The sequence below is a fragment of the Mustela lutreola genome, chromosome 2 (assembly GCF_030435805.1).
Source record: "Mustela lutreola isolate mMusLut2 chromosome 2, mMusLut2.pri, whole genome shotgun sequence".
Classification (NCBI taxonomy): domain Eukaryota; kingdom Metazoa; phylum Chordata; class Mammalia; order Carnivora; family Mustelidae; genus Mustela; species Mustela lutreola.
In genome coordinates, this window is record NC_081291.1 from 178837881 (window position 1) to 178909969 (window position 72089).

General features: G+C 36.2%; 3 protein-coding genes and 1 pseudogene across 3 annotated transcripts; all 4 read right to left on the reverse strand.

Annotated features, from left to right (window-relative positions):
- Positions 1-14980: 14980 nt before the first annotated feature.
- LOC131825939 (olfactory receptor 5H2-like) lies at positions 14981-15910 on the reverse strand. The gene has a single exon (XM_059165264.1). The coding sequence runs from the start codon at positions 15908-15910 to the stop codon at positions 14981-14983; it is 930 nt and encodes a 309-aa protein (XP_059021247.1).
- Positions 15911-31893: 15983 nt separating this feature from the next.
- LOC131825940 (olfactory receptor 5H2-like) lies at positions 31894-32823 on the reverse strand. The gene has a single exon (XM_059165265.1). The coding sequence runs from the start codon at positions 32821-32823 to the stop codon at positions 31894-31896; it is 930 nt and encodes a 309-aa protein (XP_059021248.1).
- Positions 32824-44273: 11450 nt separating this feature from the next.
- On the reverse strand, positions 44274-50075 carry LOC131825649 (olfactory receptor 5AC1-like). The gene is made up of 2 exons (XM_059165079.1): positions 50027-50075; positions 44274-45211 (listed from the first exon to the last, which is right to left on the reverse strand). Exons 1-2 carry the CDS (start codon positions 50073-50075, stop codon positions 44274-44276), a joined length of 987 nt encoding a protein of 328 aa, XP_059021062.1.
- A 9962-nt stretch (positions 50076-60037) lies between these two features.
- On the reverse strand, positions 60038-69045 carry LOC131825650 (olfactory receptor 5AC2-like; annotated as a pseudogene).
- Positions 69046-72089: the final 3044 nt, after the last annotated feature.

The following is a 72089-nucleotide window of genomic DNA, read 5'->3' on the forward strand; positions in this document are numbered from 1 at the left end:
CTTGAGGGTAAGAGGATGGTGAAAAGAAATTAAGAGAAAAAGAGATGGGGGCAGGAGGAGCACTGAGGAGGATGTCCAACAGTGTCGATTTTATTCCGCATCTTACAAGCTTTTATAAGGCAGATCACAATAGAAGGGGTAACCTCAAGTTCCTATAACAAGTTTTACATTAACTACAAAGAAATCTGGTGATGCCAGGTAGTCACAGCTAATGCCATTAGCTACTAGTGATACAAGAAGTTACAACCACCGAGGGAGTGGATTATGGGAAGTACAGCAACAACAAGGACCAACTAAGAATTCATGCCCCTGAACACATTGTTCCCTTCTGTAGGGAGAGTGTGTGGGAAGTCACATAGGCGAGCACAGGACATATAGCACAGACCCTTTCACAGTGCTACTCAACCTTTCCTGTCCGTAACCCTTTATTAAGGCATTTGAACTTAAAGGAGACACAAGTCAGGGCCTGGTTTGGTCCTCATCTCAAGCCTTATTGTGGCCTCCAACATCTCCTCCTTCCTTTTTTAAATAAATCAAGCATATGAATTTGTGCCCAAGCATGCAGTCGTTGTTGTCCTGTACGAAATAAGGAAACTCCCCATCCTACAATCAATATAACCAAGACAATGAATATAATGATAAAAACCCAAAAGGAATATTTCATTATATTTCCAGAATTAAACCCATGCAACCCATCTTAAATCTGAGATACCATAGTTGCAGGATTTTGTACATCTAGTTGTAAATGTCCTTTATTAACAATTTCCTTTTGCAACTCTGCAAGATCTAGACTTACATTACGATGAAACCATAATTAGCATACCAAGGTTCTTCTACTTCCACCAGTAATAACATATATGGAAGTTGCATAGTTATAAACACTATTATGGGACCTGTGCCTGACGAAGGCAGGGAAACAGGTAGAAAATTTGATAACACACAATGGTCACAATGGATATAATACAATAGATGTCCCCCTAGGAAAGAGGTGAGATCTATTGAGCCCACTACTAGTAAAAAAGGTCCAGGAACACAGGCCTGCAAAGTCAGATTGAAGTCTTTTGTAGCAGTATAACCACTCCTGGCTATTTGCACTCCGATTGGTCCCAGGGCAGCAACCAGTCTCAAGAGTTCTGCATGAAACATCCCTCAGCTGTAAGTGGGGAGACGTCTTCTTCTCCATCTGTTCTGGCCATTCAATGTGAGGCGAGAGCAATCCTCTGTTGGAGATGCGAGGATTCGGCACCACCTTTCTGGCATCCAGAAAGGGTGTCTTCATCCTTCGGAAAAACACAAACAAAATCGCATCCTCTGTGGAGGACAGGGTCAGGACCCTTCCAAATGCCTCTCAGGGGGTCTTTCCACCTAGCATAAGGAAGAGGAAAAAAGTCTGGATGCCAAAAGCGTTCAGCTGCTGTGCGACCTGTATCATCGACATTCAAAAAATTTTAAAATATAAAGAGTTAAAATTAAATACATATGAGGAGAGTATATCACTGTTCCCTGTAGTATCTCCCCCTCTTTTAATTTTTTAAGATATTATTTAAGGGTACCATTAGCTCTTTCAACATTGGCTTGTCCTTGTGAATTATAGGGGATATCCATTGAATGTTCTGATTTGTTTGCAAATAAGTATTTTTACATTTTTGTAAGTCACAGATATCTAAAAAATATATCCCTAGTCTGGAAGAGCAAACATTAGAGAACCAGCAATGTTTAAAATAAGACAAAACTTTAAGAAACCACCACATTACAACTTCCTTCAGTTCATCTAGTCCCATGTTACTAACTCTGGTTTACTCTGAATGCAGCTTTTACTTCTGGAAATTTTTACCCATTTCAGATCCCAGGATTTTAACACATCAAAGACCTGTATTTGTCCCAAACATCTCCCATTTGACTTTCCTTTAGGGTGGTTACCCAAATGTAACTCAAGGTTTATCCTTGGTTTAGCAGTACTGAGTAACTTAGCATATCAAGGAAAAGCCTTGAGTCAAAGAGGCCTCATTTACAACTCTGGGCAGGCAAAGAGAAAGCCATTTACATTTTCTTTTTAACAGTAGATTAATTAATCCAGGAAAGTTTTGTACTTGAGTGGATCATCAATAAAGATTTGCCATGACAGAGGACTTTAGTCTTTCTTTCTTAAATACTATGCCTCATTTGAACAGAAACATTTTACAGGAAAAGATTCATTAGTCCTTTTTCTCCTCTTGTGAATAAATCCACCAAAACTAATCTAATACGGTCAAATTTTTAACATATTTCATTGTTTCCTTTAAAACCTATAAACCGAAGCAAATAAAAGTCACTTCCCCTGATTCTATTACGACTTACTATATACCCTCAGGTTTATCTCCTTTCATGTTCTGGTGTAACCAGACATTTTCACTTTAAGACAAAACTACTCATTCTTTTAGGCCCTCCTTTTTGTGTGTACAGTTAATCTTAGTCCATCCTGACCATACCTAAAATTCTTTTTTGAAGATTTCCCCTCATGAACCTTCTACAACTTGCTTTTGCATTCAGGTTTTGTCCCAAGTCATTTCCTTCCAATCAACCATCTCATTTAGGACAAAATTACCTTCTCTTACTTTTAACAAAATGTACTCCCATTCCTTAAATCTTTCTTATGTATCTTTTACTTTCCTACATATAGGGTTGCTTTCTCATTTCCATCAGCCTTTCTATACCAGTGTCTCCTCTTTTCTTCCTAAGACTGAGTTTTCTGCATTTCCCTCCCAAAGTAAATGATGACACAGACAAAGGGAGGGGGATCTTTCAGAAGCTGTCCTGCTCGTGTCCCTCGCAAGAATTTAGGAGCATCTTAGCTAAGGTCCATCCATATAAACCCCGGACCAGGCTACTCCGTGGAGTAGATGCCGTTATGCCATATGACGACCCACGAGACTCAGGGTGCAGCCCTCTCAGACTCCGTAGCTGAAGCGGTGGAGCCATACAGACACATTCACAGAGTCAGGCACTCTTCAGATTCAAACAGGTTGGACACCCTCCCCTTTGGGTATCCCTGGCTAATGGGAGGTTATCAGTCTCCCCTTCCATTCTTTATGAATGGGTCTAGCTCAGACAGTGGCCCCGGGGCTGTTACAACAGACTTCAGTTAAGCACAAAAGATGTTTACCAACAGATTTCAAAAGCACAAACCTAGTTCCAGTGACCAGCGCTCTAGCATTTTATCTCATTTGATTTAAAGTTTCAGGTTAGCAAAGACTTTGAAATCTACTTTAACAATTACCCATTAAAACTTTGAGACAGACAATTAACTATCAGTTTAGTCATTTCTTTGCTAACAGATTTCAACAGATTTTAACAAATAACACGAGCTTATTTGACTTTAAGTAAAAACTCTGAAGTTTCACATTTACTACTGTTAACTCAAAAGACATGTTTACCCTAATTAACCCAACAAACTTAATTTAGTTCAAATATTGATTTACATTCCACCTGGTTCCACTCCGTTTCGAATGTTTACCTGAGACCTGGGTGGGAAGATCTGGAGTGGGGGGTGTTAGGTCCAGGGGGCGCTCTTCTTTTAGACTCATATAGTTAGAAGCTATAGAGGTTAACTCTATAGAATGTTGCAGATCTAAAGCCTCTGGAATATCTTCCCAAACTTTCATGGTTCCTTCAGGGTAAGCACACGGTCCTCTAATTCTCAACTGATTTTTAATTTCTGCCCTACTTGCTGCCAAATTTATAAATTTACCGTTCCTTCTTTAGGGAACCAAGGACAAAGATCAGACTCCACACCAAAAAATTGGTGTAAGGCCTTCTTTGAGTGCTTAGACCCCTTCTGCTTTAAAAGGACCTGCAATGTCGTAACAAAAAGATCCTGTTCCATAGACTGCGATTGCCCCATATTATTTTACTCCTGCTGTCGCCCGTCAACCTGGGCTCCTCTTACCTGACTGTCCGGCAACTACTTGCCTGTCTATGCGCACTCCCTTGAAATGTGCTCACGTCCCTGTTCGGGTGCCACTTGTCATGGCCGGCGCAACAACTCGACCAGGAATGTGAGGCTAAGAGGATGGTGAAAAGAAATTAAGAGAGAAAGAGATGGGGGCAGGAGGAGCACTGAGGAGGATGTCCAACAGTGTCGATTTTATTCTGCATCTTACAAGCTTTTATAAGGCAGATCACAATAGAAGGGGTAACCTCAAGTTCCTATAACAAGTTTTACATTAACTACAAAGAAATCTGGTGATGCCAGGTAGTCACAGCTAATGCCATTAGCTACTATTGATACAAGAAGTTACAACCAACCAAGGGAGTGGATTATGGGAGGTACAGGAACAACAAGGACCAACTAAGAATTCATGCCCCTGAACACATTGTTCCCTTCTGTAGGGAGAGTGTGTGGGAAGTCACGTAGGCGAGCACAGACCCTTTCACAGTGCTACTCAACCTTTCCTGTCCGTAACCCTTTATTAAGGCATTTGGACTTAAAGGGAGACACAAGTCAGGGCCTGGTTTTGTCCTCATCTCAAGCCTTATCTTGGCCTCCAACAGAAACTTGTCCTCATGCAAACTACAGCTCACATTACAGATCTAGACCTGACTCCACACTTTAAACTGAAATCTGATGAGAAATCTCAGTAGGCAAAGGTCAGGGGAAATGCAAAGGGAAACAAAGATAAAGCACCACAGTGAGAAGTGCCATAGCTCAGTGCTTCTCAAATTTTAATGCCTGTGAATCTCCTACAGAGTGAGAGCTTGTTAAAGTGCAGATTCTGTATGAGTAGATGTGGGTGAGGCCTGAGGGTCTTCAGTTCTATCCTGGTGATTGCTGCCTCTGGACTTGTATCACCCACAAAGCCTTTGTCCTTGGAGGGCTAGATTTTCAGAGAGCCCAGATCATGGGAATAGCACAATCTAACAGAAATCTAACAGATTACAAAGGGAGAAGCTAGGAGTAACCAGATGGTGTGGGGGAGGCCAGCATGGATGGGATCACACATGCCCTTGGAGGCTCATTCAAAGACTTTGTGTTTTACCCTATTTTAAAGGAAAAGAGGGATTTTGAACATGGTAGTATATGTGTTTGCGTTTGCCTTTTGTGTATTACAAAGTAAGTTATCAATGAACTTTCCTTCAGAAAAATAAAAATTTACTTCTTTGAGACATTGTGATTTACTACTTGAAGAGTAGAAAAAATGTTCAGCCTTCACATGGGACTTCAATGGCAGCTAGGGGAAAGCTAACAGCATCTCTTTTGGCAGACTGATTGATCAATATTCTTGCTTCCTTATAATTTTGCTTGTGCAAGCCAAAATGGAGGAGGGAAAACAGCACTGATAAAATAATGTCATTCTGAAAACTTAGTAGAAGAGTGGAGGAAGCAGGATGGTGTGCAGAGATGGCTTCAACATAATGCAAATGGCTTAAACCTACTGACCCCTTCAATTTTGACCCCTTCAATTTCTGTGCTCCCTTGAGCACAGAAGGTCTGTGATGTTGCTTCCAGTAAGAGTAGTCTTCTCAACCTTGGTCATTTATACAAGTGGGCTGTGGTATTCACATGCATTTTGCTGATAACACACTGTATAAAGCATCTTCTTGTGTCCTGTTTTGATATCTTTATATCTTGTTTGGTGAACTATTGGTTGAAATCCTGGTCAAGTTTTTAATTGAGTTAATTCTTTTGAGTTAATTATTTTTTAATTAGTGTGTTTTGTGAATTCTTCCTATATACAAGTTTAAGTCATTATCAGATATATGATGTGCAAGTATTTCTCAGGATTCTTGTTGTCTTTCTTTCCCACAAAGATATCAAACTGGCCCAGTACACACATGGCATTAGATGTTTGACACCAGTGAGCAAGAAGTAGCAACTGTTCAATGCTTCCTGGTAAGAAATGTGCATGGCAGAGGGGGAGAAGAGACCCAACAAAATCCAGAGTACCTGACTGGCTCACTGCATAGAGCATGCAATTCTTGATCTGAGGGTTTGAGTTCCAACCCTCCCATTGGGTGTGGTGTCTACTTTAAAAAAAAAGAGAGAGAGAGATCTTATACTTGAGTGAAATTCCTAGGGGTCAGTGATATAGGGCACGTGGACATTTCCCTTCTGAAGTGAAGGATAAGTTGCTTCATCTGGCCCTCCCACAACTGAAAAAGAGTCAACACCTAGTGGGTTCTTGTGGATTCTAGACACTGTATCATCCTCATTTGGGTGTATTATACCAGACCATTCACAAAGTGACCAAATAAACCCCTAGTTTTGAGATGTGCTCAGAATAGGAAAAGGCTTTGTAAAAGTATAGGTTGCTGTCCATGGCACTCCACAAATTTGGCCATGTGATTCAGCAGAGGCAATGGTGCTTGAAGTAGCAGATCCAGTAAGGAAACTTTGGAGCCTTTGATAGGCCTCCTAGATGGGCCACAATGCAGGCTGTTAGAATTTTGGAGCAAAGCCCTGCCATCCTCAGTGGATAACTACTCTAGCTTTAAGAAACACCCATTGGTCAGCAACAGGCTTGTAGCTAAGACTGACTGCTTAGTCACAGGCCACTAAGTGGACATGCAACCAAATCTATCCTTACAAGCTGGATGTCATTTGATCCTCCAAGACATTAAGTTGGGAATTCATGGGAACACTCTACAGTGAAATGAAATGAAACTGACTGCTGTATGTGTGTCAGAGCCAGAACAGGCCCTGAAGACACAAGCAGTTGCATGAACAAGTGGCCTAAATTCTTATGGCCCTTTTTCCTGCTGCACGGGCCTCTCTCTCCTAGCCTGATCCTATGGTCTCATGGGGAATTCTTTATGATCAATTGACAGAGGGGGAAAATTGGAGTCCTGGTGGATAGATGTTTCTGCACAAAATGTAGACATCATCTAAAAGTAGACAGCTACCACACTACAAATCCTCTCTGTGATTTTCCAGTACAACAGAGGTGAATGGAAATCTTCCAGGTGGCAGTACTTGGAGCAGGGAACCTGGTTGCTCACCCTGGAAAGAGAAATGGCCAGATGTGTGATTACATACCAATCCATGAGCTATGACTAAAGGTTTGCTAGGTGATCAGAGACTTTGAAGGAATTTTACTAGGAAATTGAAGACAAGGAAATTTGTGGAAGAGGTATGAAAACACAGCTCTCCAAAAATCATGAAGATATTTGTGTCTCATAAAAACTATCATCAAAGTGTGACCTCAGCAGAGAAGGATTTAAAAAATCAAGTAGATGGAAAGACCTACTTTTGGACAATCATCATCTTTCTTCAGACATTTCTGTCATCATCCAGTGGATTCATGAACAAAATGATCCAGTGTCAGGGAAGGAAGTCATGCATGTGTTCACATCATGGACTTCATTTACCTAGGCCACCTTGGCTACAGCCATTGCTGAGTGCTCAGTCAGCCAGGAGCTGAGATAATACTGAGTCTCTTAAATATCAGTATCTATTAGAATCATCAGTTAACTAATTGGTGGAAGGTTGATTACGTTAGAAAGTTTCCATCATAAAAGGGAACTGGTTTTTATCTCTTACTAGAAAAGGCACCTATTCTATACACAGATTTACCTTTGAATTGATTTATTCTACCAAAATCATCATCTTGGACTTTTCAGAATTCCTTATCCACTGCCCCAAATCATAGGATTACATGCAGTGTATCTTCTGAACAAGGAATTTATTTCACATCCAAAGACTGCAGCAAAGGACCCATGACCATAAAATTCACTGGTCTTATCCTATTCCCTTCCATTCTGAAGCAACTTGTTTGATAGAATGTGGAATAGCCTTTTTGGAGACACCTTTATAGCATAACTACATGTGATACCTTACAGCATTAGAGTATTTCTAAAGGTGGTATGTTTTATGAGTCAGCAACCAGTGTATTATACTGGTTCAGTGGGACCACTCACTGTTACCCCTAGGAATACACTAGCATTTTTTTTTTAATTTTTTGGCCACCAGCATAATTTTTGATTCATGTACCCTTGATCTTATCCTCTGGTGGTCTAGAGGTCTTGGAGCCAAAGTGAGGAATGCTGGAATGCTGTCATCAGGATACACAACAGTGATCCATGTAGCTGGAAGGAGAAGCAGACTCCCCACTGAGCAGGAAATCTGATACAGGACTGTATCCCAGGATCCTGAGATCATGACTAAGCCAAAGGCAGTTGATTAACAGACTGAGCCACTAGGTGTCCCTGGAATATGTTGTATATGAAATTTCATTGAGAATGATGATCCAAAAGTTTGTTCTACTTAAAAAATCATTTTTTAACTGAGCATAATTTTAAGAAAAAGGAAATTTGAGGCATTAAAAAGAGCTCATTTTTGAATTAACTAAGGATCCATCTATTAACCTTACCCAAATGAGGCAATGGAGTTTTCATTGGCTATCATCACTTTCAATCATGGTTTCCAAGAGAAAGTTATAAAAGGTCCACAATTCTTCATCCTTTAAAAAAGAGTCCCATTGAAATTTGGACTCACTGTCCCAAAGCAGGGAGGAAAGTACAAATCAGAGAGTAGAAACCTTTAGAATAACTTGGGAAGGGGATACTGAGGGCCACCAGAGAGGAGTGAAGAGGAAGGAGAGGGGCTCCTTCCTGTTTTCCGTTATGCTGCAAACTGCCTCCTGGTTCTCAAGTGTCACTCTGACTGGGTCCCCTCACAGCAGTCTCACCCTCTCCGGCCTACTCCTGCACATGTTCCCCACCTGCCCACCTCTTCATTCTCTCTTCCTTATTTTCCTCCCGTGGAGACAGTGTTTTCTGTCCCTTCTTTGGCCCAAACCCAGCCTAACAAACAAGAGCCATTTCTTAGGCTCAGCTTTTGAAACAGGAACGAGTGTCTTCACTTCAGCCAGAAGCATGGTCTTCGATGCTTCCAGGGCCTCAGGGTCTCTCGGGAGGGAAGAGAACTGGACCTGACCCAGTCTGAACTATTTGACCCTCAGAGGTGGACCCAAGACATCCTCAAGACCCTAACATTTCTCCTTGGATAGGGGACCAGAGGGGCTTGCAATGTGGCATAAAAACGAGGAGAAGTCACCTAAAGGATGTCAATGTTCTCTCCCTCTGCTTGGGTTGCATTTTCCAAAAATCACACTTTTCAGGTCAGCATTTCGAGTGAATATACAGAATGAGACCACACTAGTGTTGACCCCTCCCCCTCAACCTTGGCCCTTTCCCGCTAATCAGAAACCAGGCAAGGGATCTCAGAAGACATAGGGGTTGTGAATTAAGGTTGTGAATTTTTATTTTTGCTTTGTTTTTAATGAACATTTGTCTTTCAGAATAGGATTGTGTGATAATGTTTAAATGGCAAAAACATGATTTTGTACAATTAACAAAAAGCTACTGCAAGCAAAATAAAACATTTATTGGTAACACACACACACACACAAACACACAAAATATTCACATATTGTGGTTAAGTAGGAGAGAGAGGATGTTCAGAAACTCCATTTTGACTGGTCTCTAAATATTTGTTATTATAAAAACTTGGCTTCACTGATTATTTTAAAACAGTGGTTCCTAAGTATGGCTTCAAGCCAGTAGCATTAGCATAACTAAATCAGAAACACTACTGATGGAGCCTATCAATATGCTTTCACACGTTCTCCCCATGATCTTGATGCCCACTCTAATTTATGAACCACCATTGTGAAAGAACAACATGAATGTCTATGCCAGAGAGATTTTGACATATACTGAATATACACACTCAGTAAGATTTTGACATGGGTGGTCTACAATGCAGACATTGAGAAATACTGTTCTAGTGTTGACTGATGTTTTTCTTAACCTAATTACATTATTTCCTTGAATACCATGTAAGACAATTTTGTTAGCAATCTCCTGAACAGTAGAAAGTATTGTAATGTGATGAGAAAAGTGTATGTATATGACATTATTTACATTTAAAGAGATATTAAATATGAGTTGTTCTTTTTGAGACTTTTATTCAAGATAGTTAACATACATTATTATATTATTTTCATGTGTACAATATCATGCTATATATTTCTCAGTTCTCATCAAGATAAGTACACTCTTAATCTCCTTTATCTATTTCACCCATCCCCCCACCCCTCCTCACCTCCCATCTGCACGATGTTCTCTATATTTAAGTCTACTTTTTATGTATGCTTGTCTTTTTTGTTTTTTTTATTTGTTTTTTTTATTAAATTCTACATATGAATGAAATCTTATGGTATTTGTTTCCCACTGATTTATTTCACTTAACATTGTGCCCTCTAGGTCCTTCCATGTTGCTGCACATCACAAGATGTCATTCTCTTTTATGGCAAAATAATATTCCATTTTGTGTATGTGTGTATGTGTACTTCTTCATTATCCATTCATCAACCAATGGACATGAATTGCTCCCATATCATGGCTATTTTAAATAATGTTGCAATAAAATCGAGTTGCATATATCTCTCTGAAGTGGGTTTTCACCTTCTTTCGATAAATACTCAGTAAGGGAATTAATGTATCACATAGTAGTTCTACTTTTCAATTTTTTTAGGAACCTCCATACTGTTTTTTATAGTATCTGTACCAATTTGTGTTCTCACCAAGTGCACAAGTTTTCCTTTCTATATACATGTTAACCAACATTTACTATTTCTTGTGGTTCTGATTATAAGTATTGTGACAGATGTAAGGTGATATCTCATTGTTTTCATTTGCATTTCCCTGATGATTAGTGATGTTGAACATCCATCCATTTATGTGTCAGTTGGCCATCTATATCTTCTTTGGTAAAAATTCTATTTCAGTCCTCTGCCCGTTGTTAATCAGAGTATTTGGGTTTCCTTGGTGTCCAGTTGTGTAAATTCTTTATATATTGTTTATCAGACATATCATTTGGAAATATCTCCTCTCTTTCAGTAGGGTGCCTTTTGTTGTTGGTGGTGGTGGTAGTTTCCTTTGCTGTGCAGAAGATTTTTACAGGAATTGAGTTCTTTTAAATCTTCAACTTAAGAAAATAAACCTTCATAATAAAAACTATGCAAAGTATGTAATCTGTGTTTCCAAGGGATGACTGAATCCCACATCAGCAGCAGTTGTTCTAGACAAATACACAAACTTAACATTGTGATATCATCCTTTACATCTAAGTATCTATTAAATAATACATATGTAATGTCATATATTCTTTTTAAAAGACTGATAGAATATCTTGTCTATAATATGGACTTTGCACAGATATATATTTTTTACCTCTTTCCTGACATGCTACTTACATCACAAAAATAGTATACAAAATGAATAGCGCTGTAACAGAAATGAGAATGGGATTACATCGGTGGACAAAGGATTTTGATGGATTTCTGGAAGGAATAAGACAGTTGGTATTTTACTGAAGTTCCAACCAGAAGAAATGAATCTACAGACCTGAAATATACAAGAGGAGGCTACAGAGGAAGTCTGAGCTTCTGAGAGACCCCCTGCTCTCTGTCCCATACTCTTCTAGCCTACAGTCAGACCTGAGAGGTAACATTCTCAGACTCACAGGTGGATGTCAGGCTTCTCATTCAAAGAAAAAGCCAATTAGGAAAACAGACCTTTCTGAGACTGAAGAAATACACAGTAGTAGTTTATATTACTATTTTTGTCTTGGGGTCATAAAAATGAAAGAACAAGAAAAGTCTAGATAATTAACAGGACAAATCAGAATGATAGGAATATCATAAAGCAAAGAATCAATAAATTGCACACATAAGGAAGATATAAATTCTCAAGTTTAAAGAGTAAAAACAGGGTGTCTGGGTGGCTCAGTGGGTTGAGCTGCTGCCTTCAGTTCAGGTCATGATCTCAGGGTCCTGGAATTGAGTCCCGCATCAGGCTCTCTGCTCGGCAGGGAGCCTGCTTCTGTCTCTCTCTGTCCGCCTGCCTCTCTGCCTACTTGTGATCTCTCTCTGCCATATAAATAAATAAAATCTTTAAAAAAAATAAAAGAGTAGAAACAGCTGCACATTAATCCATTCAGTTGCTTTGCTAGCTCTTGGGAGTATCTCTCAAGAAAAGAAAAAGAGAGCAGATGACCTGGTCTAATCTTGTGATCTGTACCTCCAGAAGTACATGATAATGATATTTTTCTTTATTTTTTTCTTTATTCACTTTAAAGATTTCATTTATTTATTTGAGATAAAGCATGAAGGAGCAGAGGGAGGTGGAGGAGATGTAGAGGGAGAAGCAGGCACCCCATTGAGCAGGAAGCCTGATCTCTGGACTCTGGGATAATGACCTGAGCTGAAGGAAGATGCTTAAGGAACTGAACAATTTAGGCACCCTGTGTTTCTTTTTTTAATATAAGTATTTTTCTTAAATACTTATATGTGTTATATCTTTAAGGAAGCATCTACTGAAAGGGCTTCTCCTTGGTCTTGTCTCATACTCCATCCAAGGAATTAATTCTAGTGATAAGAGGAAGAATTCACTTTATGTCTATGATGCTCAAGATTGTCATGAAAGAAACAGGAAGAGGGGTTGGCCTGCAGCAGCCATCCCCAACCTAGTTATTTCCCTGGGCTCATTAACTTACTGAAAACAAGTGACATGACATTCTATTGTGTTTTATGTGTGCATGCTGTTACATTTTTAAAATTTCACAGGTTGTTCACAAATACTTACTTAAGACCTCATGTGTAAGTCACTGTTCTACATGCTGAACAAGTTCAGGAGTACTAGGACTTCTGAGTTATATTCTAAAAGAGTGTGTAAACCAAAAATAAGTACTATACAAGGCCAGGTGTGATCTAAGAAGAATAAATAAACTAATGTACTTCAAATGAGTATGAATTCTTATCCTCTTTGTGGTAATCTGGAAATTCGTCAAGGAAGCTATAACACTTACATTGCTAGACCTTAAAGAAAAAACATCACATTCCTTGCAAATAAACATGAGTAGTTGTGGAGTGACATGGAGCATTTTATTCTCTATGGGGAGACCTAAATAGGCAAACGATTGAACCTGAAAGAATGAGGTGTTTCCAGAAGGCTTTCAATAATTCTATATGGGTATAAAACATGGTCTTAGGAGAATTGGAGGAAAAGCACTTCAGTGTTAAACCAAGGTTTACTTAAAACCTCAAATGATGCCAGGGTGAACAAATGCAGGCTGAAGAAGATACTGATACTTATGTGGATATATATGTAAGTGTAGATCTAACTAGATCTATATCATATATTCTGGACTTACACATGAGCAGAAAGATATGCATATGTATACATATATATGCATATGTATACACACACACACATATGTCCACACATACATTTTTGTATGTTCACCATATATATACACACATATATAATATATATACACATATATATTTATATACATATATTTTTGTAGACAGATACATATATATCTACAAAAATATACCATATATTATACTACATAACCTAGTGACAAAGACAATCCATTAAATGTTATTGAAAATGTATCATTAACATTAGTTACGTTTACAAAGTTTAGGAAGTAAGAGAGTATCAGTAGGATACAGATACTGATACTAAAGAGGATAAGTAATTAGAGTAGTGCAAATCACAGAAGTGGGTAGTCATGGGGATTACAGGCTTAGTGGTCTCAGTAGAACTGTGTATGGAATCAGTGGTGAGAAAGGAAGGGTAGAGGTGGATTGAGATGGATTACTCAGTATACTTTGCAAATGGAGTATGATAAAAAATAACATTTATGGACTTTGAGGCACAAAAAACCATAATTTATATAAATATTCATATCTCTCGTAAGTACCCACTAGGTACCCACTATGACATTAAGTCACCTTAAGATTATTTAGACTTTGGTAACATGCATTTAAAGCCCTTCATTGTCAATAACACATTCCAAAAACTACATATTATTGATTTTAAAATCTTTCTAGCGTAATTTTTTTTTTTTTTAATTCTAGCGATATTGAGACCACTTTGTTCCAAGTTGGCCACTTTTGTCTATGTCCACACCAGCTTAAGTCCTTGATGAATGTGTTAGCTTTCTTTATTAGTGAAGTTTTAGAGACTGTCTAACAATATACAAACACAGCTAGAAAGGGTCTATAGTAGGCATCATAGACAGTGAGAGGCAACTTGCCTCTCACTTCCTCTAAGAAGCACACTAGCCTAAAAGCATCTCTTAAAGCTTGACCCTCTTTCTTCATTGTCTTAAAACCCTTGTCATTTTCTTCCCTCATTGCTCTCTTTTCTTTTTATTTCTCTCTGTGGTTATCAGAGTTGAAGCCACACGAGAGGTAAAATTCACCATGCCCTAAATAAAGTAGAAAGAAAACCTTGATGGCTGGCAGAACTCTTGGGGTTTTCCTCTGTTCACTCAAACACAAGTCTGCCTCTACTATCCAGTTAAATGGAACATGGGTCTTGGCTATATAGCTGCATAAGTATCAAAGACACCAAAATCACGTTCAGTTCAGAGGCACTATACCATATTAGTAATTAATGCATTTATAAATCACACCAAGGAACAGACAAGCCTGTGAAATGTTTTAATTTTTGTTTTGTTTTATTTAGGTATGATATGAACACTTGATTAAAATTCCTTATATGTGGGTCCCTGGGTGTCTCAGTCATTAAGCTTCTGCCTTCCGCTCAAGTCATGATCCGTGGGTCCTGGGATTGATCCCCACATTAGGTAGGTGCGGGGTGGGGGGTGTCCCTGCTCGGCGGAAAGCCTGCTTCTCCCTCTCCCACCCTGCTTGCTTGGGTTTGCTCTCTTGCTGTATCTTTCTCTCTCTCTCTCTGTCAAATAAATCTATAAGATATTGAAAAATATTTATAATAATAAAATTTCTTGTGTGGTTTGAAAAATATGCACAAATTCTTTTATGAGAGTATTAGGTTCATCCTCCAAATCATTGAAGACTAAGGTAATTATAACTGCAAAAATAATGACTATTACTCAACACATAGCAATAGTAGTCCACAGAATTTTGTCATTTTAATGAAAGGAGAATAGATATTAGTATGAGATCTAAACATTTCTCTTTAATATTTTTCTCAGTGAATCTGTGACTTTCTTATTTCTCAGGCTGTATATAACTGGATTTAAGAAAGGAATTATGACAGTATAGAATACAGAACCCATCATATCTTGATCATCTGCCTCTGCAGATCCAGGACGCACATACATGAAGAGAAGGGGGCCATAGTACAGAGAGACAGATAAGAGGTGGGCTCCACAGGTGGAGAAGGCTTTTCTTATACCTTGTAGAGACTTCTTTTTTAAGATTGTAAAGAGAACAAGTGTGTAAGACACAAGAACAGTCAAAATGGTAAATACTTGTATTGACCCAGAGAAAATAAATAGCATCAGATAATTAATAGAAGGATCAGTACACGAAATCTTAAGTAAGGGTATAACGTCACAGTAAAAGTGATGTACTATGATGGAATTGCAGAAAGTTAATCTAAATAAAAAAGAAGCATGAATTATGGCATGAAGAAGGCCACCTAAAAATGACAAAACTATCAGCTGGATGCACAGCATATTGGACATAATCACTGGATAAAGTAACGGTTTGCATATGGCCACATACCGATCATATGCCATTGTTGCCAGCAGAAAACATTCTGTGGTCGCACTGATTGCAAAGGAGAAAAATTGTATCATGCATTCAGAGAGAGAGATCATCTTGCTCTTGGCAAAGAAGTTGACTAGCATCTTGGGGGATACTGTGGATGATAACCAAGCATCCACAAATGCCAGATTCGCAAGAAATAAGTACATGGGGATGTGAAGGTGAGGGTCATTGCGGATGACAGCAATCAGCCCAAGGTTCCCCACAATGGTGATGAGATATATAACCAAGAACACCAGGAACAAGGGAATCTGCCACTCTGGTTGATATGTGAATCCTGTGAGAACAAACTCTTCTAGCTCTGTTGCATTTTTAGTTTCCATATTCTTAATAGATGGTCTCTGAAATTAAATGTGTAAATGAAAAAGAATATTCATTAATGATTTATAAAAGACAGTTCAGTGAGGGTAATTGAAATAAAACCATACACTAGCCTGAAGACACTTTAATTTTATTTCCTCTAATATGGCAACTATTGGGGGGAATTTTTATATTGCAAAAATATAACTACTTAAGTTCAAACTATGTACAAGATAAACAGATTTAGAAGATAAGAAAAACATTCTGAACATGAGCAAGTTCTGTGTATAGGACATTAATGCAGCATGAAAAGTAAAAATGTTAGAAAGGCCTGGATCATCAAGTGATCAGTTCCCTGTGAAACATCTTCAGCTGTGTCCTTCAAACAATAGGCTGGGACTGAAAGCTTTTAAGAAACGGAGTGTCATCCTCAGATGTTTATTAAATTAAATATTTGGTTGTAGAAAATGGGCTGAAGGGAGAGGAAACTAGAGGAAAAACACTAAACAGGAAGCCAATATTATTGTCCAGCAATTCCCAAACCAAATTAAACATGAAAATTGGCTAGGACAGTTTTTGTACAAAATATAGGTTTTGAGATATTGCTGTACAAACTGATTGAGAGCTCATGAATTGGTTGGAATAATGTGCATTTTATAAAAGCTCCCGGGCTGCTTGAACAGCATGTGCAGTTCTTGGTCTGTGTGCAATATGACACTGGGAGTAAAGAGGAGACAAAGAGGTAGCTCAAAGTAAATCACAATGTACAGTCACTAGGACTCAGTGACACATTAGATGTGAAGGGAGTTGGTCGGTGTAGAAAAAAGAAGACACTTGGTGCTTGGGAGATGGTCATCAAGCATTGAGATTGAGGACTCAGGTGTGGCGGGCAGTTTTTTCAAGGAGCATTCTGAAAACACCCAGGTGAAATGCACTCAGCAGAATAGTTCTATAGGTGCTTAATAGAAATGATGACTTGGGAGTCATTAGAGTGACTAAAGGCATAGTTTTGTATGACCTATCCATTAAAGTGTATAAGGTAAAAGAGAAGGAGGAGAAAGAAACTTGTGGAAGTTAAAGAGATTACAAAATGGATATACATCATGTATGCATTGGCTAACATTTGATCCTCTCTATTCTACCATATGACTCTTGATGGCAAACAGAAGCTGTCATTAAGTCCAGAAGCCAAAAGTTCTATAAACTGACTTTTCCATCATAGAGACTTGCTGTAGGTTTGCCCATAAAAGTCACATATGCTGGATTTTGTAAATGGAGAGAAGGGGACAAACGGCCAGGGGGGAAAAGGAGAATTTGGGTTGCGAAGTCAACCAAGGAAACAATATCATGACCCTAGAAAATGTATCCTACACCTCAATGGTGTAGGCATATCAAAGGAAGCTGTTGCGTCTGCATCTAGTAGCAAGCACAGCAGCTCTTAGCGAGCTAGATAGACTAGGACAGATTTTGGCTGTTTCACAGACTTTCTTGCATTGTGTTCCTGCCCATTTTTCCAGTGGGTTTCTCCAGTCCCCTAACATTTTGACATGAAAGCCAATTTCCTTTCAATTAACTCATTTCCTTTGACAACCAAGAGCTCTGGCTTACAAAGTGAGAAAAGGAAAAAAAACGGAAAAGAACACTGAGCAGAGTGGCCAGAGATGCATGAAGGAATTGGAAAGCTGAGTGTTGCAGAATTAAAGGGAGAAAAAAACCTCAACCAGGACAAAGTGAAGTACAGTGCCAAAAGTGAAATAAATGCTCTAGTGGAATAGGAGAGAGCAATGATCATTAAGTGTGGGAATTAATAGATTCCTGGTGACTTGTGTGAGAGCAATGTCCATTTTCTGATGGAGTTGAGGTCAGAGAGCAGAGAGGAGAATGGGAAACATGGGGCACAACAGTGAGGAGAACGAAATACGGTGTGCTGAGGAATGTGGGGTGGAGATGGCAATCAGCTGCTGTCCACTGAGTATCCATGGTGTTTTTGTAGGTGGATAGGGATTGGAAAGGCCAAGACATGAAGAGAGAGAAAGAGGAAGTATCAGAGAAAGGCTGAAGATGAAACTGGGGGAAAAGCTCAGACACTCCAGGTAAATATTTGTCTTAACTGTGGTTTTCATTAAAATTGTCAGTATAGGGTATGATTTCTTTTTCTTTCATTCCAAATTCCAACTTTATTTTTCTATGGAAAAATGTGTATGAAATAGAGATTTTTATTTTAATATGAGGCTAGAAACTTCGTATTGATTATAAATGTTTCAACATTGCTGAAAGCACGCTCCACATTTAAAAGTCACTTTATTTTGCGGTTACAGTAGTAAGGAGTTTCTCTAACTACTCTCATTTGATTTGAGAGCTCTTTCCTCTCCACTAGGTTTTAGCAGAATAAAATTGAGCTAAAGCCTAGAAGCTACTCCTAGCAATATAAATGACCTATGCTAATAATTGCAATTGGTAAATGTATATTTATTTGGAATTGGTTTCCTTCCATGCAATCCCAAACTACGAGATAATTTAAAATTCTCAAGTGCAATCTGTGGTCCTTTATTAAGTCAGAAAGTAGAAAGGACACTAGAGGGCATTTTCTGCATTTTCTCATATACATACATACATATTTATACATATATACATTATATATATATGTGATACTCAATGAAATTATTGTCAGAAGTGGGAGAAAGGATACACAGTGAACAGCTAAGTGATTGAACTTAAAAGGTTTGTCATAGAATGTGTTTAATTAAGTGGAATAAACATTTTGAACAGAATCATCAGACCGATTTCTTACAAAGGAAACATTATGACCTAAGTCCTTAAACCCATTTTTAAGTCATCTAACTTTCCAGTTACCAAACTCATCCTAGGAAGTCATTGTAATTTTGCTAGCCAGATAATTAACTATGATTAAAGAGTGCAAGTTAATCGTAGAGCCATTTTGCTTACCCATATTTATTCACAATAGTAAAATACTATTAGTAATTCACTATTTGTTTTCTTTTCTTTTTCATTTCAACTTTTTATATAAATTCTAGGTAGTTAACATATACTAGAATATTAGTTGTGTTTCATTTTCCACCTGTTATTTGGTCATCTTATAAACCAAATCAAAATTATTTCTAAAAATAATAGTACTTTTAATTTTCTAAAAAAATAGTAAGTATTATATAAATCAGTCTCTTACCAATATTTGTTAAGACATTGTGGGGATCCTTTCAGGTTAGGCTGTCTCAAGCTGAAAAAAAAAAATAAGAGTTGCACCAGAATGACAGCAGCACAGGCCACAATTCTTTGCAGACCGATTCATTCTGGAGCCTTCCTTTACTAAAAAATCAGCAAAATGCTGTTTATTATAAATCTTCTTTGAACTCAAGAGTCAACCAATTCTACAACTGTGTTCTTTTGCCAGAAGAGGAAGGCATGAAGAAGAATTCCCCTAATTGCACCCAAGGGTTCCCTTTAGGACAAAACTAAGCTGTTCTTCTGGGCATTGTAGATCAGAATCTGTATGAGAAGTCCAGGTGTCCCAATAGGCTTTATAGACTGAGAACATCATGTCACATATACAGTTCTATTTGAAACAGTTGAAATTGCACACTGTGCTGCTGCTTTCCACCACTAAGGACCATTCTGGAATGTTTAGGCAAATCAGCTTATCTATAAATTGGTCTTTCTCTGAGGACTTTGATTAATATGTTCTTGTCTGAGCTAATCATACATGATTCTATTGAGGCCAGAGTTCTAGGTTCCCTTCAGGAGCCATCCCCAATGAAAGCTGTCCTCATGGAAACTGCAGCACACATTCCAGATCTAGACCTGACTCCACACTTTAAGCTGAAATCTGATGAGAAATCTCAGTAGGCAAAGGTCAGGGGAAATGCAAAGGGAAACAAAGATAAAGCACCACAGTGAGAAGTGCCATAGCTCAGTGCTTCTCAAATTTTAATGCCTGTGAATCTCCTAGAGAGAGAGCTTATTAAAATGCAGATTCTGTGTGAGTAGGTCTGGGTGAGGACTGAGGGTCTTCAGTTCTATCCTGGTGATTGCTGCCTCTGGACTTGTATCACCCACAAGGCCTTTGTCCTTGGAGGGCTAGATTTTCAGAGAGCCCAGATCATGGGAGTAGCACAATCTAACAGATTACAAAGGGAGAAGCTAGGAGTAACCAGATGGTGTGGAGGAGGCCAGCATGGATGGGATCACACATGCCCTTGGAGGCTCATTCAGAGACTTTGTGTTTTACCCCAGCTTAAAGGAAATGAGGGATTTTGAACATGGTGGTATATGTGTTTGGGTTTGCCTTTTGTGCATTACAAAGTAAGTTGTCAATGAACTTTCCTTCAGAAAAATAAAAACATTGTGACATTGTGATTTACTACTTGAAGAGTAGAAAAAATGTTCAGGCTTCACAAGGGACTTGATTGGCAGCTAGGGGAAAGCAAACAGCATCTGTTTTGGCAGACTGATTGATCAATATTCTTGCTTCCTTATAATTTTGCTTGTGCAAGCCAAAATGGAGGAGGGAAAACAGCACTGATAAAATAATGTCATTCTGAAAACTTAGTAGAAGAGTGGAGGAAGCAGGATGGTGTGCAGAGGTGGCTTCAACATAACGCAAATGGCTTAAACCTACTGACCCCTTCAATTTTGTATAAATACCTCTTAACTCATTTTGTTGCCTCCTTGAGCACAGAAGGTCTGTGATGTTGCTTTCAGTAAGAGTAGTCTTCTCAACCTTGGTCCTTTAAACAAATGGGTTGTAGTTTTCACATGCATTTTGCTGATAACACACTGTATAAAGCATCTTCTTGTGTTCTGTTTTGATATCTTTATATCCTCTTTGGTGAAGTATGTTCAAATCCCGGCCAAGTTTTTAATTGAGTTAATTCTTCTAAGTAAATTGTTTTTTAATTAGTGTGTTTTGTAAATTCTTCCTATATACAAGTTCAAGTCATTATCAGATATATGATGTGCAAGTATTTCTCAGGATTCTTGTTGTCTTTCTTTCCCACAAAGATATCAAACTGGCCCAGTACACACATGGCATTATGATGTTTGACACCAGTGAGCAAGAAGTAGCAACTGTTCAATGCTTCCTGGTAAGAAATGTGCATGACAGAGGGGGAAAAATAAACCCAACAAAATCCAGAGTACGTGGCTGGGTCACTGCATAGAGCATGCAATTCTTGATTTGAGGGTTGTGAGTTCCAACCCCCCATTGGGTGTGGTGTCTACTTAAAAAAAAAAAAAAATTAAGAGCCCTTACTCTTGAGTGAAATTCCTAGTGGGGGCAGAGATATAGGGCCTGTGGACATTTCCCTTCTGAGGTGAAGGGTAAGTTGCTGCATCTGGCCCTTCCTGCAACTGAAAAAGAGTCACAACACCTAGTGGGTTCCTGTGGATCTGGACACAGCATCATCCTCATTTGGGTGTATTATACCAGACCATTTGCCAAGGGAACAGATAAACTAGTAGTTTTGAGATAGGCTCAGAACAGGAAAAGGCTTTGTAACAAATATAGGTTGCTGTCCATGGTGCTTCACAAATTTGGTTGTGTGATTCAGCAGAGGCAATGGTGCTTGAAGTGGCAGATCCAGTAGGGAGGCTTCAAAGCCTTTGATAGGCCTCATAGGAGATCCTCAATGCAGACTGTTAGAATTTTGGAGCAAAGCCCTGCCATCCTCTGTGGATAACTACTCTAACGTTAAGAAACACCCATTGGTCAGCGACTGACTGACTTATTAACCACTGACAAGACTGACTCATTAACCATAGGCCACTAAGTGAACATGCAACCAAAGCTGCCCTTACAAGCTGGATGTCATTTGATCCACCAGGACATTAAGTTAGACATTCACAGGAACTCTCCACTGTGAAATGAAAGAAGCAGTTATATGCATGTAGAAGTCAGAGCAGGCCCTGAAGGCACAAGCAGTTGCATGAACAAGTGACCTAAATGCTCATGGCCCTTATGCCTGCTACACGGGCCTCTCTCTCCTACTCTGATCCTATGGTCTCATGGGGAATTTTTTATGATCAATTGACAGAAGGGAAAATGGAGTCCTGGTGGATAGATGTTTCTGCACAAAATGTAGACATCATCCAAAAGTAGACAGCTACAACACTACAAATCCTCTCTGTGATTTTCCTGTACAACAGAGGTGAATGGAAATCTTCCAGGTGGCAGAACTTGGAGCAAGGAACCTGGTTGCTCACCCTGGAAAGAGAAATGGCCTGATGTGTGATTATATACCAATCCATGAGCTATGACTAAAGATTTACTGGGTGATCAGAGACTTTGAAGGAATTTTACTAGGAAATTGAAGACAAGGAAATTTGTGGAAGAGGTATGAAAACACATCTCTCCAAAAATCATGAAGATATTTGTGTCTCATAAAAACTATCATCAAAGTGTGACCTCAGCAGAGAAGGATTTAAAAAATCAAGTAGATGGAAAGACCTACTTTTGGACAATCATCATCTTTCTTCAGACATTTCTGTCATCATCCAGTGGATTCATGAACAAAATGATCCAGTTTCAGGGAATGAAGCCATGCATGTGTTCAAATCATGGACTTCATTTACCTAGGCCACCTTGGCTACAGCCATTGCTGAGTGCTCAGTCATCCAGGAACTGAGATAATACTGAGTCTCTTAAATATCAGTATCTATTAGAATCATCAGCTAGCTACCTGGTGGAAGGTTGATTACATTAGAAAGTTGCCATCATAAAAGGGAAGTGGTTTTTATCTTTTACTGGAAAAGATATCTATTCTATATACAGATTTACCCTATGTGAATTCATTTATTCTACCAAAAGCATCAGCTTTTAAAAATGTTTTATTTATATTTAATTTCTTTTCAGTGTTCCAGAATTCATTATTTATGCACCACACCAGTGCTCCATGCAATACATGCCCTCCATAATACCCACGACCAGGTTCACCCAAACTCCCACCCCCCACCTCTCCAATACCCTCAAACTTTTTCTCAGAGTCCACAGTCTCAATGATTCATCTCCCCCTCCAATTTCCCCCAACTCCCTTCTCCTCTCCATCTCCCCATGTCCTCTGTGTTATTCCTTACTCCACAAAGAAGTGAAACCATATAATTGACTCTCTCTGCTTGACTTATTTCACTCAGCATAATTTCTTCTGGTCCCATCCATGTTGATAACAAAAGTTGGGTATTCATCCTTTCTGATGGAGGCATAATACTCCATAGATATATGGACCACATCTTCCTTATCCATTCATCCGTTGAAGGTCATGGTGGGTTTTTTCCCCCATTTGGCGACCGTAGCCATTGCCTCTATGAACTTTGGGGTACAGATGACCCTTCTTTTTACTACATCTGTATCTTTGGGTTAAATACCCAGTAATGCAATTGCAGAGTCATACGGAATCTCTATTTTTAATTTCTTAAGGAATCTCCACACTGTTTTCCAAAGTGGCTGCACCAACTTGCATTCCCAACCAACAGTGTAAAAGGGCTCTCCTTTTCCACATCCTCTCCAACACTTGTTGTTTACTGTCTTGTTAATTTTCACCATTTTAACTGGTGTAAGGTGGTATCTCTATGTGGTTTTGATTTGACTCTCCCTGATGGCCAGTGATGATGAACATTTTTTCATGTGTCAGTTAGCCATTTGTATATGTCTTCTTTGGAGAAGTGTCTGTTCATGTCTTCTGCCCATTTTTTTGACATGACTATCTGTTTTGTGTCTTTTGAGTTTGAGTTCTTTATAGATCTTGGTTGGATATCAGCCCTTTGTCTGTAGTGACATTTGTAAATATTTTCCCCCTTTCCATAGCTTGCCTCTTTGGTTTGTTGAATGTTTCCTTTGCTGTGCAGAAGCTTTTGATCTTGATGAAATCCCAAAAGTTCATTTTTGCTTTTGTTTCCTTTGTCTTTAAAGACATATCTTGAAAGAAGTTGCTCTTTGGAGAACAGTGTGGAGATACCTCAAGAAATTAAAAATAGAGCTTTCCTATGACCCTGCAATTGCACTACTGGGTATTTACCCTAAAGATACAGATGTAGTGAAAAGAAGGGCCATCTGTACCCCAATGTTTATAGCAGCAATGGCCATGGTTGCCAAACTGTGGAAAGAACCAAGATGCCCTTCAACAGACAAATGGATAAGGAAGATGTGGTCCATACACACTATGGAGTATTATGCCTCCATCAGAAAGGATGAATACCCAATTTTTGTAGCAACATGGACGGGACTGGAAGAGATTATGCTGAGTGACATAAGTCAAGCAGACAAAGTCAATTATAATATGGTTTCACTATTTGTGGAGCATAACAAATAACATGGAGGACATGGGGAGATGGAGAGGAGAAGGGATTTGAGGGAAATTGGAAGGGAAGGTAAATCATAAGAGACTATGGACTCTGTAAAACAACCTGAGGGTTTTGAAGGGGTGGGGGGTGGGAGGTTGGGGGAGCCAGGTGATGTGTATTGAGGAGGGCACATATTGCATGGAGTACTAGGTGTGGTGCAAAAACAATGAATACTGTTACACTAAAAAGAAATTTAAAAAAAAAGTTGCTGTGGCTGATATCGAAGAGGTTACTGCCCATCTTCTCCTCTATGATTCTGATGGATTCCTGTCTCACATTGAGGCCTTTTATTCATTTCAAGTTTATCTTTGTGTATGGTATAAGAGAATGGTCGAGTTTCATTCTTCTACACATAGCTATCCAATTTTCCCAGCACCATTTATTGAAGAGACCGTCTTTTTTCCACTGTATATTTTTTCCTGCTTTGTCAAAGATATTTGACCATAGAGTTGAGGGTCCATATCTGGGCTCTCTTCTCTGTTCCACTGGTCTATGTATTTGTTTTTTTCCCAGTATCATGCCATCTTCGTGATCACAACTTTGTGGTAAAGCTTGAAATTAGGCAACGTGATGCTGCCAGATTTGTTTTTCTTTTTCATCACATCCTTAGCAATGTGGGGTTTCTTCTGATTCTGTATTAATTTTAGGATTGTGTGCTCTAGCTCTTTGAAAAATGCCAGCAGAATTTTGATCTGAATGGCATTGAAAGTATAGATTGTTCTAGGCAGTATAGACATTTTAACAATGTTTATTCTTCTGAACCATGAGCATGGAATGGTCTTCCATCTTTGTGTCTTCTTCAATTTCTTTCATGAGTGTTCTATAGTTCCTTGAGTACAGATCCTTTACATCTTTGGTTAGTTTCTTCCCAGGCATCTTATGATTCTTGGTGCTGTAGTAAATGGAATTGATTCTCTAATTTCCCTTCTGTATTTTCATTGTTAGTGTATAAGAAAACAACTGATTTCTGTATTTTGATTTTGTATCCTGCCACATTACTGAATTGCTGTATGAGTTCTCATAGTTTGGGGATGGAGTCTTTTCGGTTTTCCATATAAAGTATTATGTCATCTGCAAAGAGGGAGAGTTTGACTTCTTCATTGCCAATTTGAATACTTTTTATTTCTCTTTGTTGTCTGATTGCTTTGCTAGGACTTCTAATACTATGTTGAACAAGAGTGGTGAGAGTGAGCATCCTTGTCATGTTCCTATTCTCAACAGGAAGGCTTTGAGCTTCTTCCCATTGAGAATGATATTTGCTGTGGGTTTTTCATGGATAGATATTATGAAGCTCAGGAATTTTCCCTCTATCCCTATACTTTGAAGCATTTTAATCAGGAACGGATGCTGGATTTTGTCAAATGCTTTTTCTGCATCAATTGAGAGGACCATGCGGTTCTTTTCTCTTCTCTTTTAGATTTTTTCTATCACATTTATTGATTTGCAAATGTTGAACCACCCTTTCAACCCAGGATGAATCCCACCTAGTCATGGTGGATAATCTTTTTAATGTGCTGTTGGATCTTATTTGCTAGGATCTTGTTGAGAATCCTAGCATCCATCTTCATCAGGGATATTGGTCTGAAATTCTCCTTTTTGTTGGGGTCTTTGCCTGGTTTGGGGATCAAGGTAATGCTGGCTTCATAAAAAGAGTCTGGAAGTTTTCCTTCTGCTTCAATTTTTTGAAACAGCTTCAGAAGAATAGGTGTGTTATTTCTTCTTTGGAAGTTTGGTAGAATTTCCCCTGGAATCCATCAGGTTCCAGGTTCTTTTTGGGGGGAGGTTTTTGATCATTGCTTCAATCTTGTTACTAGATATCATTCTATTCATGTTGTCAATTTCTTCCTGACTTAATTTTGGAAGTTTATAGTTTTCCAGGAAGGCATCAATTTCATCTAGGTTACTTAACTTATTGGCATATAACTGTTGAATAATAATTTCTGATGATTGTTTCCTTGGTGTTAGTTGTTATCTCTCCCTTTTCATTCATAATTTTATTAATTTGGGTCTTCTTTCTTTTCTTTTGGATTAGATTGACCAATATGGGAGCAGCCAACTACATAAGACAACTGTTAATCAAGATAAAGAGTCATATTGATATGAATACATTCATAGTAGGGGATCTTAACACATCCCTCTCAGGAATAGACAGATCCTCTAAGCAGAAAATCAATAAAGAAACAAGAGCATTGAATGACACTTTGGACCAAACAGATCTCATAGATATATTCAAAACATTCCACCCTAAAACAGCAGAATACTCATTCTTATCAAGTATACATGGAGCTTTCTCCAGAATAGACCACATACTGGGTCACAAATCAGGTCTCAACCTATACCAAAGGATTGAGATTATACCCTGCATATTCTCAGATCACAATGCTTTGAAACTGGAACTCAACCACAAGAAAAAGTTCGGAAGAAATTCAAACACCTGGAAGCTAAAGACCACCTTGCTTAAGAATGCATGGATCAACCAGAAAATCAAAGAAGAACTTAAACAATTCATGGAAACTAATGAGAATGAAGACATTTTGGTCCAAAACCTATGGGATACAGCAAAGGTGGACCTAAGGGGGAAATACATAGCCATCCAAACCTCCCTCAAAAAATTTGAAAAATACAAAATACACCAGCTGTCTTTATACATTAAAGAACTGTTGAATCAACAACCCCACATACAAGAAGGGAAATAAGATTAGAGCAGAGATCAATGAGGTAGAAACTAGAGATACAGTAGAATGCATTCACGAACCTAGAAGCCGGTTTTTTGAAAGAATCAATGAGATCAATAAACCATTGTTCAAAAGCATCATCTTGAACTTAACAGAATTCCTTATTGACTATCCAAGGTCATAGGATTACATGCAACATATCTTCTGACCAACGAATTTACATCACAGCCAAAGAATGCAGCAAAGGGGGGCGCCTGGGTGACTCAGTGGGTTAAGCCTCTGCCTCTGGTTCAGGTCATGATCTCAGGGTCTTGGGATTGAGCCCCGCATTGGGATCTCTGCTCAGCAGGGAGTCTACTTCCCTCTCTCTCTCTGCCTACTTATGCTCACTCTCTCTCTCTCTCTCTGTCAAATAAAAATTGAAAAAAAAAAAAAAGAATGCAGCAAAGGGCCTAGGACCATAAAATTCATTGGTCTTATCCATTCCCCATAATTCTGAAGCTTTTTGTTTGGTAGAATGGTGAAAGAGCCTTTTTGGAGACTCATTTATAGCAGAAATACATGTGATACCTTATAGCATTAGAGTATTTCCAGAAGGCTGTATGTTTTATGAGTCAGCATCCAGTGCATCATACTTGTTCAGTGAGACCCACTCACTGTTACCGCTAGGAATACACTAGCATTTTTTTTATTATTTTTTTGGCCACCAGCATAATTTTTGCTTCATGTACACTTGATTTTATCCTCTGGTTGTCTAGAGGTCTTGGAGCCAAAGTGAGGAATGCTGTCATCAGGACACACAATAGTGATCCCTGTACCTGGAAGGAGAAGCAGACTCCCCACTGAGCAGGAAGTCTGATACAGGGCTGTGCCCCCAGACCCTGAGATCACGACCTAAGCCAAAGGCAGATGCTTAACAGACTGAGCCACACAGGTGCCACTGGAACATGTTATATATGAAATTTCATTGAAAATGAGGATCCAAAAGTTCATTCTACTTAAAAATTCATTTTTTAACTGAACATAATTTAAAAAATAAATTTGACACATTAAAAAAACTCACTTTTTTAATGAACTAAGGTCTCATCTATTAACCTTACCCAAACAAGGCAGTGGGGTTTTCATTGGCTATCATCACTTCCTTTTTTTTTTTTTTAAGATTTTATTTATTCATTTGACAGACAGAGATCACAAGTAAGCAGAGAGGCAGGCATAGAGAGAGGAGGAAGCAGAGTCCCTTCAGAGAAGAGAACCCGATCCAGGGCTCGATGCGGAATTCGATCCCAGGACCCTGGGATCATGACCCGAGTCAAAGGCAAAAGCTTTAACCCACTGAGCCATCCAGGCACCCCAGCTATCATCACTTTCAATCATGGTTTCCAAGAGAAAGTTATATATAAAAGGTCCACAATCTTTCGTCCTTTAAAACAAAAGCCCCACTGAAAGTTAGACTCACCCTCCCATAGCAGGGAGGAAATTGCAAACCAGAGGGTAGAAACCTTTAGAATATTCACATATTGTGGTTAAGTAGGAGATAGGGGATGTGTAGAAACTCCATTTTGACTGGTCTCTAATATTTTGTTATTATAAAAATTTTGCTTCACTGATTATTTTAAAACAATGATTCCTAAGTATGGTTTTAAACTAACAGCATTAACATTGACAAATCAAACACACTAATTATGGAGCCTATCAATATACATGTTCTCCAAATGATCTTGATGCCCACTATAGTTTAAGAATCACCATTATAAAAGAATAATATGAATGTCTATACCAGAGAGATTTTGACATGATGAATATACATACTCACTAATATTTTGCCATAGCTGCTCTACCATGAAGACATTGAGAAATAATGTTCTACCATTGATTGAATTGTTTTAACCTAATTATGTTTTTTCTTTGAATACAGTCTAAGATAATTTTGTTAGCAGTCTTCTGAATGGTAGAAAGTATCATAAAGTGATGAGAAAAGTGTTTATATACTACATTATTTACAGTTAAAGAAATAATAAATATGAGTTATTTTAAAACTTTTATTCAAGATAATTAACATAGAGTATTATATTATTTTCAGATGCAAAATACCATGATTCTACAATGCTATACATTTCTCAGTGCTCATAAAGATAAGTATATTCTTCATCTCATTTATCTGTTTCACCCATCCCCTCACTCACCTCCCACCTGCCAGAGTGTTCTCTATATTTAAGTCTCCTTTTTATGTTTGTTTGTCTCTTTTTGTTTGTTTGTTTTGTTCATTTGTTTTGTTTCTTAAATTCCACATGTGAGGGGTGCCTTGGTGATTCAGTCATTAAATGTCATGATCCCCAGAGTCCCCGGATTTTATTTATTTGTGAGATATAGCACACAGGAGCAGGGGCAGGGGGAGGTGGAGGAGATGTAGAGGGAGAAGGAGGCATCCCACTGAGTGGAAAGCCTGAGCTGAGCTGGGCTTGATCTCTAGATTCTGGGATAATGACCTGAGCTAAAGGAAGATGCTTAAGGAACTGAGCAATCCAGGCACCCCACCTTTCTTTTTTCAATAATGATGTTTTTATTAAATAGTTATATGTGTTATATCTTTAAACAAACCTCTAATGAAAGGGCTTCTCCTTGATACTGTCTCATACTCCATACAAGAAACTGATTCTAGTGATAAGAAGAAGAATTCACTTTATGTTTATGATGCTCAAGATAGTCATGAAAGAAACAGGAAAAAAGCTGACCTACAGCAGCTATCCCCAGTAATTTCCCTGGGCTCATTAACTTGCTGAAAAAGAGTGACACATTCTATTGTGTTTTATGTGTTCATGCTGTTACATTTTTAAAATTAGTACTAGGACTTCTAAGTTATATTCTAAAAGAGTGTGTAAACCAAAAATAAGTACTATACAATGCCAGGTGTGATCTAAGAAGAATAAGTAAACTAATATGCTTCAAATGATTATGAATTCCTATCCTCTTTGTGGTCATCTGGAAATGCATCAAGGAAGCTATAACACTTATGTTGCTAGACCTTAAAGAAAAAACATCACTTCCATTGCAAATAAACATGAGTAGTTTTAGGGTGTCATGGAGGATTTTATTTTCTGTGGAGAGACCCACATGAACCTGAGAGAATGAGGTGTTTCTAGATGGATTTCAATAACTTTATAAGGGTATAAAACATGGTCTTGGGTGAATTGGAGGAAAAGCACTTCAGTGTTAAGCCAAAGTTTATTTAAAAAAAAAAATAAATAAAAATAAAACCTCAAGTAATGGCGGAGTGAACAAAGGCAGGATGAAGAAGATACTGATAGATATGTGAATATAGATATAAGTGTAGATCTATATAGAATATTCTAGACTTACACATGAGCCAACTAATATATGCATATTTGTATATAGATAGTTATATAGATGATAGATAGAAAACAGATAGCTAGCTCTACATAAATATACCATATATTGTACTACATAACCTAGTAGCAAAGACAATGTAGTAAATGTTATTGAAAATGGTATCATTGATATCAGTTATGTTTACAGATTTGGGGGAGTAAGAGAGTTATCAGTAAGAAAGAAGGGATAAGTAATTAGAGTTTTGCAAATCACAGAAGTAGGTAGTTATGGGGATGACAGCCTCAATGGTATCAGCAGGACTGTGTGAGTGAGTGGTGAGAGACAAAAGGTAGGAGTGGATTGAAGATGGATCACTCATTATACTTTGCAAATAGAGTATGATAAAAATGAACATTTATGCACCTGGAGGCAAAAATATCATAATTTGTATAAATATTCATATCTCTCAGATACCCACTTTGACATTATATCACCTTAAGATTATTTGGACTTTGGTAACATGCATTTAAAGCCCCTTACTGTCAATAACATATTCCAAAAAACTACATATTATTGATTTCTTTAATCTTTCTAGCTTAATTTTTTTTATATTCTAGGAATATTGAGAACACTTCCATCCAAGTCTATGTCCATGCCAACTTAAGCCCTGGGTGAATGTGTTAGCTTTCTTTATTAATGAAGTTTTCCAGATTGCCTAACAACATACAAACACAGCTAGAAAGGGCCTATAGTAGACATCATAGACAGGGAGAGGCAACTTGCCCCTGCCTTCTTCTAAGAAGCACACTAGCCTAAAAGTATCTCTTAAAGCTTGACCCTTTCTTCATTGCCTTAAACCCTTGTCATTTTCTTCCCTCATTGCTCTCTTTTCTTTTTATTTCTCTCCATGATATCAGAGTTGAAGTCACATGAGAGATAAAATTCACTATGCTCCAAATAAAAGAAAGAAAGAAAACCTCTTGATGGCTAACAGAATTCCTAGGATTTACCTCTGTTCATTCAAACACAAATCTGCCTCTATTATCCAGTTAAATGTAACATGGGTCTTGGCTATATAGCTGCATAAGTATCAAAGACATCACAATCCAGTTCTGTTCAAAGCCTCTATACTGTTTTAGTACTTAATGGATTTATAAAATCACACCAAGGAACAGACAATCCTGTGAAATGTTTTCATTTTTGTTTTCTGTTTTATTTAAATATGATATGAAGACTTGATTAAAATTCCTTGTGTGGGTGCTTGGGTGTCTCAGTCATTAAGCTTCTGCCTTCAGCTCAGGTCATGATTTGTAGGTCATGGGATTGATCCCCACATTGGGTGGGGGGGGGTCCCTGCTCAGCGGGAAGCCTACTTCTCCCTCTCCCACTTTACCTACTTGTGTTCCCTCTCTTGCTGTCTCTTTCTTTCTCTCTGTCAAATGAATAAATAAAATCTTCAAAAAAATAAAAAATATATAATAAAATTTCTTGTGGGATTTGAAAAATACACACAAATATTTTAAGGAGATTATTAGATTGACCCTCCTAGTCATTGAAAGACTAAGGTAATTATAACTGCAAAAAAAAATCATACCAACATTAGTCGGCATAAATTTGTCATTTTAATGAAAGGAGAAGAGATATTTGTATGAAATCTAAGCATTTCGCTTCAACATTTTTCTCATTGAATCTATGACTTTCTTATTTCTCAGGCTATAGATCATTGGATTTAAGAAAGGAATTATGACAGTGTAAAATAGAGAATCCATCATATCTTGATCATTTGACTGCGCAGATCCAGGACGCACATACATGAAGAGAAGCGGGCCATAGTACAGAGAGACAGATAAGAGATGGGCTCCACAGGTGGAAAAGGCTTTCCTTATGCCTTGTAGAGACTTCTTTTTTAAGATTGTAAAGAGAACTAATGTGTAAGATATAAGAACAATCAGAATGGTGACCATCTGAATTGATCCAGAAAAAATAAATACTATGAGAATATTAATAGAAGGATCAGTACAAGAAATTTTAAATAATGGCATGATGTCACAGTAAAAGTGATGTATTATGTTAGTATTACAGAAGGTTAATCTGAATAAAAAGCCTATATGAATTAAGGCATGAAGAAGGCCACCTACAAATGATGAAACCAACAGTTGCATGGATAGTCTGTAAGTCATAATTACTGGATAGAGTAAAGGTTTGCATATAGCCACATAGCGATCATATGCCATTGTTGCCAGCAGAAAGCATTCTGTGGTTGCACCAGTTGTAAAGGAAAAAAATTGTACCATGCACTCAGAGAGAGAGATCATCTTGCTCTTGGCAAAGAAGTTAACCAGCATCTTGGAGGATACTGTGGATGATATCCAAGCATCCACAAATGCCAGACTCCCAAGAAATAAGTACATGGGGATGTGAAGGTGAGGGTCATTGCAGATGAGAGTAATCAGACCAAGGTTCCCCACAATGGTGATGAGATATATAACCAAGAACACCAGGAACAAGGGAATCTGCCACTCTGGTTGATATGTGAATCCTGTGAGAACAAACTCTTCTAGCTCTGTTGCATTTTTAGTTTCCATATTCTTAATAGATGGTCTCTGAAATTAAATGTGTAAATGAAAAAGAATATTCATTAATGATTTATAAAAGACAGTTCAGTGAGGGTAATTGAAATAAAACCATACACTAGCTTGAAGGCACTTCAATTTTATTTCCTCTAATATGGCAACTATTGGGGGAATTTTTATATTGCAAAAATATAACTACTTAAGTTCAAACTATGTACAAGATAAACAGATTTAGAAGATAAGAAAAACATTCTGAACATGAGCAAGTTCTGTGTATAGGACATTAATGCAGCATGAAAAGTAAAAATGTTAGAAAGGCCTGGATCATCAAGTGATCAGTTCCCTGTGAAACATCTTCAGCTGTGTCCTTCAAACAATAGGCTGGGACTGAAAGCTTTTAAGAAACGGAGTGTCATCCTCAGATGTTTATTAAATTAAATATTTGGTTGTAGAAAATGGGCTGAAGGGAGAGGAAACTAGAGGAAAAACACTAAACAGGAAGCCAATATTATTGTCCAGCAATTCCCAAACCAAATTATACAAGAAAATTGGCTAGGACAGTTTTTGTACAAAATATAGGTTTTGAGATATTACTATACAAATTGATTGAGAGCTCATGAATTGGTTGGAATGATGTGCATTTTATAAAAGCTCCCGGGCTGCTTGAACAGCATGTGCAGTTCTTGTTCTGTGTGCAATATGACACTGGGAATAAAGAGGGGACAAAGAGGTAGCTCAAAGTATATCAGAATGTGCAGTCAATAAAACTCAATGACATAATAAATGTGAAGGGAGTTGGTCGGTGTAGAAAAAAGAAGACACTTGGTGCTTGGGTAGATGGTTATCAAGCATTGAGATTGAGGACTCAGGTGTGGCAGGCAGTTTTTTCAAGGAGCATTCGAAAACACCCAGGTGAAATGCACTCAGCAGAATAGTTCTATAGGTGCTTAATAGAAATGATGACTTGGGAGTCATTAGAGTGACTAAAGGCATAGTTTTGTATGACCTATCCATTAAAGTGTATAAGGTCAAAGAGAAGGAGGAGAAAGAAACTTGTGGAAGTTAAAGAGATTACAAAATGGATATACATCATGTATGCATTGGCTAACATTTGATCATCTATTCTACCATATGACTCTTGGTGGCAAACAGAAGCTGTCATTAAGTCCAGAAGCCAAAAGTTCTATAAACTGACTTTTCCATCATAGAGGACTTGCTGTAGGTTTGCCCATAAAAGTCACATATGCTGGATTTTGTAAATGGAGAGAAGGGGACAAACGGCCAGGGGGGAAAAGGAGAATTTGGGTTGCGAAGTCAACCAAGGAAACAATATCATGACCCTAGAAAATGTATCCTACACCTCAATGGTGTAGGCATATCAAAGGAAGCTGTTGCGTCTGCATCTAGTAGCAAGCACAGCAGCTCTTAGCGAGCTAGATAGACTAGGACAGATTTTGGCTGTTTCACAGACTTTCTTGCATTGTGTTCCTGCCCATTTTTCCAGTGGGTTTCTCCAGTCCCCTAACATTTTGACATGAAAGCCAATTTCCTTTCAATTAACTCTTTTTTTTTTTTTTTTTTTTTTTTTTTTTTTTTTTTTTTTGACAACCAAGAGCTCTGGCTTACAAAGTGAGAAAAGGGAAAAAACGGAAGAGAACACTGAGCAGAGTGGCCAGAGATGCATGAAGGAATTGGAAAGCTGAGTGTTGCAGAATTAAAGGTAGAAAAAAACCTCAACCAGGACAAAGTGAAGTACAGTGTCAAAAGTGAAATAAATGCTCTAGTGGAATAGGAGAGAGCAATGATCATTAAGTGTGGGAATTAATAGATTCCTGGTGACTTGTGTGAGAGCAATGTCCATTTTCTGATGGAGTTGAGGTCAGAGAGCAGAGAGGAGAATGGGAAACATGGGGCACAACAGTGAGGAGAACGAAATACGGTGTGCTGAGGAATGTGGGGTGGAGATGGCAATCAGCTGCTGTCCACTGAGTATCCATGGTGTTTTTGTAGGTGGATAGGGATTGGAAAAGCCAAGACATGAAGAGAGAGAAAAAGGAAGTATCAGAGAAAGGCTGAAGATGAAACTGGGGGAAAAGCTCAGACACTCCAGGTAAATATTTGTCTTAACTGTGGTTTTCATTTCAGTAGTGGGCACGATTTCTTTTTCTTTCATTCCAAATTCCAACTTTATTTTTCTATGGAAAATGTGTATGAAATAGAGATTTTCATTTTAATATGAGGCTAGAAACTTTGTATTGGTCATAAATATATCAACATTGCTGAAAGCACACTCCACATTTAAAAGTCACTTTATTTTGTGGTTACTGTAGTTAGAACTGAGTTTCTCTAACTACTCTCATTTCATTTGAGACCCCTTTCCTCTCCACTAGGTTTTAGCAGAATAAAATTGAGCTAAAGCCTGGAAGCTACTCCTAGCAATATAAATGACCTATGCCAATAATTGCAATTGGTAAATGTATATTTATTTGGAATTGGTTTCCTTCCATGCAATCCCTAACTACGAGATAATTTAAAATTCTCAAGTGCAATCTGTGGTCCTTTATTAAGTCAGAAAGTAGAAAGGACACTGGAGGGACATTTTCTGCATTCTCGTACATGTATATGAAATTATTGTCAAAAGTGGGTGAGAGGGTACAAGGATACACAGGTGAACAGCTAAGTGTTTTAACTTAAAAAGTTAGTCAGAGAATGTGGTTAATTAAATGGAATAAACATTTTGAACAGAATCATCAGAGAGATTTCTTACATGGGAAACATTATGACCTAAATCCTTAAACCCATTTTTAAGCTGTCTGACCTTTTAGTAACAAAATTCATCCTACGGAGTCATTGTCATTTTACTAGCCAGATAATTAAATACAATTAAAGATTACAGTCAGTCTTAGAGCTATTTTGCTTACCAAGATTTACTCACAATAACAAAATATTATTAGATTATTCATTATTTGTATTCTTTTCTTTTTTATTTCAACTTTTTATTTAACTTCTGGGTAGTTAAAATATAGTATAATACTAGTTGTTTTCCATTTTCAACCTGCTATTTGGTCATCTTATAAACTAAATCAAAATTATTTCTAAATGTAACAGTATTTTCAGCTTTCTATAAAAAATGAGGAGTATTACATAAATCAATCCCTTACCAATATCTGTTAAGACATTGTGGAAATCCTTTCAGGGTTAGGCTTTCTCAAGTAGAAAAAAAGTAAGAGTTGGACCAGAATGACAGTAGCACCAGCAGCAATTCTTTGCACACCGATTCATTCTGGAGGCTTCATTTACCAAAACAGCAAAATGTTGTTTATATAAATCTGCTTTGAATGCAAAAGTCACCAAGTTGTACAACTGTGTGCTTTTACCAGAAGAGGAAGGCGTGAAGAATTCCTAATGGTTCCCTTTAGAACAAAACCAAGCTGTTCTTCTGGGCATTGCAGATTAGAATCTGTATGAAAAGTCCACATGTCCCACTGGGCATTACAGCCTGCAAAATCATAATTATGTCATGTATACAGTTCTAGTTGTAACAGTTTAATTTGCACACTATATCATTACTTTCCACCACAAATGACATTTTTGGCATGTTATGCAAATCAATTTAACTATAAAATAGGTGTTATTCTAATTGCTTTGATGAATATGTTCTTGTCTGAGCTAATCATACATGATTTATTGAGGCCAGAGTTCTAGGTTCCCTTCAGGAGCCAAGGAAACTTGTCCCCAAGGAAAGTTGTCCTCATGCAAACTGCAGCTTACATTCCAGATCTAGACCTGACTCCACACTCTAAGCTGAAATCTGATGAAAAATCCTAGTAGGCAAAGGTCAGGGGAAGTGCAAAGGGAAACAAAGATAAGGCACCACAGTTGAGAGGTACCCTAGCTCAGTGCTTCTCAAAATTTAATGCCTGTGAATCTCCTAGAGAGAGAGCTTGTTAAAATGCAGATTCTGTGTGAGTAGGTCTGGGTGAGGCCTGAAGGTCTTCATTTCTTACATGGTGATTGCTGCCTCTGGATTTGTGTCATCCACAAGGCTTTTGTACTTGTAGGTCCTAGATTTTCAGAGGGCCCATATCATGGGAGAAGAACTGCATTGTAAATGTAGCTGGCATATTAGGAAAGTAGCAGACAAGAGCCAGTTGGGATCTGGGAGGCCAGCATATATGGATCACAACGGACTTTGGAGGATGGGTTAGGGGCTTTATTTTTTTAACCTAATATAATGGAAAACTATTGAGCGATTTAAAAGTTGGTTCAGATTTGTTTCTTGTTCATTACAGAGAAAGTTACTAATGAACATTTATTTAGAAAAATAAAACTTAATTTAACTGTTTATGATGATTTGATATCTTTAAAAAAATTAACATCCAGTTGCATCATGGCTACCAACATAAGCAAGGAAAAGAGATGTATTTTTTGATAGATTTTTTAATCCATTTTCCTGGATTTCCAACATTCTTTAGAATGTTAACAGTGAACGGTGCCTGGGTGGCTCAGTGGGTTAAGCCTCTGCCTTTGTCTCAGGTCATGATCTCTGGGTCCTGGGATGGAGCCTTGCATTAGGCTCTTTGCTCAGTGGGGAGCCTGCTTCCCCCTCTCTCTCTGCCTGCCTTTCTGCCTACTTGTGATCCCTGTCAAATAAATAAATAAAATCTTTTAAAAAAATGTTATTAGTTAAAGGAAGTGAAGAAAAAATAACAGATAAAAGAAGTCACTGTGAATATTCTGCAAAATGGTTGAGTGTTTAAGCAGCATGATGTGCAGAGGTAGATTTTTTTTTTTAAGATTTTATTTATTTATTTGAGAATCTGTACTCAGCTGGCCTGAGCTCCATTCCAAGACCCTGACATCACGACCTGAGCTGAAATTAAGAGTTGGAGGCTTAACTGAGCCACTGAAGTGCCCCCAGAGATATCTTTTACCATAACCAAAGCTTGGCTGAAATTTCCTGCTGCCTCAAATTTTGTGTCCTTATCTCCTAACTCATTTTGTTGCATTTCTATGAGTACAAAATGTGTGCATTGCTGCTTTTGGTGTTGATTGTCTTTTCAGTTTCAGCTATTTTCATAGGTAGTTTGTGGTGGTTCACTGTAGTTTTAATTTGTACTTTCTTCATGCAAATTCCTTAATTATGGTTAGCATTATTTTGTGCCTTAATTTGACTTCTGTATGCCATCTGCAGTGGTCTATTCAAATCTTTTGCCAATTTTTAATTGGATTATTTATCAGATTTTTTTTTTTAGTTTTGATAGTACTCCATATATCTGAATATGAAACCATAATTTATCAGCTAAATAATTTATACATATTTTCTGAAATACTCTCTTTTGTCATTTTATTTTAGAAATATTTTTTGAATAGCAAGTATTTTAATGAAATTAATTATCTTTTTTTATTTTGTGGATGGTACTCTTGGTGTTGTATTTCTTTTATTATATATTTATGTCTATTATCCTTTTTGTGTATTCTCTGGATCAAAGTTCCTCTTTTGCATATAGATAGCCAATTTGTTTCTACATAATTTGTTGAAAAAACTATCTTTTTCTCTGCCAAATTACTTTTGCACCTTTGTAAAATCAGCTGTCTATATGTTTTTTTTAATTCTGGGCTTTATTCTGTTTCACTGATCTATTTGTCTATGTTTACAACAATATGACACTGTCTTGATATTGAAGTTCTATATGAAGTCATAGAATCAGGTATTATTAATCCTCTAACTTTGTTCTTTTTCAAGGTTGTCTTGACTATTATTATATATCCTTTGCATTTCCATGTGAGTAATAGAATCAACTTTATCAGTTCTATAAGAAAACCTCCTGTGATTTTTACTGGGTTTTTATTATATCTGTGAATGCATTTAGGGAGAATTGATAGTTTTTTCAATATTGAATCTTCCAACCCATCTTTCCATTTATTTAGGTATTCTTCAATTTCTTTCAGAAAAGCTTTTTTTTTTCTTTTTCTGGGTAGAGATTTTGCACATTATTAGTCATATTTACGACAGCTTTCATATGCCTTTAAGTGCACAGTGTCCATGCATACATATATCCACATGTTTGCAATAAGAAAATTTGCAGTATACATAGTTTTATGAACTGCTATTTATGCTTAATACAAAGAGAGTGAAAGCTCTAGAAAAAGGAGTTTAAGTCCTGCCTCTGATACCTCCTGCACTTCCTCTTTTCCTTCTCTTAGGAAATTCATTTATTAAAATAAAAGGATAAAGACTCCACCAAAAATATCCCTGATGAACATGGATATAAAAATTCTCAACAAAATACTAGCCAAGAGGATCCAAGAGTACATTAAAAGGATTATTCACCACGACCAAGTGGGATTTATTCCTGGGCTGCAAGGTTGGTTCAACATCCACAAATAAATCAATGTGATACAATACATTAATAAAAGAAAGGACAAGAACCATTTGATGCTCTCAATAGATGCTGAAATAGCATTTGACAAAGTACAGCATCCTTTCCTGATCAAAACCCTTCAAAGTACAGGGATAGGGGGTACATACCTCAATATCATTAAAGCCATCTATGAAAAACCCACAGAGAATACAATTCTCAAAAAAAGCTCTCAGCTTTTCCCCTAGGGTCAGGAACATGGTAGGGCTGTCCACTATCTCCACTGTTATTCAACACTGATTGCCTCAGCAATCAGACAACAAAAAGAAATAAAAGGCATCCAAGTCGGCAAAGAAGAAATCAAACTCTCACTCTGGAGATGATATGATACTTTATGTGGAAAACCCAAAAAAGCTCCACTCCAAATCTGCTAGAATTCATGCAGGAACTCAGTAAAGTGACAGGATATAAAAATCAATGCACAGAAATCAGTTGCATTTCTATACACTAACAACAAGACAGAAGAAAGAAATTAAGGAGATGTTTGTTTGTTTGTTTGTTTGTTTATTTGACAGAGACATAGTGAGAGAGGGAATACAACCAGGGGGAGTGGGAGAGGGGGAAGCATGCTTCCCATTGAGCAGGGACCCTAATATGAGGATTGATCCCAGGACGCTAGGATCATGACCTGAGCTGAAGGCAGAGGCTTAACCCACTGAGCCACCCCGGTGCCACAGGAGATGATTTCTTCTTATATAAGCTTTGGTAGTTTGTATGTTTTCAGAAAATTTGTTTATTTCATCTAGTTGACAAAATTTTTGTACATAAAACTATTCAAACTATGTATTTAGTGTCCTTTAAACATTTATAATGTCTCTAATGATGTACCTTCTTTCTCTACAGATATTTGCATTTTCAGTCACTCAGTGACTTAAATATTTTCTTTTCTTGACCAGTTTTGTTAAAAGCTTATAAATTTTATTGGTCTTTTCAGGGAACAAGGTTTTTCATTTGATTGAGTTTTCTCTTATTTTTCTATCAATTTAATTGATTTCTGCTCTTAACTTATAAATTTATTTTTGTTTGCTTTGGGTTCAATTTGTTCATTTAATAGTGTCAATGTAGAAACATTGAGCATTAATTCAATCCTTTTTTAATTTAAATTGAATTGGCCAACACATAGTACATCATTGGTTTCAGAGGTAGAGTTTAGTTATTCATCAGTTGCATATAACACCTAGTGCTCATCACATCACTCCTTTTTCTTTTTTCAATAAACATTAATGATATAAATTTCTCTATAAGCACCATTTTAGCTGTATTCCACGCATTTAAATATTTGTATTTTCATTTTCATTGTATTTAAAATATATTATTCTTCACTTGTTACTGTCGCTTTGATCCATGGATATTTGGTAGGCTTTTCTTTTTTTTTTAAAAGATTTTATTTTTAAGTAATCTCTACACCCAACATGGGGCTTGAAGTTACAACCCCAAGAACAAGAGTTGCATACCACCAACAGAACAAGCCAGGCACTCCTAGAAGGATGGTTTTTAATTGCTAAATATATAAAAACTAATGGGTATCTTTGTCTTACTGATTTCAAGTTAAATTCTGTTATGTTTTATATTTTGCATTAATTTCATAATTTTAAATATTACCCAGAATATGGTGTATTTTAGTGAACATTCGGTATGCACATAAAAATACTGTATATTTTGCTGCTGCTTAATGGAATATTCTATAAATATAATGTTAGTTAATAGTATTTCTCAGGTTTTTTCTACTCTTACTAATGTCCCCTCAACTTGTCTTATCAATTACTAAAAAGGAGTACGATAGTCTTATTCTCTAATTGTGAATTTGTATATATCTCCTTTCCATTCTATCAGTTTTTTGAAGCTCCATTGATCAGTGCTTACATATTTAGTATTATTTTGTTTTCTTGGTGAATTGAACCCTGTATAATTTTTCAATGACTCTCTTTATCACTGGTAATGTTTCTTTTTTTTTTTTAATTTTATTTTCTCAGTGTTCCAAGATTCATTGTTTATGCACCACACCCAGTGCTCCATGCAATATGTGCCCTCCTTAATACCCATCACCAGGCTCACCCATCCCCCACCCCTCCTTTCCAGAACTCTCAATTTGTTTCTCAGAGTCCACAGTCTTTCATGGTTCATCTGTCCCTCCAATTTCCCCCAGTTCACTTTTCCTTTCCTTCTACTAATACCTTCCATATTATTCCTTATGCTCCACAAGTAAGGGAAACCATATAATTAATTTTCACAGTTTGGCTTATTTCACTCAACATAATCTCCTCCAGACCCATCAATGTTGATACAAAAGTTGAGTATTCATCCTTTCTGATGGAGGTATAATATTCTGTTGAATATGTGAGCCATATCTTCTTTATCCATTCATCTGTTGAAGGGCATTCTGGCTCTTTCCATGGTTTGGTGATTGTGGCAATTGCTGAATGAACACTGGAGTACCTGTGGCCCCTCTTTTCCCTGCATCTCTATGCCCACTCTTGCCGCTGTTGTTCAACATAGTACTAAAAGTCCTAGCAACAGCAATCAGACAACAAAGAGAAATAAAAGGTATTCAGATTGGCAAAGAAGAAGTCAAGCTCTCTCTCTTCACAGATGACATGATATTTTATATGTAAACCCCTAAAGACTACAGCCCAAACTACTAGAACTCATACAGCAATTCAGTAATGTGCCAGGATACAAAATCAAAATACAGAAATCAGTTGCTTTCTTATACACTAACAATGAAAATACAGAAAGGGAAATTAGAGAATTGATTCCATTTAATATAGCACCAAGAACCATAAGATACCTGGGAAGAAACCTAACCAAAGAGGTAAAGTGTCTGTACTTGAGGAACTAGAGAACACTCACGAAAGAAATTGAAGAAGACACAAAAAGATGGAAAAGCATTCCATTCTCATGGATCAGAAGAATAAATATTGTTAAAACGCCTTATACTGCCTAGAGCAATCTACACTTTCAATACCATTCTGATCAAAATTCCACCAGCATTTTTCAAAGATCTGGAACAAACAATCCTAAATTTTTTATAGAACTATAAAAACCCCCAAATTGCTAAAGAATTTTTGAAAAAGAGAAACAAAACTGGGGGCATATGTTGCCTAATTTCAAGCTTTACTACAGAGCTGTGATCACCAAGACAACATGGTACAAAAACCAGTGAAACAGAGTAGAGAGTTCAGATATGGACCTACAATTCTATGGTCAACTAATCTTCAACAAAGCAGGAAAAAATATTCAGTGGGAAAGATACAATCCCTTTAATAAATGGTGTTGGGAAAATTGGACAGCTATGTATGCAATAACAAAATCTGACCATTCTCCATACACAAAGATAGACTCAAAATGGATGAAATACCTCAACAAGAGGCAGGAATCTATCAAAATCCTAGTGGAGAAGGCTGTAACCTCTTTGATATCGGCCACAGCAACTTCTTTCAAGATATGTCTCCAAAGACAAAGGAAACAGAAGCAAAAATGAATTTGGGGGACTTCACCTAGATCAAAAGCTTCTGCACAGCAAAGTAAACATTCCACAAAACAAAGAGGCAGCTCATGGAAGGGGAGGAGATATTCACAAATGACACTACAGAGAAAAGGCTGATATCCACGGTCTATAAAGAGTTCCTCAAACTCAATACCCCAAAACTGGATACTCATGTCAAAAAATGGGCAGAAGACATGAACAGACACTTCTCCAAAGAAGACATACAAATGGCTAACAGACACATGAAAAAAAAATGTTCATCATCATTAGCCATCGGGGAGATTCAAATCAAAACCACATTGAGATACCACCTTACACCAGTTAGAATGGCCAAAATTAACAAGACAGTAAACAAGTGTTGGAGAGGATGCAGAGAAAGGGGAACCCTCTTCCACTGTTGGTGGGAATGCAAGTTGGTGCAGCCACTTTGGAGAACAGTGTGGAGATTCCTCAAGAAATTAAAAATAGAGCTTCCCTATGACCCTGCAATTGCACTACTGGGTATTTACCCCAAAGATACAAGTGCAGTGAAAAGAAAGGCCATCTGTTCCCCAATGTTCATAGCAGCAATGGTCACAGTCATCAAACTATGGACAGAGCCATGATGCCCTTCAACAGACAAATGGATAATGAATATGTGGTCCATATATCTATGGAGTATTATGCCTCCATCAGAAAGGATGAATACCCAACTTTTGTATCAATATGGATGGGACTGGAGGAGATTATGCTGAGTGAAATAAGTCAAGCAGAGAGAGTCAATTATCATATGGTTTCACTTACTTATACAACTCAACACACAGAAAATAAATAAACAAGGGGCACGTGGGCAGTTCAGTGAGTTGAGGATCCAACTCTTGATCTTACCTCAGGTCTTGTTCTCAGGGTTGTTGTACAAGCCCCAGTTAAAAAATGGGCAGAAGTCATGAATAGACATTTTTCCAGAGACATGCAGAGAGCCAACACAAATAAAAAGATGCTCAAAAAAATCACTGATCATCAGGGTAATACAAATTAAAACCGCAGTGAGATATCACCTCACACCTGTCAGAATGGCTAAATTTAACAACACAGGAAACAAACGGATGTTGGTGAGGATGTGGAGAAAGGGGAACGCTCTTACACTGTTGGTGGGGATATAAACTGGAAAAGCAGCAAGATTTTTGATATGCCGGCTCTAAGCAATTGTCTTCGCTCAGTCACACCAGCTTCAACAAAGAAACATGCTGTCAAATGTCTGCCACAATAAAATTATAAACTATTATATCTAATTTAGAGGAAATTTACAGAGTAAAAAAGCACAAATTCTAAATACTTAATTTTAAAAAGATGTTCTATTTTTCATAAAGAATTCAGTTCTGTGTGATATTAAAATCTTCCTCCATTGAAATAAATATCCACTGAAGTTGACTTTCATCACACAGCACTCAGAAACTACCCTAGACTTTGCCTTCTAGCAAAATTGTAAAGCCAGGGCTAATTTATATAACTTCAGATCCCTTGTATTTTGCAGAGCTTGAAAAGAACAAGTTTAAAATTTGCCTTAAGAACTATTATGTATTTATTATTCTCCTCAAGGCACCTATCACCTCTTTGTTTCTCAGACTGTAAATAAAAGGATTTAACAGGGGAATTATTATTGTATAAAATACAGAATATATTTTATCTTGATTTTCACCTAGTCCAGACCCAGGACGCACATACATGAAGAAGAGAGTGCCATAGAACAAAGAAACAGAGAGCAGGTGGGCGCTGCACGTAGAGAAAGCTTTGCTCCTGCCCTTTTCAGACTTCTTTTTCAGAATTGTGAGGAGGACATAGGAGTAAGAGATGATAATTGTCATGAAAGTGATAGATTGTATAAAGACTGAAAATATAAAAATCAGGAGCATATTAACTTTAGGGTCAGTACAGGAAATCTTAAACAGTTGTAAAATTTCACAGTAGAAATAATGTATTACATTGGACTTGCAGAAAGTTAATCTAAATAATAAACTAACATGCATCATAGGATGAAGAAACCCAATAATATACGAAACACTTAATAATTGAATGCAGAAGATATTGGACATCACCACTGGGTAAAGCAAAGGTTTGCATATGGCTACATAGCGGTCATAGGCCATCACTACCAGAAGGAAACATTCTGTGTTGGCACTGGAAGCAAAAATATAAAATTGGGTGATGCATTCAACCAGGGATATCATATGATTGTTAGATAAAAAATTCATTAGCATCCTGGGAGTCACAGAGGATGAGGAACAAGCATCTGCAAAGGCCAAACTGCCAAGGAGTAAGTACATGGGGGTGTGAAGGTGGGAGTCCTTCCAAATGAGAAAAATTAGTCCAAGGTTGCCCAACATGGTAGTGAAGTAGATGACCAAGAACATCAGGAACAGGGGGACTTGAAGCCCTGGAAGATTTGTAAGTCCTGTGAGAACAAACTCAGTCACCTGTGTTTTGTTTCCATCAGATTCACTGAAGCTAATCACTGAAATGAAAGAATAAGAACACAGTCATAAAATACCATGAAAATAGTCACATTTTATTTGAAAATAAATTTATCTTCCCTGTTCATGTATCCCTTTTAATCAGAACATATACTTTTACATTTGAGTATTCTTTACAAACAATGTATATTTGGACAACTGTCCCTAAAAATTAGGGGGAATATATATGGTATATATATGGAATTAATTACTGTATAAGAGAAGTGGGCTTATTTTTTTATTTGGAAAAAATTATTATAATTTAATAATCATCCTCTAATTTTAAAATCTTTAAAAATAGAAATAGAATTTTTTAAAATATGCTAGGTGCACCTGGGTGACTCAGTTGATTAAATGTCCAACTCCTGATTTCAGCTCAGGTCATGATTTCAAGGTTGTGAGGTTGAGCTCCCCATGGGGCTCTGCACTGGGCATGGAACCTGCTTAGGATTCTCTCTCCCTCTCTCCCTCAGCACTTCCCCCAACTCACGTGTGCACCTGAGCTCTCTCTTTCTGTAAAAAGAAAAAAATTGAGAACTAAATATGCTAAAGATTAGTTATCAAAACCAATCTCATATATTCTAAATAAAGTAGCATCTCCCTCAAATTAAGAACAGATTGAAATGCTTACTTTGACCATTATTGTATGGTATTTTTTTTAGAAACTGCAATACATCTAAGATATGAAAGTAATTTAATAAAGATATAATAAAATGTCATAATAATTGTAGGAAATAAATTCATTATTTTTCTAACTTTATATTATTATACTTAAAGAACATTATGACTTTAATAAGCACCAGATGAAGGATGAATACATATAGAATCACTAGATTTTTTTCTTTGCAAGCAAGGAAGAGAAATAAAAGGGAAATATATCAATTATAATAACTGTAAACTTTAAAATACATTGAAATATTTTTAAAAATATGTGAGACCTATGTGAATTAAATAGTAAAAACTTACCAAAGAATATGATATAATTTCTAAAGAAATAGACAGCCAAAATATGTTCTCAGATATGAATACTTAGTATTATAAATATGTCAGTAGAATTCAATTTATTTTTAGTTAGAACCCTAATTGCTTTTTAATGTGATAGCATAAGCATAAAATTCTTATAAAATAAAGGTATTTTGAGACAAGGAAAATATGAAAGTCAAGTATGCAGTAGTGTTAAAACATAAGCCATTTAATAGAATGTAATGTGACATGGAAATAGAAAAATATAGTAGTAAAACCAAATAAAGACTCCAAAGATTGATTCAAGTGTATTTGTTGGAATTTAATATAGTACATGGATGATTTTTCAATTGAGAATGATGATTTATTCAACAAATATTATGACTATATTTGCCTATCTTGGAAAAAAGTAAGAATGGCTTCCTTTTCTATGCTTGCTTTAAATTGCAACTGGATTGTGGTACCTGAGTATCTCACTTAGTTAATTGTCCAACTCTTTCAGTTCAGGTCATGATCTCAGGGTCCTGAGATTGAGCCTTGCATCAGGCTCCATTCTCAGCATGGAGTCAGTTTGAGATTCTCTCTCCACCTCTGCCCCTTCCCCTGCTCTCTCTCTCTGTAAAAAAATAAATAAAATCTTGGGCACCTGGGTGGCTCAGTGGGTTAAGCTTCTGCCTTTGGCTCAGGTCATGATCTCAAGATCCTGGGATCGAGGCCCATGTCTACTCAGCAGGGAGCCCGCTTCCCCTCTCTGTCACTGTCTGCCTACTTGTGACCTCTTTCTCTGTCAAATAAATAAATAAAATCTTTTAAAATAAATAAATAAATAAAATCTTTTTAAAAATAAAAAATAAAATCTAAAATTGCTATTGGATCAAGGACTTCAAAGTAAAAAAATTAAAAAAAAACTTTCTAAGAAAATTCATAAAATAAATATAATGAAATATATTACAAAACCTTTGACTAGGGGTGCTTGGGTGGCTTAGTTGTCTAAGCAGGTCATGATCCCAGGGTCCTGGGATTGAGTCCCACATTGGATTGCTTGCTCAGTGGGAAGCCTACTTCTACCTCTCCCTTTGCCTGCTGTTCCCCCTGCTTGTGCTCTTCTCTCTCTTTCTCTCTCTCTCTTAGTCAAATAAATAAATAAAATGAAAAAAAAATGACTAATATAAGAAAGCCATAACAAAGAAAGATAAAATATGGATATATTTAATCTAATGCTTAAATTCATGAAAATAGAGTATATATCAAATCTTTCACAAGATAAAAGATGAATAAGACTTTGGAAGAATATATGTAATTAATATAGGAGGTAAAATATTAGTATTTCTCAAATGCAAAGAAATATTATTTTTTGGTAAAAAATGTCAAGTAAGTCAATGAAAAAATAAAAACAGAATTGAAAGGGCAGGTCACAGAAGAATATGCCAAAACATTCAATAAATGTGGGAAAAGATGTTCACATTTCCCAATACTCAAGATGTGCAAATAAAATAAGACATTACTTTTCATCCCTCAGATTAGCAAAATCTACTGGTTGTCAAAATACAAAAAGGTCATTCTCACACTTACTGGTAAAAATGTAAATTACTAACACTTTGAAAAATAATTTGGCAATTTTTTTAAATTTTCAGCATAACTATTCATTATTTTTACACCACACCCAGTGCTCCATGCAATCCGTGCCCTCTCTAATACTCACCACCTGGTTCCCCCAACCTCCCACCCCCCCCCGCCACTTCAAACCTCTCAGATTGTTTTTCAGAGTCCATAGTCTCTAATGGTTCACCTCCCCTTCCAATTTCCCCCAACTCCCTTAGCAATATTTTTTAAAAAATAAAAATGCACATACTTTTCAACTCAGTGATCCATGCCTTCAATCCATTCTATAGCATTAACATATCATTTCATAGGGAGAGAAGTCTACTGCAGCATTGTTCATGGTGGCAAAAGACTGGAAATAATATGTAAACCGACAGGATGAAGCAATGGTTGAACAAATCCTGGTATAATCATACTAATCAATAGTATGGCAGTCATTTAAAATGTTATTGCTCTACCATTTTTCTCAAAGTAATTTCCATAATTATTAGGAATGTGAGAAAAATAAGATGCAAAGAATTTTTTTAATATTATCCCTTTAAACACACCAGCAACAAAGTCTTAAAATTCCCACTCTGTATACCTATGAACACATCCACACATTTGCAAATGTGTATTTGCAAATAACTGTATGGACAGAAAGCCTGTGTGAAATGATAGACCCTAGCTTGTTAATATTTATTTTCTGCTATAGGTGATAGGAGAGTAATAAAACAAAGGAGGGAGAATTAAACAGAAGAATCAAAGAATTAAAATTAAAAGAAGAATTAAACAGAAGAGATCACAAGATATTTAGAAGGGAATGCACTTAGGTCTTAGATTCTTAGATCATCTACAAGAAAAAATCTGCCTGTAATTTGATGTGTATATTCATTGTTTCTCAGAGTAAAATGAATAACCCAATTTTATGTATTTACTTCATGCTGATTAAAACACAAAATTTTTACCTATTTACCAAAATTGTATTGTTTGCCTTTAAAATAGGTGCATAGGCAAGGTTTTTCTTAATGGTTCAACATTAGGGAGAAGAGTGGGTTATTTTCTATCTTCTCTGAGATTAGAACAAGAAAAATTTATCTTTAAAAATTTGTCTTTGGGGTGCCTGGGTGGCTCAGTCAATAAGCGTCTGCCTTCCGCTCAGGTCATGATCCCAGGGTCCTGGGATAGAGTCCCACATTGGGCTTCCTGCTCCACAGGAACCCTGCTTCTCCCTCTCACACTCTCCCTGCTTGTGTTCCCTCTCTTGCTGTGTCTCTCTCTGTCAAAAAAATAAATAAAATCTTTTTTTTTAATTATCTTTTAAAGTATATACCCTTGAGAAGCCGTGGAGACATAATACATGCAGCACAGAGACTGACTGAAATGTCTCCTCTAAAACTTGGCCTTAATGGACACTGATGGCAAGTCATTTAATTTCCAAGGGGGAGGTTTTGTTCTGAATGAGCCTACTCTGATTCCTTGACAACTTTAAACCCATACTTGATATACCCTATTTTCCTAATTAGTCAAGGGTTATTAAGGACTTGGATTTTTCCTATACCTATCTATCTATCTACCTATCTTTATATTATATATATTTATATGTGTGTATAAGTATATATGTTTTTATATAGATGATAGATGTAGATATACACTCTGTTTGTGTGTGTGTGTGTGTGTCCCTATGAACACACACACACAAAGATATATACACACATATACCCATTTGGAATTAAGAGGCTGAACAATATTATCAGTGGTGACTTTAGTTATTTTTTCACAATTCCATTAACAAATTAAGGAAGTTTAAGCAATATAACTTAATTGTCCTTAGCCTGAAAAATAAGTTTGTCCATAATATGAAATAATCTTTGAAACTTTTCAGTTATTATCATTATTTTTTCATTTGTCTCATTTTTCTCTTATCTTGTTACAATTAAAAAGAAATATCATATGTGTCTCTTCAACAGTCAAACATTTAGTCTCATGACAAGCATCCAGAATGGTTTATCCTGAAGAGAAACAGATAATCTCATAGGGTTGCCAGGATTTTCATTTCTGACCTGGATATTTCATTATCAAATAAGCAAATTGAAAACTACATATAATGGAAATTAGATCCTAGTGCCCTCGCTCAGTTTCTTTAAGTCTTTTGGAGAGTGAGGAATGATGGGTAACTTTAATGAAAGATGGTGGGTTTCCAAAGGAAAAAAAATGTAAATTTCCCTCTACCATACTTTACATTGTTGGGGCCAGTCATCTTTATGAATTACCAAACTGATGAAGCTGCTGGCTGTTTTCATGTCCACAGCTGTACTTCATCTTGGAAACTTTAAATGAAGAAAAGTGGAAGGTGCAGAATGAAGCAGTGATTACTTGGCAAAGATTTTCCTTGGAAACCTCAACAGTGGGGACATGTTTATTTGTACTCTTTTTCAAATCTATTCATGAAAAAGAAAAAAAAATAACTTTGGGATTCCCTCAGTGAAAGCTACCAATGGATTCCCTGTAGGACTCAGGTGAAGCTGTTCTACTGGGCATTGTGAGCTAATCAGGGAATAACACAGACACACCAGGTGTGACAATTAGAAGCACACTTTGTGTCAATGGAGTGCCCTGCAAGGGCAACTTGACAAACTGCCCCTGAGCAGTTTTTAGGTCATATGACTTTCCTTTTTCTTATTTCTCTTGATGTTGTCACATTCCAACCACCTGATAGTTTCTTTCAGTGTCTCTAAGACTAATGAAACTCAGAATGTAAAGATCCAAATTCAGTCTTTTCCAACACTATCACCAAATATGGCCTCACCCTGCCTTCCTATTTACAGTTAATGGCATCATCGTTATCCCATTTTTAAAGAAAGAAACCTGATATTCATCCCTTGAAACTGAATTCCCCCTTGAAACCCTGTCAAAACTATTATCAAACCCATGGCTTTTATCTCCTTAATATCTGTTGTAACCATCCACTTCTCTCAAAAGTCTATCATCCACCTAGAATACTGACATAACACTTTAATAATCTATGTGCACTTTCTAGTATTTTCTCCTACCACTGTCTGCATTTGGGCCAATGTCACCTTTATAAAATACCAAATCACTAAGATCAGCACCATTCTCACACCCATGGATGCAACTGCATTTAAACCCTTAAATATAACTTATGATCACTCTTAGAATAAAGATCAAAATCTTTAAGCCTGTATATCCCTTCCCTCATCCTAAAACTTATCCTATTATCCTCTATACAAAAGTTCAGTCTGATATAGCTAATATATTCATTTAGGTGAATGACTCTGATATTTCAGAATTGATCTAAAGAGCTGAAATTAAAAATCAAAATTACAGTTAATTAAAAAGTTAAAATATCAATGGCTATCAGACACATGAAAAAGTGTCCATCATGACTAGCCATCAGGGAGATTCAAATCAAAACCACATTGAGATACCACCTTACACCAGTTAGAATGGCCAAAATTAACAAGACAGTAAACAAGTGTTGGAGAGGATGTGGAGAAAGGGGAACCCTCTTACACTGTTGGTGGGAATGCAAGTTGGTGCAGCCACTTTGGAGAACAGTGTGGAGATTCCTCAAGAAATTAAAAATAGAGCTTCCCTATGACCCTGCAATTGCATTACTGGGTATTTACCCCAAAGATACAGATGTAGTGAAAAGAAGGGCCAACTGTACCCCAATGTTTATAGCAACAATTGCCACCGTCGCCAAACTGTGGAAAGAACCAAGATGCCCTTCAACAGATGAATGGATAAGGAAGATGTGGTCCCTATACACTATGGAGTATTATGCCTCCATCAGAAAGGATGAATACCCAACTTTTATAGCAATATGGATAGCACTGGAAGAGATTATGCTGAGTGAAATAAGTCAAGCAGAGAGAGTCAATTATCATATGGTTTCACTTATTTGTGGAGCATAACAAATAGCATGGAGGACAAGGGGAGATGGAGAGGAGAAGGGAGTTGAGGGAAATTGGAAGGGGAGGTGAACCATGAGAGACTTTGGACTCTGAAAAACAATCTGAGGGTTTTGAAGGGGGGTGGGTAGGAGGTTGGGGGAGCCTGGTGGTGGGTATTAAGGAGGGCACGTATTGCATGGAGCACTAGGTGTGGTGCAAAAACAATGAATACTGTTATGCTGAAAAGAAATAATTTTTTTAAAAAGTTAAAATAGCATGACTTTTGTATGCAGTGTTGATGAGGAAAAAATTCAGAGTTTGTTTTTCTAATCACTGTAATTGTAATTTTATTTTACAGATTTTCTGTACTGTAAAATAGAGAAAAAATATTGGGGCATCTGGGTGGCTCAGTCAGTTAAGCATTTGACTATTGATTTTGGTTCAGGTCATAATCTCAGGGCCCGGAGATTGAGCCCTGCTTTGGAGTTGCATGGAGCATGGAGCCTGCTTCAGATTCTCTCTCTTATCTCCCTCTCCCCTCTCCAGCTCTCTCTCTTTCTCCCTCTCATATAAAAAAAAAAAAAAAAGAAGAAGAAGAAGAAGAAGTAAGTCCTCCTTAAAAAGTGGCTGAATTGCCAGCATTTCTCCATCCCATTAGAACTCTACCTGACATGCTGCATCTGTGAGAGGAGTACACACACCCTTTTGTGATAAGGCTGACAGGGCTCAAGAATCCAGTAGAAGTCTGACAGTGCCCACTGGTTGGCACTACATTTTCTGCAGTAATCTGAACAGGTCATAAGATCTTCAAACAGGTCATAAGATAATGAAAAACAATAGTCATAAACTTGTCCTTCCACTGTCTTGGACATAGTAAAGCATAACAAAAAAAATCTGATCTAGGTATGAGATAGTAAAATCCTGAGTTTCTGGAAGATAATAGGATTTATGGCTCAGCTGTCTTGAGCTGCAAAGGCTTCCTGTGAGAAATACCTGTGATGTAGTAACCATGAGATTCACCCAGTGAAAAGGAAAATTATGCTGTCTATGGGTAGTTTTTTGGATTATACAAATTTAATACCAAGGGCTTTATAGTTTCTTGTTAGAGTATTAACTCTTAAACATTGCATTATATTTTACTCTTGGCCACAGAGACTTTCTTACCAGTTTAGCCAAAAGCTTCATTCCCCCCACCCTCCTTCAGAATAACTTAATTCTCTCTTACTCAACCAGTGTCAGGGCCTTCATTCCAACTTCAGACTTCTGGTGTTGTTGACTTGTATCACCATTTTATACAAAACAAATCCTGGGCTGCACCAGTCTCCTGAATTCCATTAATTAATGAAGTCTCTTTTGCTCAGGTGGTAGTGTGTTGAATATATGGAGGAAGCCTGATGTGTTGAAATGAGGATTGGAGTTATAAGGAACTGCCTCTGTTATTTCTGTGTCCTATAGCACTAACACTCCTCATTTGCAAAAAATGAAGTTGTTTGACTAAAGGATCCTAACTGCTTTACAAAGCTACTCTTCATTGTACCTGGAATTCTAAGGATTTTTTGCTTTTGGGGATCTAGGACCACTTAGGAATTAAAAAAGTAGAGATGGGAAAAAAATGTTCATTCTTTCTTGATTTGGCTGTAATTCAGCTCCCCCACCCCTTTTTTAGTGTATCATTGAGAGTGGCAAGGTAGAAATTTATGGGATAGATTTCCCTATGTAAGAAGCAACCTTATTCCTAACTACTAGAAGAAATAAAATATCCTTCTGAATAAGTATGTTCCATACACTGAGTTTTTAATCCTTTCTTCAGACCTTGGATCAATGAGAAAGTGACAGAGCAGCAACTTGAAGTTTTATTCTTCTCCCTGTAGCCTAGAATACTAATTGATATTTAACATATTGACATAAATTCACCCCACAATATTTCCATTGAACTGCTATAATTTTGTCTCAGTACAATGAAATGTCCTGGTGAAATCAGATCAGTCCACTATTGATAGGGCAGTTTTTCTTAATGATGACATTCATAGAAACAAGGTTCCATTAGGTTAGGTGATGGGGTGTGGAGGTAGATTTACATTTATCACCTAATTTTCCTTTTTCTCAGATTTCTTAGTATGGCTAAGGCATCATATTTCTTCATTGATAATGTTGTCTAACAGTCCATGGGCATGCCCATATTTAAGATCATGCATTCAAATATAGTTCAGCTCTTACCAAGTTACTCTAGTCAAAAATCTTCCAAGTCCTTATTGCAATTTGAATAAAGCCCCAAATCCTCAGCCATTCAAAACTTCTCCAAACTTTTTTTCCAACCTACCTTTTCAAGTCCATCTCCAAAATTTACATGCGCCAAAGCTACAAAAGATATTCAGATATCTTAGGGTAATGAACAATCTCTAATAGATAATTTGTTTTTGTTTTTGTTTTTGTTTTTATTTCACTTGTTTGTTTGAGACACAGGGGGAGGGGCAGAGGGAAAGGGAGAAGCTAAACAGGGAGTCTGACACAGGGCTCTATCCCAACACCCTGAACATGACCTGAGCCTACTGCAGACTCAACCAACTGAGCCACCCAGGTACCCCATCTAATAGGTAATTTGTAATGAATTCTAACATTCAACAACTTATTTCATACATGTCAAATGTCCATTATCATTTCTTATATCAGTTTTATTACAAATAGGTAATATTTCCTCTGCTATATGATCACTGATTTACATCATAAGATGACCACTCATCTGGTCCCTACAGAAATTTTAGTACTTTTGAGTAACTAGCCTTATTAATATCATAGTCTCAGATTTTTTTTTAAGATTTTATTTATTTATTAGGGGGGGCGGAGAGCGAGCACAGGCAGACAGAATGGCAGGCAAGGAGCCTGATGTGGGACTCGATCCCAGGATGCTGGGATCATGACCTGAGCCAAAGGCAGCTGCTTAACCAGCTGAGCCACCCAGGCGTCCTAGTCTCAGATATTTTTTTTTTAATTTTTTATTTTTTATAAAAATATATTTTTATCCCCAGGGGAACAGGTCTGTGAATCACCAGGTTTACACACTTCACAGCACTCACCAAAGCACATACCCTCCCCAATGTCCATAATCCCACCCCCTTCTCCCAACCCCCCTCCCCCCAGCAACCCTCAGTTTGTTTTATGATATTAAGAGATTTTTAACTAAACATGGCATTCATAGTGACGATATAAGCCATAGTCACATGGCCTGATCCCATGCATTATTAGGCATGAATGGATGTATATAGAAATAGAAAAAACAGAAACATTAAAAAAAATGATGAGAGGACTATAGATTGAAAGGTCGTGAATTATGTGACTTCTTGAATCCACTGTTGCCAAGGTGGTACCCACACATAATACCAACTGAACACCTAGTCCCACAGACCTACTTTGGGTCCAGTGGAAACAGTGGTATAGGAGGCACATAGAGTTTAATAGACTATTCTCCAGTATAAACACTAATTTATAAACAGAATTTTCTGTAAAAATATATATTAAGCAATATAGAAAAACTGGGTATTGCTATCTAAGAATCATATATAGGAAAGAAATATAGCAGAAACAGAAAAACATCATTCATTTATTTAGACAAATATTATTGCTTTATTTTTCATGAAAATACAAGAATATAAATAACGAAGTCAAAAAGCATACAATAGATACCATGCTCTAAGCAAAAAAGCATAAAGACATAGGAAAATATAAGAAAGTTTTTAATTTAATCAGTCTCTCTAAAATGAAACATCATTATTAGAAGACCAATTAGAAGCACTGAAAATTTTCAAGTGGTTTGTAATGTTACTATAAAATAATTTTGGGAGTGCCTAGGTGGCTCAGTCTATTAAGCCTCTGACTCTTGATCTCAGCTCAGGTCTTGATCTCAGGGTCCTGAGTTCAAGCTCCACATTAGGCTCCACACTGGGCTTGGAGCCTACTTTAAAAAATAATAATAATTTTGTACAAATAGTAATTCTAATAATGATTTTTTTCAATGATATTATCTGTCAGAATAAAAGTGGCAACTAATACTTATCAGAAATTTTTAACTATTTGTGAAACTTATTGCTAGGTATTTGTCTATGTGCTTAGACAAATATTTTAATGTTAGCAGGGAGGATACTTATTTAAAAGTACTTTTTTAAGTGGCTGTAATTACCTTAAAATGCTATCAAAACTTTTGTTTTTAAAACTCATGAACTTGATATTATTTAATCACAAATAATAAAAAATCTTACATAAAAGTCTTACAAAGCAAGAATAATGCAACTGGAAATGGTTTGGTTTTATGAAAGACTTTTAAAAGACTACATCTGCTTCAGTTTCCAAAAGTGCTATTATTGGAGGTAGAGTTCTCATGCGTTTACTCATTCAATTATTATCTACTGAGATGATGATATAATAGTAAATGCAACTGAAATATTGCTTATAATAGTAAATGCAACTGAAATATTGCTTATAATAGTAAATGCAACTGAAATAATAAAAACCATACATTCTGACAAACTATCTGGGTATTTAGAATACTAAATTACTTAATGTCATCAACCATATTTTTATGACATAATCATATAAAGTTTACACATTTTCCATTTTTTCAATAAAAAAATGTATTGAATGTTATCAATATGCAAGATGTCCTATTAGGTGTTGTGCTTATTTAAATAAAAATTGAAAAATAGTAGGAACATTTTATTTGAGAAACAAATATTCCTCTCTCATTTTATTAGTCCACCTTAAATTTGTTTCTTCTGCTGTATAAAAAGAGATTTAGCAGAAATTTGCAATAATGTACAGCAAAGAATACATTTTGTCCTACTCTTCATCTGGGCCAGATTCAGGACTCCTGAATCTGAAAAAGAGCATTATAGTAGAACAAGAGAACAGTGAACATACTGGCACCACTGTGGGGAAGGCATAGCTTCAGCCTTTTTCATAATTCTTTTTCAGTATGGCAAAGAAGACATGGATGCAAGAGACTTAATTGTTCAGAGGAACGAAATTTGAATAGAGGCAGAAAACGAAAAGAATCAGTGCATTAATAGATTCATCTTTTTGGAAATTTTATATGACAACAAGATTTCAAAGTAGAACTGATGTTTTATGTTGGACCCATAGGCAGTTCACATAAGTGAAAATTCCATATGAACAATGAGAGGCAGAAAGTAAAAGAAAAAAACAAAATGTGAAATACTCAGCAACTCATTCAGTTTGGAAGTAAGCACAATATAAAATACAAATGCATACAATATCAATAATAAAGCTAAAATGAAATCAACAAATTCAGCTCTAAATATAAAAACCAGAAGAAAAAAAATTATGAGGACCAATAGAAAAAAAATTTAAATATGAGAAATTAATGAATTAGACAAGAGCAAAGTTAGATATGATTTTTAAAATCATAACCTAGTTCTTGTAAAACACCTACAAAATAGAAAAATTACTAGTTAACTTTAATTTTTCTAAGTGGGAGAAAAAAATAAAATGATAAAAGGGAAATAACCTTTCAAACCCAATAAATGTAAAAACCACTATGTGGGTCTTTGTCTAATTCAAGGCAAATATATGTCAAAATCTAGATGAAATGAATAGTTTTATTAAGAAATAAAATCTAGAATTTTGTTCTTAATGGCAAACAATAGGAAGTCCACAACAACTAAAACAAAGTAAAATTAAAATACTCTGGACTTAAGCAAGTTTGTAGATCTAATTCCTTCTATCAGTTCACACAGTTACCTTTATCACAAAGATACTATGAGCCAGATCCAAAATGTGAAAAATTCTACAGGACAACTAAACCAGTTTCTTCAACAAATGACATTAAAAATGGAGGAAGAGAAAACTGTTGTAGATTAAAAGAAATTTAAAAACCATCAAAACCAATTATGTACTATACAGTGGTTAACTGAACAAATTAAAAAAAAAGAAAAACAGACAGACATGATACATAATTTTTAAAAAATCATCAAAATGCACTGGGTGTACTTTGTTTAAATCCTGATTCAAACAAAGAAACAACAAAATTTTTGAGACACATTGGGAATGTTGAACACATTAATATTAAATAATGTTAAGCAATTAATTTTGTTATGTATGATAACTGTACTGTGGTTATGTTAAAACACAGTCTTTTTACTTAGCATTAATGTACTAAAAGGTTAATAATTTTTTAATAATAGTTTGTGGATTTAACAATTCTGTCATGAAATATTGCAGAAATTAGAAACATTATGTAGGGCAATACATTCAAACTTTAAAAAAAATGTTGAGATGCATATATGGAAATAAATTTATTTTTCTCAAAATAATAAGAATTTAAGAGATTGTAAGAGGATATAACAGTAAATTATTGGAATAGAGCTCTAACCAGCAGTAAAGAAAATGTAATAGCAAAAATCAATCCTAAATTATGAAATAAAAATATCCTATATTATTGTTAACCACCAAGAGAGTAAAATTAATCAGAATTTTCTGCAGTCAATAGTATTTTTCAAAAGAACACATTCAGTTGTCTATCTTTTTTAAAAAATCATTTGCCAGTGAAAACCTGTAGACCTATAAAAATAAATTGAATATTTTCATTTATATTCATGAGTCAAATAATAAATTTATGTTTCTTACTATATCCTCTTAGATAAGTGTTTTGATGTTCATTGGAATTATAGGAAAAAAATCTAAATATAACTTTTAAAATACTTCAAAAAGAGGACCATTTTCACTCTTGCTTCAATAACTAGAATTTAATTTTTATTTTCTATGAATCCTTCTTTCCTAAACAGTGATTAAACAAACAGACTGCTCAAGGAACATAATTAAGTCTTCCCCAAAAAAGAAAAAGGAATCTATATCAATTCTATTATACTGAAATAAATTAGTCTATGTACTAATATAGTCCTGTCACTGAATTAGAAATAAATTGGTGGCTGAGATCATAAGAGCATTGTCTCAGCTTTGAGACCACTACCTCAATTTTTCCTCTACATCAGTATATACTTAACCAGTTTCTCATCCTTGCTCTCTGCTTTGCCTTCTATCTATTGTAAGGATAGCAATGCAATCCCTATGCAAATGTTTACCAGGCTTACTATTGCAAACAAAATAATCATATAAATAGTGTACAGGATATCTATAATATTTGAGAAAGATTTATCTTGAAATATTTCCAAATCAGAAAATTCCTGAATACCATTGTATTATAATGTTCTGTGTGAAAGTTAGTATGTGCACTTTTAGATATGGGAAGTTTTAAATTTTGATGCTCCACTATTTAATTCAAACCAACTTCCTTTTTTTTAATTGTTATTACTAAGATTCACCAATTTTTAAATATTTTTTATTTAAATTCAATTAATTAACATTAAATATTAGTTTCAGAGGTTGAAGTCAGTGATTCACCAGTCTTATATAATACTCAGTGCTCATTACATCACTTGCCCTCCTTAATGTTCCATCACCAGTTACCCCACCTCTCTACCTCCCTCACCTCCAGCAACACTCAATTTGTTTCCTATGATTAAGAACCTGTTATAGTTTGTTTCCCTCTTTGATTTTGTCTTGTTTCGTTTTTCCTCTTTTTCCCTATGATCCTGTTTTGTTTCTTAAATTCCACATATGAGTGAGATCATATGATAATTGTCTTTCTCTGACTCACTTATTTTGCTTAACATAATACCTTCTGGTTCCATCCACATCATTGTAAATGGCAAGATTTCAATATTTTGATGGCTGAGTAGTATTCCATTGTATATACATATACCACATCTCTCTCCATTCATCTGTTGATGGACATCTGGAAGATGCACCGATTTTTTAAATCTTAGAAGATGCACCGATTTTTTAAATCTCGTTTTTCTTAATTTTCCTCATTTTTATTTCAGAAACATTTTTTTTGCCAAAAATCTAAGGGTTTTTTTCATTTTATCATGTTGTGGTAAGCTATCACAGAGTCTTATTAACATGCAGATCTAGTTCAGTGAGCAAGGATCAGTCATGAACTAAATGATTCCCACTTTCATAACAGCCCGTACTGTCAGTTATTAAATGGAATTTGAAGGAGTCCCTTAAAGATATCAAGTTTTCAGACTAAATGTTCCCATAAAAAAATTACAATATTTTTAAATAAATCAACTATTGGTAATATGAGTCATAACTGGACCCTCATCCAAGTAAACATTGTGTTAACCTGAGTTCGTTCACCCAGTGCTCAATAACTACTAGCTCTTTAGTAAAAGGGCAAGACCATGGCTAATCTGCAAGACTTATTTACACAAAGAGTGAAAAGAGAAACAATTTGAAATTTCCTTTGGGAACTGTTAACTTCTTTGTAGCTCTTCTGAAGTCACCTATAACCTCTTAATTTCTCACATGAATTAGGCTATGCAGAAAGCCAATTGTATATGAAATATTTATCAGTTGAGTGCAGAGTCTATTGGACATTATCACTGGATAAAGCAAGGAGTTAATATGGCTACATAGTGTCCATAGGCCATGACTACCAGAAAGAAACATTCTGTAGTTGCATGGAACCAAAAAAATAAATTTGGGGGATGCACTAAGGTAGGGATTTCATTGCATCTTGTCTAAGAAATCGGCCTACATCCTGGGTGTTACAAAGGTTAAAGTGCATGCATCTACAAAGGCTAAACCACCAAGAGAGAAGCACGTAGACATGTGAATATGGGAATCAGACTGAGGCTGCATTCCATAGTGATAAGGTAGATGACCCAGAACATGAGGGAAATGAAGGAACTGCAGCTGTGATTGCTCTGTAATTCCTGTGAGGACAAACTCAGTTACTATAGTCTTGTTTCCTTTTGACATATTCACACCTGATCACTGTAATGAGAATATGTATCAAAGAAATTTACTAAAGATAACACAAAATAATGACATTTTGTTTGCAAATTACATTGTACCTTAGTGTTGTTTTCCACCTAATTAGTAATTTATTTTTTATTTTTTATTTTTATTATGTTATGTTATGTTAGTCACCATACTGAACATCATTAGTTTTTGATGTAGTGTTCCATGATTAATTGTTTGTGCATAACACCCAGTGCTCCATGCAATCAGTGCCCTCCTTAATATGCATCACCAGATTCACCTATCCCTCCATCCACCTCCCCTCTGAAACCCTTTGTTTGTTTCCTGGAGTCCATAGTCTCTCAAACTTAACTTTCAGCCTATAGTAAGATGGTTTAAAAATTCTTTGTTTAAGTACCTAACCCCAAAATTGAAAAAACCTGAAATAAATGCAAATTTTGAGGCAATATTAAAACTATGAGGAAGACTATCACAAGTAGAAGAGATGCGAATGTAAAACTCTTGTATGTGGAAGAGAAATAGACTAATAACTTTTACATAGGTATGACCATGTAATAATTTTTACTACATAAATTCATAAACAAAGGGAAAGGACAAAAAATTATTTGGAACATATTCTGCATATGTAGGGTTAATACTTATAACACACACATACACATACACAACCTCTTACAACTAGGTAAAAACAAGTTAAATAACCCAATGGAACAAATGGGGGGAAAAATACGAAGAGACATGTTTATGGGAGAGTAAGTTGACTTGACCAATAAATATATGAAACAATGTTCATCCTCCATATTCACTAGGAATATTTTTAAATTGATACATCATTTTCAGTTGTCAGATAAGCAATAAACCAAAATGAGTATAATATCTACTGATAACAGAAAAGTGATAAAAAAAAGCATTTATCTGTCAAGATTAGAAGTTTATATAAACTTTGATCACCAATCATTTTTATTAATTAATTAATTTTATTGTGTTCAGTTAGCCATTATACAGTACATTAGTTTTTGATGTAGTGTTCAATGATTCATTAGTTGTGTGTAACATCCAGTGCTCATCACAACATGTGCCCTCCTTAATACTCCTCACCTTGTTACCCCATGCCCCTCCCCTCTGTAACCCTTGTTTGGTTCCCAGTCTCTCATGGGTTTGTCTCCCTCTCTGATTTCTTCACATTGTTTTCCCTCCCTTCCCCTATGGTCCTCCACACTATTCCTTACATTCCACATATGAATGAAATCATATGGTAATTGTCCTTCTCTGCCTGACTTATTTCATTCAGCATAATCCCTTCCAGTTCCATCCATATTGATACAAATGGTAGGTATTCATCCTTCCTGATGGCTGAGGAATATTCCTTTGTATATATGAATCACATCTTTATCCATTCATATGTTGAAGGTCATCTCACCTGCTTCCACAGTTTGGCTATTGTGGACATTGCTACTATAAACATTGGGGTGCAGGTGCCCCTTCTTTCCACTATGTCTGTATCTTTGGGGTAAATACCCAGTAGTGCAATTGCTGGGTATAAGGTAGTTCTATTTTTAACATCTTGAGGAACCACCACACTATTTTCAGAGTGGCTGCACCAGCTTGATTTCCCACCAATAGCATAGGAGGCTTCCCTTTTCTCCCCATCCTTGCCAACATCTGTCATTAAACAACTTGTTAATTTTGGCCATTCTAACTGGTGTAAGGTGGTATCTCATTGTGGGGTTTTTTTATTAACATATACTGTATTATTAGCCCCAGGGGTACAGGTCTGTAATACATGAGGCTTACACACTTCACAGCACTCACCATTGCACATACCCTCCCCAATGTCCATAACCCAACCACCCTCTCCCTGCCCCCCCCCACCTCCCAGCAACCCTCAGTTTGTTTGTGAGGTTAAGAGTCTCTTATGCTTTGTCTCCCTCTCCATCCCATCTTGTTTCATTTTTTCCTTCCCTACCCCCCAAACCTCCCACTCTGCCTCTCAAATTGCTCATATCAGGGAGATCATATGATAATTGCCTTTCTCTGATTGACCTATTTTGCTCAGAATAATACCCTCTACTTCCATCCATGTTGTTGCAAATGGCAAGATTTCATTTCTTTTTATGGCTGCATAGTATTCCATTGTGTGTGTGTATGCGTGTGTGTGTGTGTGTGTGTGTGTGTGTATACCACCTCTTTTTTATCCATTCATCTGTTGATGGATATCTATGTTCTTTCCATAGTTTGGCTATTGTGGACATTGCTTCTATAAACATTCAGGTGCACGTGCCCTTTTGGATCATTACATTTGTACCTTTAGGGTAAATACCCAGTAGTGCCATTGTTGGGTAGTAGGGTAGCTCTATTTTCAATTTTTTTTTAAGATTTTATTTATTTATTTATTTGACAGACAGAAATCACAAGTAGGGGGAGAAGCAGGCTGAGAGAGAGAGAGAGAAAGAGAGAGAGAGGAAGCAGGCATCTCGCTGAGCAAAGAGCCCAATGCAGGGCTTGATCCCAGGATCCTGGGATCATGACCTGAGCCGAAAGCAGAGGCTTTAACCCACTGAGCCACCCAGGCACCCCTATTTTCAATTTTTTGAGGAACCTCCAAGCTGTTGCCCAGAGTGACTGCACCAGCTTGCTTTCCCACCAACAGTGCTTTTCCCACCAACAGAAGGTTCCCCTTTCTCTACATCCTCGCCAACACCTGTTGTTTCCTGAATGGTTAATTTTAGCCATTCTGACTGGTGTGAAGTGATATCTCACTGTCTTTTGATTTGAATTTCCCTGATGCCGAGTGATGTGGAACACTTTTTCATGTGTCTTCTAGATGTCTTCTTTGCAGAAATGTCTGTTCATGTCCTCTGCCCATTTCTTGATAGGATTATTTGTTTGGGGGGTATTGAGTTTGATAAGTTCTTTTTACATTTCGGATACTATCCTTTTATCTAATATGTTGTTTGCAAATATCTTCTCCCATTTTGTCAGTTGTCTTTGGGTTTTGTTGACTGCTCCCTTTGCTGTGCAAAAGCTTTTGATCTTGATGAAGTCCCAATAGTTCATCTTTTCCTTTGCTTCCCTTGCTTTTGGCGATGTTTCTAGGAAGAAGTTGCTGCAGCTGAGGTCAAAGAAGTCCTGCCTGTGTTCTCTGTAACATGGATGAATTCCTGTCTTACACTGAGGTCTTTCATCCACTTTGAGCCTATTTTTGTGTTTGGTGTAAGGAAATGGTCCAGATTAATTCTTCTGCATGTGGCTGTCCAGTTTTCCCAACACCATTTGTTGAAGAGAGATTGTCTTTTTTTCCATTGGACAGTTGTTCCTCCTTTGTCAAAGTTTAGTTGACCATAGAGCTGAGGGTCCATTTCTGGGCCCTCTATTCTGTTGCATTGATCTATGTGTATGTTTTTGTGCCAGTATCATACTGTCTTGATCATGATAGCTTTGTAATAGAGGTTGAAGTTTGTAATTGTGATGCCACCAACTTTGGCTCTCTTTTTCAACATTTCTCTAGCTATTCGGGGCCTTTTCTGGTTCCATAAATTTTAGGATTATTTGTTCTATTTCTTTGAAAAAAATTGATGGTATTTTGATAGGAATTGTGTTACACGTGTAGATTGCTTTAGGTAGCACAGATATTTTCACAATATTTTTTCTTCCAATCCAGGAGCATGGAATATTTTTCCATTTCTTGGTGTCTTCCTCAATTTTTTTCATGAGTACTTTATATTTTTCTGAGTACAGACTTTTTGCCTCTTTGGTTAGGTTTATTCCTAGATATCCTGTGATTTTGCATGCAGTTGTAAATGGGATCAACTCCTTAATTTCTGTTTCTTCTGTCTTGTTGTTGGTGTAGAGAAATGCAACTGATTTCTTTGCATTGATTTTATATCCTGAAACTTTCCTGAATTCCTGTACAACTTCCAGCAGATTTGGAGTGGAGTCTTTTGGGTTTTCCATATAAAGCATCATATCATCTGCAAAGAGTGAAAGTTTGACTTCTTCTTTGCCGATTTGGATGCATTTAATTTCTTTTTATTTTCTGATTGCTGAGGCTAGGACTTCTAGTACTATGTTGAATAGCAGTGGTGAAAATGGACATCCCTGCTGTGTTCCTCACCTTAGCGGAAAGCTCTGAGAATTATATTCCCTGTGGGTTTTTCATAAATGGCTTTGATAATATTGAAGTATGTACCATCTGTCCCTACATTTTGAAGAGTTTTGATCAAGAATGGATACTATACTTTGTCAAATGCTTTTCAGCATCTATTGAGAAGACCATATGGTTCTTGTTCTTTCTTTTATTAATGTATTATATCACATTGATTGGTTTGTGGATGTTGAACCAACCTTGTAGCCCTGGAATAAATCCCACTTGGTTGTGGTGAATAATCCTTTTAATGCACTGTTGGATCCTAGTTGCTAGTATTTTGGGGAGAATTTTCACATCTGTGTTCATCAAGGACATTGGTCTGTAATATTCCTTTTTGGTGAAATTTTTGTCTAGTTTTGGGATTAAGGTAATGTTGGCCTCATAAAATGAATTTGAAAGTTTTCCTTCCCTTTCTTTTTTTTGGAATGGTTTCAGGAGAATAGGAATTAATTTTTCTTTAAATGTTTGGTAGAATTCCCTTGGGAAGCCATCTCACCATGGACTCTTGTTTGTTGGGAGATTTTTGATGACTGCTTCAATCTCCTTCCTGGTTATGGGTCCATTCAGGTTTTCTATTTCTTCCTGGTTAAGTTTTGGTAGTTTATATGCCTCTAGGAATGCATCCATTTCTTCCAGATTATCAAATGCTGGCCTATAGTTGCTCCTAACATGTTCTTATAGTTTGTATTCCTTTGGTGGTGGTTATGATCTCTCCTTTTTTGTACATGATTTTATTTATTTGGGTCCTTTCTCTTTCTTTTTGATAAGTCTGACCAGGGGTTTATCAATCTTATTAATTCTTTCAAAGAACCAGCTCCTCGTTTTGTTGATTTGTTCTGTTGTTCTTTTGGTTTCTATTCATTAATTTATGTTCTGATCTTTATTATTTCTCTTCTGCTGCTGAATTTAGGCTTTCTTTGCTGTTCTTTCTCCAGCTCCTTTAGGTGTAGGGTTAGATTGTATACTTGAGACCTTTCCTGTTTTTTGAGAAAGGCTTGTATTGCTATATGTTTTCCTCTCAGGACTATCTTTACTGTGTCACACAGATTTTAAACAGTTATTTTCCTTATCATTTGTTTTCATGATTTTTTTTTTCAATTCCTCTTTAATTTCCTGGTTGACCCATTCATTCTTTAGTAGGATGCTCTTTACCCTCCATGTATTTGGGTTCTTTCCAAATTTCCTCTTGTGATTGAGTTCTAGCTTCAGAGCATCATGGACTAAAATATGCAGGGAATAATCCCAATCTTTTTGGTACCAGTTGAGACATGATTGGTGACCCAGGATTTGATCTATTCTGGAGAATGTTCCATGTGCACTAGAGAAGAATGTGTACTCTGTTGCTTTGGGATGGAATGTTCCGAATAGATCTGTGATGTCGACCTGGTCCAGTGTGTCACTTAAGGCCTTTATTTCCTTGTTGATCCTTTGCTTGGATGATCTGTCTATTTCAGTGAGGTGGGTGTTAAAGTCCCATACCATTATTGTATTGTTTTCAATGGGTTTCTTTGATTTTGTTATTATTTGGTTTACATAGTTAGCTGCTCCCATGTTAGGGGCTGAGATATTTAAAATTGTTAGATCTTCTTTTGGACAGTCCCTTTGAGTATGATATAGTGTCATTCCTCATCTCTTATTATAGTCTTTGTCTTAAAATCTAATTTATCTGATATAAGGCTTTCCACTCCAGCTTTCTTTTGATGTCCATTAGCATGATAACTTGTTTTCCACCCCCTTACTTTAAATCGGGAGTTGTCTTTGGGTCTAAAATGAGTTTCTTATAGACTGCATATTGATAGGTTTTGGGTCTTTTTAATCCATTCTGATACCCTGTATCTTTTGATTGGGACATTTAGCCCATTTGCATTCAGGATAATGATTGAGAGGTATGAATTTAGTGCCATTGTATTGCCTGTAAGGTGACTGTTACTGTATATTGTCTGTATATTATTCAATATTGTATATTGTTCCTTTCTGGTCCACTACATTTGGGCTCTCTCTTTGCTTAGAGAACCCCTTTCAATATTTCTTGTAGGCTGGTTTGCTGTTTACAAATCTTTTATTTTTTGTTTGTCCTCGAAGCTTTTTTATCTCTCCTTCTATTTCTTTTTAAGATTTTATTTATTTATTTGACAAAGAGAGAGAGATCACAAGTAGGCAGAGAGGCAGGCGATCATGACATGAGCTGAAGACAGAAGCTTGTATGTCTTCTTTGGAGAAATGGCTGTTCATGTCTTCTGCCCATTTATTGACAGGATTATTTGTTTTGGGGGGTATTGAGTTTGATAAATTATTTTTAGGTCTTGGATACTAGCCCTTTATCTGATACATCATTTGTAAATATCTTCTCCCTTTCCATAGGTTGCCTTTTAGTTTTTTTTAACTGGAAGGTATTATGCTGAGTGAAATAAGTCAATTAGAGGAAGACAATTACCATATTGTTTCACTCAAGTGGAATTTAAGAAATAAAAGAGATGATCATAGGGGAAGGGAGAAAAATAAAATAAGATGAAATCAAAGAGGAAGAAAAACCGTAAGAGTCTCTCAACAATAAGAAACAAACTGAGGATTGCTAGAGGGAGAGTGGGTGGGGAAATGGGATAACTATATGATGGGCATTAAGGAGGGCACTTGATGTACCTGAGCACTGGATGTTATATGCAACAGATGAATAACTTAAATCTACATTTGAAACTAATGATACACTATATGTTAGTTGAATTTAAATAAAATAATTTAATAAATTAAAAAAAGAAAAAAAAGAGTAATGTGAAAGAAACATCTCCATGTTGGAATAACGGAGACAGTGTTAGCTATATATATAATATATTATGTCGTATAAGGGCTATATCGCAGCCCTTATTCCCTCACAATTGCATGAAATTTTAAGAGCTATGTGTTACAGACAGCCACCAAACTCAAAGTTTAGGATTATCTTCATTCTGCAAAGTTACAGATAAGGTAAATACAAGCTATATGGCTCTCTGAATTATAAAATAAAATTTAAAGCTATTGAATCATTCTTATCATGATTAATTTTTCCTATTTACTTCATTTTTCTATGAATTACTTATGAAATTTTGTAATAAATTTGTCTTCTCTACAATATATCATCCTTTCCAATCCATCACATTTTGATCACTGATTGAGAAAAATCTCAATGCCTCACTGGAATTTGAATTTCTTACATAGATATCTTACATAGATACTTTGTTATCTGAAGACAAATGGCAAAACACTATTTTTGTTTTGAAGAAGATTGTGTCATCTACAAATATATTGTCATCTACAAATATATTGTTTCTAAGTAATAGAAAATGTAGAAATCACTGCACTCTCATCCAGTTCCCAGAAAAATTGGGAAATTAGAAAGTGATGGTTTTCAGAAGCAATGTCAAAAATGCAGAAATGAGGCAGTGATTGCTGGCATACTGATTTTCACCAGTAACTTTACATGAATGAAGATATATATTACTTCTATTTTCAAACTTGTTCTTTAAAAACAAAGGGTAAGGAAGAAAAGATAATCCCTCTATGCTTCACAAGATTTCCCTGTAGGATGAAATTATATTCATTCTACAGGGCTTTGTGAGTTAATCATCATTTGACCCCTACAACTAGCTCTAAGAATTAAAAGCTGCATTTCTAATCCACAGGGATTACTGTGAGACATCACAGTATCAATGAATAGGCTTCAGGAAGTAATTGTTTTCCTTTTTCTTGGTTCTCTTAATGACGCCATCATCCGAATACCTACTTTATCTGTTCCTTAAAGTTTCAAAGGTACCTTACAGTTACCATGTCTAAGTTTGAAATCAAGAACTTGTGTTATCCCACCTGAGATCATAGTTGAATTATATCTATTATACCTCTTACCTTTTAATAGTCAAGCCCCAGTTCTCCCTCCTTCAGTCATAGCCAACCACTGATCTACTCTCTGTCTTTTTATAGATTTATAGATTTTGGACATTTCACATAAATAGTATTATACAGTGTGTGGTTTTACTGACTTCTTTCACTTAGCATAATGTTTTATAAGGTTTTTATATTGTAGCTAATAACAGCACTTTATTCTTCTACATTGCTGAATAATTCTCCATCATATGATTTTTTTTTCACCCATTCATTAGTTGATGGACATGGGTTTTCACTTTCTGGCTTTAATGAATAATGTTACTGTAAACATTCATGTACAAGATTTTTTGTTTGGACATATGTTCTAATTTCTTTTGATGCTATTATAAATAGGATTATTTTTCTTAATTTTATTTTTTGATATTGATAAACAAATCAATTGCTAGTGCATAGAAATACAATTGATTTGTTTATCAATATTGTATCCTGCAACAATGCTGAATCCATTGATAAGTTCTATTTGTTCTTTAGCATACATCTTGGGATTTTCTATACAAAAGATTGTGTCATCTACAAATATATCATTTTCTTTCTTTTCTTTCTTTCTTTCTTTTCCAACTAGGTGACTTTGATTTGCCTGATTCTAAGATCATAAGGTGTATTTTTAATTTTATTTTCTTGTGATGTCTTCGCATTTATTATCAGGATAGTGCTGGTTGTCACAGTTCAGGCTGCTATAGCAGAATGTCATAGACTGGGTGGATTACAAACAGAAATTTATTTCTTACATTTCAGAGAAGTCCAAGATTAGAGTTTAGTCCAAATTGGTTGAGTTCTGGTGAGAGCCCTTTCTGGTGAGAGTCAGTGAAGACCACTGACTTCTAGCTGTATCTTCACAGAAGAGCAGAGAGAGGAAGCAAACTGTCTTGTGACTCTTTGAAGGGTATTAATCCCATTTATGAGGGCATCACCTTATGGTCTCATCAAATTCTATTTACCTCCAGAAAGCCCCATCTCCAAATACCCTCACTTTGAGGATTCAATTTTAATACATGAATAGTGTGGGGAGGGGAACAAAATTTTATCTGTAGCACTGACCCTAGTGAATGAGTTGGGAAATATTTCCTCCTCTGCATTTGGAAGAATTTGTAGAAAATCACTATTAATTTTTCTTTAACTGTATGGTAGAATTCACCAATTAAGCCATCTGAGATTTTCTCTGTGGAAAGTTTTAAAGTTACTGATTCATTCTCTTACTAAAGTTTATTCAGATTTTCTATTTTTTTCTGGAGTTAGTTTTGGTAATTTATTACTTCCTACAAATTTATCCACTTCCTCTAAATTATCTAATTACTGGTATGGGGTTGTTCATACTGTTCTTCAGTAATTCTTTTCATTTCTGTATGCTTAGTAGTGATATCCCCTTCTTGATAACTGACCTTAGTTGTTTGGTTGTTGTTGCTATTGTTTTGGTAGAGGGAAGATTTTATTATCTTCATATTTTTATATAAAAAAGATATTACAAAGCCATTGTTATAGGAAAATAACTCATTTTCTATTGCTGCTGCAAAATTACCACAAACTTGGTAGCTTATACAATACAAGGTATATTATCTTATAGTTCTGGATGTCAGAAGTCCAAAGTCAGTATCACTGGGTTAAAATCAATGTGTGACTGCTAGTGCCTTCTGGAAGTGCTAGGTGAGAATCTGTTTCCTTGGCTTTTTCAGCTTCTGGAATCTGCTTTCATTCTTTGGTTCATACCCCTTCCTCCACCTTCAAAACCAGCAATATAGCCTATGACCTTTTCCATTTTCACATCTCTTTCACTGACTAGATCCAGGAAATTTCCTCTCATTTGAAGGATTTATGTGATTAGATTGGGCTCCCTGGATAATTCTGGATAATCTCTCCATTTCAGATTCTGTACCATTAATCACATCTGAAAGACTTTTTTGCCAAAAAGGGAAACATTCATATGTTACTGAGATTGGGATGTCAATATCTTTGGGGACCACTATTCTGTCTCCCATAGAGAGATAATATCAATATTTATAATTTGTATTTTTTCTCACAATACATATTCTCCTCGGTATATAATTATATATTTGCAATATGTATTTTTTTCTTTTTGTTTAAATTTGAGTATAGGTGACATACAATGTTAAATTAATTTCAGGTGTGCAACTTACTGATTTGACAAATTTATACATTATGCTATGTTTACCACAAGTGTAGCTACCATCTGTCTCATTACATTTCTATTACAATATCATTGATGGTATTCTGATCTTAGTTTTTTAAATCATCTCTATTTTATTCTTGCTCAGTCTAACTAAAGAAATGTCCTTTTTTAAAAATCTTTTCAAAGAATCAGCTTTTGGTTTTGCTAGTTTTCTCTACTATTTTTCTGTTCTCTGTTTCATTAATACTTGGTCTTCTCTCTATTATTTGTCTTCTATGCTTGTTTTGGATTTATCTTGTTTTTCTTTTTCTAGTTTCTTGAGATAGACGTTTAGGCTGTTCTTTTCTATTTCTTTCCACTTTTACAGCTATAAATCTCCCTTTAAGTCCTACCTTTGGTTATATCCTGTGGTTTTGTTGTGGTTTTTTTCCATTCATCCCAAAATATTTTCTAATTTACCTTTTGTCTTGAAGTCTCTTTTGTCTGATATTAGTATAACCACTCCAGCTTTCTTATTGTTGCTATTTGCATCATATATTATATATCATTTTATAGTTAGAAGAATGGAAGCCATTTGTGTTTTTGAATCTAAAGTACATTTCCTGGTTGTATCTTGTTTTTATGGTGATGATAATGATGATGTTGTCCAACAATCTTTGCCTTTGGGGAATTGTTTCATCTATTCATATTGAATGTTATATTGATATAGTTTGATTTATTTCTGCCACTTGCTTTTTGTTTTTAATATATCTTGTGTCATTTTTCCCCCTATTCCTCCTTTGTTACCTTTTTCATATTAAGTGGATATTTCCTACTGTTTCAATACTTTTAATGATTTTTAATATATTTTGAGTGATTTTCTTAGTGATTGTTCTAGAGCTTATGATATGCATCTTCTCTTATCATAATCTACTTCAGACTTATACTAATTTAAGACCATAGAGATAAGAAAGACATATACTGATATATCTATATGTTACAGACCCATTGTTACAATGATTGCTTAATATAATGTTTTGACTCTTAAATTAGCTGTGACATAAAAAGGAAAGAAAATATATACTTATAAAATCTGTTTTATTAACCTTCTTAATTACCATTTCTGGTTATCTTCAGTTACCATAGAGTATAATTTCCTTATTCTAGTATATGTTTGTTCCCACATGTTACCTTTGGTTGTGGTAGTCAAACATATTACATTTCTATGTCATATATATATATATATATATATATTCATATATAAACATAATAATTCAATTTCATACATATCATTTAATGAATTGCTTTTTAAATCAGCTCACAGAAGAAAGGAAAAGAAAAATGTACTATGCTTTTTTAATTACAACATAGTTACCTTACTGCCACTCTGTTATTTTGTGTGGATATAAGTTACTGTC

Bases quoted from the DNA above. Each gene is read 5' to 3' on its own strand.
- LOC131825939 (XM_059165264.1), bottom strand. From the start codon at position 15,910: ATGGAAACTAAAAATGCAACAGAGCTAGAAGAGTTTGTTCTCACAGGA.
- LOC131825940 (XM_059165265.1), bottom strand. From the start codon at position 32,823: ATGGAAACTAAAAATGCAACAGAGCTAGAAGAGTTTGTTCTCACAGGA.
- LOC131825649 (XM_059165079.1), bottom strand. From the start codon at position 50,075: ATGAAGTACAGCTGTGGACATGAAAACAGCCAGCAGCTTCATCAGTTT. The intron at 45,212-50,026 runs GTAATTCATAAA...CTTTCATTTCAG, and splicing joins CCAGCAGCTTCATCAGTTTG to TGATTAGCTTCAGTGAATCT.